Source organism: Oncorhynchus mykiss, chromosome 22 (genome assembly GCF_057628025.1).
Source record: "Oncorhynchus mykiss isolate SJ-2025 chromosome 22, ASM5762802v1, whole genome shotgun sequence".
NCBI classification, from domain to species: Eukaryota; Metazoa; Chordata; class Actinopteri; order Salmoniformes; family Salmonidae; genus Oncorhynchus; species Oncorhynchus mykiss.
Genome location: NC_143043.1, coordinates 39,195,066 through 39,267,154, shown reverse-complemented (window position 1 = coordinate 39,267,154; position 72,089 = coordinate 39,195,066). Strand labels below are relative to the sequence as shown.

Sequence of the window (72,089 nt, the reverse complement as noted above, 5' to 3'; positions counted from 1 at the left end):
GGGGTGGCCGCCCGACCATCCTAGACACACACACACACACATACAGCATCTCCGAGGTCAGAGAGGCTAATTGGTTTGTGCACATCTGTGACAGATCATTAGCCATCACAACGGCTACGGTGAAGCGACTGCTCTCTCTGTGGCCAAAGGAAATAGCAATAGATTGTGTAAATTGAAAGTTGAAGCCAACACAAATCACAATGTTTGGGGCAATCTGCATCGGTCTGTTGTCTTTAGGAGTTTTCCAGACATTCTATTTTCAGTGTTTTTGTTTGTGTTAAATCCTGTTGCAGGCTCTGGGAAGGGTTACTGCTATGGAACAGTGGGACAATATGCTTTGTTGAATTGTTATAAAATCGTGCAGGGTGTAGCTAGGCTACCGTAACTCTCCTTCAAATCAAACATTTTAAGATGGAATATTTTCTTTACTTCTATCTATGTGTAACAGCATTTATTCAGAGAACAGGTTGATTAAAATTGTTGAACTGTAACAAAACATAGGAGGGAGTAGACAGGAATATGTGTCCCTCTCCTTGCAGATACATCAAAGATAAACGAAGATTGATCCCTAACCTTCCTTCTACAAATTGATTCAACTGACAAACAACAACAATGCCTGCTCTGATGATTTACTGCAGACTAATCCTGGGTGTTGTCTGTGTCATTGTTGTGGCACTTTGGCACTTTGGTGAATGTGGTACATTTTCAGAACTCTAAGCACAAACATTATAAAAGGTTATCAAAAATGACTCATGTTTTAAAACTCTGCACATTCTTAATTGACTGGGTACAACAAACAAATTCTCAAATTCACTTGTTCACTGCACCAAATTACTCCAAATTACAAAGTTCAAATCCCCGAGCTGACAAGGTACAAATCTGTTATTCTGAACAGGCAGTTAACCTGGTGTTCCTAGGCCGTCATTGAAAATAAGATTTTGTTCTTAACTGACTTGCCTAGTTAAATTAAGGTAAAATTTGGAGACAAATTCAATCTAACTATCTGCTTTTCAAAATGCGACATTAACATGATTTTTTTTGCCATTTGTTTCACAATACAATTAACTGTTACTTAATCAAACTGATCCAAACTGATAACCACAATGATGTAGTGCCTAGTTAGCATTTATACGGTAGTTTCATAACTGCTTAACACTATAAATTCTATATTTGTAAATGTATCAATTTGACAAAAAATGTATGTTGGAAGGAAAAACCAAATCACTACATCATCATTCTCCATCGACCAGTGTGCTTTAACAGGACAAAGTGGAAAGAGTCACTTTATGTGCTACCATTTGGAATTATAGTGTAGTGTACAATGCACTGCCATGGGGGGGTGCAACTCAATATTTTGTGATATATAATATATACTCAGTGTATATTTACCATGTACTATTTTCTATTCAGCACTTAAAAAATAACCCTTTTGAAATGTGTAATATTGTATTTCTAGCTATTGGATTAAATGGTAGTTAAAATTACTAAATAGTGAACCTACCTGATGTATTGGTGACTAAACAAAATATTTTTATGGTATTTCACAGAAAACGTTGTTGCATGAATGACTAAGGGGTGAAAGATGTGGAAACCCCAATGAATGCACAATCAAAGGTGGAACAGAACACCTCAATGGCAACAATAAGACTCAATTACCAGACCTGACAATGCTGCCGGGTGCTGGGAAGAGAGATACACTATGAAGTGATGTCTGTACAGGAGATAGGGGGCTAGGGGGCGAGACGAGGAGAGTGTTAACACTGGAACATGCTGCATTTGTCACCTCATAAAAGCAAGGAAAGGGCTGACAGGGTAAGAAAATAAGAAGTGAGTGTTGATGTTGTCTGTAATGGTCATTTCAGAGCCTCGGCAGGACCAAGCGAACTGTGCATCACACCGGCTGTATTTTTGTATTTTGAAAGTTCTGTATATCTTGACAACTTGATTGCCGACATGCAACACATTTTGTATTTGTATTTAGTTTTTTTTCTTCTGACGTTCCAAGAATGTTACCAGAAAATATGTATGTTCTTTTGAAGTTCCCAAAACATATGTTGTGAAAAAAGTGTTGAGACATTACAAGACATAGACTAGGTTCCTAAAACACAAAATCCGTCCAGTTGTGCTGACATTTATAAAATGTTTGTCTTCAGGTACACAAAACATTCCTCTAATGTTGCAAAAATTGTCACTTTTTTTTTGTTTGTTACTTAAAAGTTCCCAAAACATGTCATTAGGATTGGGGGAACAGCATATTCATTCATTCAGATCAGAAAGGTGAACCAGCACAAATATTTTGCAACTTCTTGATTAAAGCAATTTTTCAGGGACATTGCTCTGCTTACAAAAGCATTCAGCAGCATTAACCACTCAAATATTGGCCATTCTTTCTACCCAGACTGGGTTTGTGTGCCAGATTCACCTACCTGCCTCCCGTGAATTGATTTAAGTGATTATTACATTTCCCTCATTATTTTCCAGTACAAATATCAATGTGGTCACCAGAGGAGAGAAGGCATTCATTAAAGAAGAGTTGTCACTTTCATTCAAAATCGGTAGCTTTTAGCTTCAGAAATTCAGAAAAACGAAGTGCGGTACACTATTTACTGGATCACTGAGGTGTTGCTGTGGCAACATTTGAAAATATTGCAATAAAATGAAAATATAGGGTACAAGTCATTTTTCGACACTTTCCATGTTCTTAAAAGTGATTAAAGACTAAGGGTTAAGCAGATTGGAGCTTTACGCTGAATAAAATGATGAAAACAATGTTGAGCCCTGTCTCCCAAATCCCCTCGGTTCTCCTGTCATCCCCGTCTGTCTGGCCAAGATGAACATCATTTGGAGGTAGCATACACACCTGCTGCGTGTGAACTACTAGCCTCGACATGATGACAGACAGGAGTCTTAGGACACGAAAATGAAACCAAACAGCTGTCTGTTTTCAAACATCACAGACGGCAGACGTTAGTGTGACCCCAGCTGTAAGTGAGCTGTCATAAAACAACTTGCATTGCCTGTACAGCAAGCCAATGAATGTTTTAAAGTTGGTCCCAGTGCTTAATTTGTAAATCGGAAGGTGCCGGAACAAAAAGTGACCTTGGGAGCTCTGAGGTACCGGAACGCATGAGAAGAAAACACCTTTATAATAAAGCATTGAGCGCATACAATTGCATTTGCGTAGTGACATAGGGCGGTAGAGTAGAGGCATGTACACATGGGGAACATGCAGCTTAGGGTTCAGGGGATAAAATGTGCCTTTTTAGAAACGCATTTCATTCAATTCTATAAAGAAATAATTATGAAATCCATTGCTGGAAAGCTGCGAGTTGGAGGCTCATGTCTATCAGAGCAGAGAGAGTGATAGAGATACAGGCGTGCTACTCACACAGCCATGGCCACGCATTTGTCTCAAACATAGGTTACAATGTAACGCAAATCCTAAGCCCGGGACGAACCCAACAGAATCAACTCTTAGAATATCAGGCTGACAATCTCATTTTTCAGGACAATTAACGAAGAGGCAACTCGAAAGAACTTTGATTGCTTTAATTCAAATTTTGACACTACAAAAAGGGACATTTATTTTTCATGCCAGGAGAGGTACCAGATCTGGCCAAATTGGTCCCGGAGTGAAAGTCCAAAATGGAGAGGTGCCGGATTCTCTTCCGGCAGGATCTGGCTCACATTAAGCACTGGTTGGTTCCTCTTAGTACACCATCTACCAAGTGCTCAATTCATAGCATCGTAATTCAAAATAAGATCCAAATCTAAAAAGATCCTTGCATTTCAGACTCTGACACAAATTCAAATGCAGAACAAAATATTTATGCAACCATTGTGATGATATTTATCACATTTTTCTCAAACTTACTGCCAAAGCCAGCAGTTTCGTTACAAAAGGTTCTGTTTTGCATATTTTGCGGATGTTGAAGTTTCACGTTGAATCAGAGCTTTTGGTTCTATGGAGGAAGACATAGGCAGGTAGGGTAGTTACAGTAAGAGGTGTGAGTACCACACTACACTGCTCAGCCTGGCTGAGATGGTCTGTGTGGAGCTGGTGCAAACTGTAGACCACATCAGAATGTACAGATGAGCGTGCCACCCTGACAATAAACACATCCGTTTCCTCTCTGCCTTTTCTACCTGTATGTATTGTGGCCTGTTACTGCATGGGTAATATCCTGCATGTCACATTAAACCTGTTGTTTAGATTCAAGGAAAGTGAGAGACCTGAGTTGACTGATGCATCCTGCTTTTCTTAGCACTATAGTATTCCATTTGCTTATAGGAGCTACACCATACCTTCCTCTCTGGTGGGATCTCTGTCCTCCCTCACCTCACGGTTTCCAGTGGAGAGATGGAGAGAGCCTCCCTCACACAGCTGATTGGAATCTGTTATACAGTAAGACGCTGTAAGACTTTGTTGTAGGAAGAAGTGTGGGCAGAAACCACTGCCCTGTACCTTTACTAAAGGCTTTGCATGGTAACTTTCACACCTCGCTACTGCTTACTGGCAAAAAAAAAAAAAAATTGCATACAAGAAGAAAAAAACGTAAGCTGCAAATCATGACATTCACACTCCAAATCATCTCACAATGTAGCTCTTTGGAAAATAAAGACACACACGTATAGAACATAAATAAAACAAAGTCTGGCGTTAATAGAACACTGAGTGAAGGAATTAGAATATCCACATGCACGGCATAATTCTACAATAAGGCAAAATGTTTCCCATGTATTTCTCAGTTAATCACTAATCACTGATGTGATCTAATGTAAGCTTCACTGGGGTCGGAAACAGGATATATAGGCCTGTGGTTAAACCAAACAATGGATACACAAATTCTGTGAAAATAGGGTCTTCAGACAGTAAACGCCCCCATGTGCTAACATTCACTAAATGCTATCTGTGGTTATCACATTGACAAGTGACAGTGTGGTTGGTGTTGAATTACTATGACGGTTTATCATGCTTTTTACACGATTTTGCATCAGGCAAGTGTGAGAAGTGCATTGATGACTCAAAGCAAGAAGATGATAGGTGTACACTGTACCTGGAAACCTCAAATAATACTTTCCATAAAACATTTTTTTGACAACTGGTTTAATTAACTCCCTCTCAGACAATCATGACACTTTGAATTGTTATATCTACCACAAATACATTGTGGTTCTTAATGGACCCACTCAATCACACATTATTGACTCTATTTGACAGATTATTGGTTATATACAGTTTCATTTTAATGCAATCCATGTTTATGTCAGTCCCAGCCATGTGCAGCTGTATGGATTGCAGGGAATGAAATTGAGCCAAACTCACTCAGAGATCATGTAGGAGGCAGATGACTCAATCCCAAACCACCAAGCAGTCTAAACCAAGCCCACAGCAGCCCTGTAGTCTCCACGCTACTGTCGGTTTAGACCACTGGAGAGATGTTGTGGCTCACCCTTTAATAACCAAAGGTACCATCATTCTACTGGCTTCTCTGAAAATACTCTCATTCATTGACCTTTGTCTGTCTTGGTTTGAGCGTTTCCAGTAAGCTGGCTACAAACTGTCCCTTCATATCCACCTCAACATCACCCAGAGCTCAGTAAGGAAATAGTAAGTACAACACATTTTGTCATTTTATTTATTTATTTATTTTTATTTCACCTTTATTTAACCAGGTAAGCCAGTTGAGAACAAGTTCTCATTTACAACTGCGACCTGGCCAAGATAAAGCAAAGCAGTGCAACAAAAACAACAACACAGGGTTACACATGGAATAAACAAACATACAGTCAATAACACAATAGAAAAAAAGTCTATATACAGTGTTTGCAAATGGCCTGAGGATGTAAGGCAATAAATAGGCCATAGTATCAAAGTAATTACAATTTAGCAAATGAACACTGGAGTGATATATGTGCAGATGATGTGCTACTAGAAATACTGGTGTGCAAAAGAGCAAAAAGTAAATAAGAACAATATTGGGATGAGGTAGGTAGATTGGATGGGCTATTTACAGATGGGCTGTGTATAGCTGCAGCGATTGGTTAGCTGCTCAGATAGCCGATGTTAAAACTTCTTGCATCGAGCCATCCCGGATCCGGGATCGTGACTACAGCCTCAAGCCCATTACCATGACGCAACGTTAACTATTCAAATCGCAAATGAAATGAAATAAATATGCTAGCTCTCAAGCTTAGCCTTTTGTTAATAACAACACTGTCATCTCAGATTTTCAAAATATGCTTCTCAACCATAGGAAAACAAGCATTTGTGTAACAGTATTCATAGCTAGCGTAGCATTTAGCGTTAGCATTCAGCAGGCAACATTTTCACAAAAAACAGAAAAGCATTCAAATAAAATCATTTACCTTTAAAGAACTTCAGATGTTTTCAATGAGGAGACTCTGTTAGATAGCAAATGTTCAGTTTTTCCTGAAAGATTATTTGTTTAGGAGAAATCGCTCCGTTTAGTGCGTCACGTTTGGCTACCAAAAAAAAAACGAAAATTCAGTCATCAAAACGCCTAACCTTTTTCCAAATTATCTCCATAATATCGACTGAAACATGGCAAACGTTGTTTAGAATCAATCCTCAAGGTGTTTTTCACATATCTCTTTGATGATATATCGTTCGTGGAAGTGTGCTTTCTCTTCTGAATCACAGGAGAAAATGCCTGCAGCTGAAGATTACGCACCAATTTAGACAAAGGACACCGGGCGGACCCCTGGTAAATGTAGTCTCTTATGGCCAATGCTGCAGACACCTTGGAGAAACGACAGAAAGGGCAGGCTCATTCCTGGCGCATTCACAGCCATATAAGGAGACAATGGAAAACAGCGCCTCAGAAATTTTGTTCACTTCCTGTTTGAAGTTTCATCTTGGTTTCGCCTGTAGCATCAGTTCTGGGGCACTCACAGACAATATCTTTGCAGATCTGGAAACGTTAGAGTGTTTTCTTTCCAAAGCTGTCAATTATATGCATAGTCAAGCATCTTTTCGTGACAAAATATTGCGCTTAAAACGGGAACGTTTTTTTATCCAATAATGAAATAGCGCCCCCATAGATTCAACAGGTTAAAAGTTGGTGAGGTAGATATACTGTAAGTCTCCAACTTCAGCAATTTGTTACAGTCATTGATAGCAGAGAACTGGAAGAAAAGGCGGCCAAAGGAGATGTTGGCTTTGGGGATGACCAGTGAGATATACCTGCTGGGGCGCGTGCAACGGGTGGGTGTTGTTATCGTGACCAGTGAGCTGAGATAAGGCCGGAGCTTTACCTAGCAAAGACTTATAGATGACCTGGAGCCAGTGGGTCTGGCGACGAATATGTAGCTAGGGCCAGCCAACGAGAGCATACAGGTCGCAGTGGTGGAATCTACAAGAGCGCAAGTTTCACCATTGCACGTACATCGGCGAAACTTTGGCACATGAGATCTATTAGAATATGGCAAATGTTAGTCAATTATTGCATTCCAACCCTGCTGGCTTTCATGGGCTACCTGAGACATACAATAGATCGGTGGGAGGGTATACAGGCTGTCGGCAATTTATTAATGCATTATTTGCCAAAATAGGTTAATGGAAACAATTAAACTACTTATTTTTTTAAAGTATAACGTCAATAAGTCCAACTGTTTTGATCGACACAAGATAGTTCAATGGAAACTCACCCTAGCAGGAAATTGTTGCATTTTCTATGCAAACTTTCATGTGTGCTCTGTATTATTACTTGAAACACTTGAAAGTCGGATCAACGTGAAAAGCAGAATATGTAACAACTAGAAAGGTTGAGATCATGCAGCAAAATCCAAAAATGTGCCATTCATTGTCATGATAGCATAATACCCCTTTGATAAAAACCTTCCTAGCATGTCCAATAGAGTGTTGCCAGCTAGTCTCTCTAAGGCCATAGAGGAGAATGGGATTGATTTCATAGTACCAGTAGAATCATGTAGAGAATGTTGAGATTGCTTGGCAACACACAACCTGTGACCAATTTGGTTTGCCATTTTTTTAACTAGGCAAGTCAGTTAAGAACAAATTCTTATTTTCAATGGCAGCCTACTTGTAAAGCACCCCAGGACAAACCCTCCCCTGGATGACACTGGTCCAATTGTTTACCGACCTATAGGACTCCTGATCACTGCTGGTTGTGATACTACCTGGGATCAAACCCGGGTCTGTAGTGACATCTCAAGCACTGCGATGCAGTGCCTTAGACCGCGATGCAGTGCCTTAGACCGCTGCGCCACTCAGGAGGCTTGCTGTTATTGTCAGCTTGGTGTGGCGAATGGGATTTAATTCAAAACTCAGGAAATGCAGTTTAGCTTTGTATTAACCTACATCTGATAATAGGCCAACATTGTAAAAGCAGAAGTAAATCAAGATATGCTATCAGTAGCTATGTTCCAATTAACTTGTACCGTGATTTTTTTTCAACATTTAGCTTGCTTAGAAAATGCGACAATTTACTGCTAGGGTGAGTTTCCATTTGACTATCTTGTGTCGATCAAAACAGTTGGACTTAATGACATTATACTTTTTTTAAAGTAGTTGAAGTGTTTTCATTACCTATTCTGGCAAATAATCCATTAATAAATTGCCGTCAGCCTGTATACCCTCCCACCGATCTGTTTTATGTCTCAGGTAGCCCACGAAAGCCAGCAGGATTAGAATGCAATGATTGACTAACATTTGCCATATTCTAATAGATCTCATGTGCCAAAGTTTCGCCAATGAACGTGCAATGGTGAAACTTGCACTCCTGTAGATCTGAAATAATTGGTTGGTGAAACCTGCCAGCCAACCAGAAAACAGAAAAGCAAGGTGGAGCAATTTAGGCATTCTTCAAAGTCCGGAAAATACTTGTCCTGCAAATATATTATTTGTTCTATGTTTGGAGCAGTAAGGATTTAGAGTTGAAATCCCATGCCACGTCCATTACACGTTACACAAAAATTGTATATTTGTGCTTACCATCAGTCAGAATGTTGTACCAGTTTAAGTCATTTTAGGGTTGAACAATGTTGAAACCATCTTTTGACATTATCAGTTCTGCAAAGAGCTTGTGATACGCAAGAGCTGCACTGTGAAGAGGTCAATGTGCATTCTCCAGTAGCTTAATGGTTAATTTTAACTTACTGTCAACTAGCTACTGTACAGAGTGGGTTCTTGTAAAATTCACAGAACCTTACTGTAGCTAAATAGATCCCACTGACAGACATGATGATCTGGTAAGGAATTGTTTTTAACCGTGACATATAGGCCAGATACACAGTGCGAGTCAAAAGTTTGGACACACCTACACATTAAAGAGTTTTTCTTGATTTGTGCTACTTTCTATCTTGTAAAATAATAGTAAAAACATCAACACTATGAAATAACACATATGGAATCAGGAAGTAACCAAAAAAGTGTTAAACCAATTAAAAAATATTTTATATTTGAGATTCTTCAAAGTAGCCACCCTTGATGAGAGCTTTGCACAGTCTTGTCATTATCTCAACCAGCTTAACTTGGAATGTTTTTCCAACAGTCTTGAAGGAGTTCCCACATATGTTGGATGATTGTGGAGGCCAGGTCATATGATGCAGCACTCCATCCCTCTCAGTCAAATAGCCCTTACACAGGCTGGAGGTGTGTTGGGTCATTGTCCTGTTGAAAAACAAATGATCCCACTAAGTGCAAAACCAGATAGGATGGCATATTGCTGCAGAATGCTGTGGTATCCATGCTGGTTAAGTGTGCCTTGAATTCCAAATAAATCACAGACAGTGTCACCGGCAAAGCACTCCCTTACCATCACACCTCCTCCTCCATGCTTCATGGTGGGTACCACACATGCGGATATCATCCGTTCACCTACTCTGCGACTCACAAAGACATGGCGGTTGGAACCAAAAATCGCAAATTTGGACTCATCAGACCAAACGACAGATTTCCACTGGTCTAATGTCCATTGCTCGTGTTTCTTGGCCCAAGCAAGTCTCTTCTTATTATTGGTGTCCTTTAGTAATGGTTTCTTTGTAGCAATTCGACCATGAAGACCTGAATCATGCAGTCTCCTCTAACCAGTTGATGTTGAGATGTGTCTGTTACTTGAACTCTCTGAAGCGTTTATTTGGGCTGCAATCTGAGGTGCAGTAAATGCTAATGAACTTAATCCTCCGCAGCAGAGGTAACTCTGGGTCTTCGTTTTCTGTGACGGTCCTCATGCCAGTTTCTTCATAGAGATTGATGGATTTTGCGACTACACTTGAAGAAACTTTCAAAGTTCTTGACATTTTCCGGATTTACTGACCCTCATGTCTTAAAGTAATGGTGTTCTGTCATTTATCTTTGCTTATTTGAGCTGTTCTTGACATAACCCTATTTGGTAAAATACCATATTATCTTCTGTTTGTCCCCCCCTACCTTATCACAAAACAACTGATTGGCTAAAACACATTAAGACTGAAAGAAATTCCACAACGTAACTTTTAACAAGGCACACCTGTTAATTTAAATACATTCCATGGAGCTGGTTGAGAGAATGCCAAACGTGTGCAAAGCTGTCATCAAGGCAAAGGTTGGCTACTTCGAAGAATCACAAATATAAAATACATTTAGATTTGTTTAACACTTTTTTGGTTGCCTCATGATTCCATATGTGTTATTTCATAGTTTTGATGTCTTCACTATTATTATGCAATGTAGAAAAGAGTACAAACAAAGAAAAACCCTTGAATAAGTAGGTGTCCATACTTTTGAATGGTACTGTAAATTAAATATGCCTCCAATAAGCTACACCTGCAATAGGCTGCTGCTGCTACAGTATAGCTGCCAATCATCAAGTGATGTGCATGTTGCCAACAGAAACGTCAGTGACCAGTAGGTTACTGGCAATGATTGCTAGTTTCAGCAACTGTCCTGTAGGTTACTGGGAATATTTTGCCAGTAAGTTACTGTACATTTTACAATAGCTTACTAACTAGTAGTTTCCAGGTAAGAAATGACAAGTTTACAGCAACTTCTGGCAACAAGTTGGCATTAATTTACTGGAAAATGCACAATAACCTCTTTACAGTGCAGCTCATTAGTGACACATTTTCTTACAAAGTTTTCAGAACAGACAGTGTCAAAAGAGGTACTTAAACTTGCATCAGCAGACACTTAAACTGCTATAAAAAAAATCACCATGCCCCCAATTATACTAATGTACCCCACCAGTACATTGCCCCCACCTATAAGTGCCGTGATGATCATACCTTATATTCAAAATATTGGGTAGAACAATGTCCCGAACTATACCCTGTAAGTTCATATGTGTACCTGTGATGAGTACCTTTGACCTTTTTGTACCCCAGGGAACAACACGGTAGTGTACCCTAACAATACCATTATTTTTAAGAGTGTTATTATATGTTCCAAGCAAGGAGTAGGAACCTGGTGGCACTGCAGAAAAATGTATGCACTCAGGGCAATGTGGAGTGCAATAGAGATTACATTGTTTGTGGATCTGTTGGTGTGGTTTGCAAATTGGAGTGTGTCTAGGGTTTCTGGGATAATGGTGTTGATGTGAGCCATGACCAGTCTTTCAAAGCATTTCATGGCTACAGACATGAGTTCTACGTGTAGTTAGTCATTTAGGCAGGTTTCCGTAGTGTTCTTGGGCACAGGGACTATGGTGGTCTGCTTGAAACATGTTGGTAATACAGACTCAGACAGGGAGAGGTTGAAAATGTCAGTGAAGACAGTTGGTCAGCACATGCTCAGAGTAAACATCCTGGTAATCCATCTTGCCCAGCTTCCTTGTGAATATTGACCTGTTTAAAGGTCTTACTCACATCTTCTGTGGAGAGTTTGATCACACAGTTGTCCAGAACAGCTGATGCTCTCATGCATGTTTCAGTGTTACTTACCTCGAAGCGAGCATTCAGCTCGGCATTCAACACCATAGTACCCTCCAAGCTCGTCATCAAGCTCGAGACCCTGGGTCTCGACCCCGCCCTGTGCAACTGGGTACTGAACTTCCTGACGGGTGGTGAGGGTAGGCAACAACATCTCCACCCCGCTGATCCTCAACACTGGGGCCCAACAAGGGTGCGTTCTGAGCCCTCTCCTGTACTCCCTGTTCACCCATGACTGCGTGGCCACGCACGCCTCCAACTCAATCATCAAGTTTGCGGAAGACACAACAGTGGTAGGCTTGATTACCAACAATGACGAGACGGCCTACAGGGAGGAGGTGAGGGCCCTCGGAGTGTTGTGTCAGGAAAATAACCTCACACTCAACGTCAACAAAACTAAGGAGATGATTGTGGACTTCAGGAAACAGCAGAGGGAACACCCCCCTATCCACATCGATGGAACAGTAGTGGAGAGGGTAGTAAGTTTTAAGTTCCTTGGCATACACATCACAGACAAACTGAATTGGTCCACTTACACAGACAGCATCGTGAAGAAGGCGCAGCAGCGCCTCTTCAACCTCAGGAGGCTGAAGAAATTTGGCTTGTCACCAAAAGCACTCACAAACTTCTACAGATGCACAATCGAGAGCATCCTGGCGGGCTGTATCACCGCCTGGTACGGCAACTGCGCCGCCCACAACCGTAAGGCTCTCCAGAGGGTAGTGAGGTCTGCACAACGCATCACCGGGGGCAAACTACCTGCCCTCCAGTACACCTACACCACCCGATGTTACAGGAAGGCCATAAAGATCATCAAGGACAACAACCACCCGAGCCACTGCCTGTTCACCCCGCTATCATCCAGAAGGCGAGGTCAGTACAGGTGCATCAAAGCTGGGACCGAGAGACTGAAAAACAGCTTCTATCTCAAGGCCATCAGACTGTTAAACAGCCATCACCAACATTGAGTGGCTGCTGCCAACACACTGACTCAACTCCAGCCACTTTAATAATGGGAATTGATGGGAAATTATGTAAAATATATCACTAGCCACTTTAAACAATGCTACCTAATATAATGTTTACATACCCTACATTATTCATCTCATATGTATACGTATATACTGTACTCTATATCATCTACTGCATCCTTATGTAATACATGTATTACTAGCCACTTTAACTATGCCACTTTGTTTACATACTCATCTCATATGTATATACTGTACTCGATACCATCTACTGTATCTTGCCTATGCTGCTCTGTACCATCACTCATCCATATATCTTTATGTACATATTCTTTATCCCCTTACACTGTGTATAAGACAGTAGTTTTGGAATTGTTAGTTAGATTACTTGTTGGTTATTACTGCATTGTCGGAACTAGAAGCACAAGCATTTCGCTACACTCGCATAACCTCTGCTAACCATGTGTATGTGACAAATTAAATTTGATTTGATTTGATTTGCATAGCTGTAATTCAGCTCGTCTGGTAGGCTTGTGTCACTGGGCATTTCTCAGCTGTGCTTCCCTTTGTAGTCTGTAATAGTTTGCCAGCCCTGCTACATCCGACGAGCGTCGGAGCCGGTGTAGATTGATTCGATCTTAGTCCTGTATTGATGCTTTGCCTGTTTGATTCGTCGGAGGGCATAGAGGGATTTCTTATAAGCTTCCGGGTTGGTGTCCTGCTCCTTGAAAGCAGAAGCTCTACCTTTTAGCTCAGTGCGAATGTTGCCTGTAATCCATGGCTTCTGGTTTTGGTATGTATGTACAGTAACTGTGGGTACGACGTCCTTGATGCACTTACTGATAAAGCCAGTGACTGATGTGTTGTACTTCTCAATGCCATCGGAAGAATCCCAGAACATATTCCAGTCTGTGCTAGCAAAACAGTCCTGTAGATTAGCATCTGCTTTAATTTCTGATAGAAATTACGCAAAACTGATTTAAATTTCCCTGCATTAAAGTCCCCAGCCACTAGGAGTGCTGCCTCTGGATGAGCATTTTCCTGTTTGCTTATGGCGGAATACAGCTCTTTGAGTGCGGTTTTAGTTCCAGCTTTGGTCTGCGGTGGTATTTAGATGAAAAATACAGATGACTCTCTATGTAGATAGTGTGGCTTATCATGAGCTACTCTACCTCAGGTGAGAAAAACCCTGAGACTTCCTTAGATATCGTGCACCAGCTATTTTTTACAAATATGCATAGGCCCCCTCCTGTGTCTTACCAGAGGCTATTGTTCTGTCCTGCCGATAACCCACCAGCTGTATGTTTTTAATGTCGTCGTTCAGCCACAACTCGGTGAAACATAAGATATTACATTTTTTATGTCCGTTGGTAGGATATATTGTACGTGCTCTCAGATCGTCCCATTTATTTTCCAGCGATTGAATGTTAGCTAGCAGAATGGAAGGTAAGGGCAGATTAGACACTCGTCGCCTGATCCTCACAAGGCATCCTGATCTCTTTCCGCAAATCCTACATTTCTTTTTCCAGCGAATCACGGGGATCTGGGCCTGGGCAGGTGTCCGTAGTATATCCCTCGCGTCCGACATATTGAAGAAGAACTCCTCGTCCAATTTGAGGTGAGTAATCTCAGTTCTGATGTCCAGAAGTTATTTTCGGTCATAACAGACGAAGCAGCAACGTTATGTACAAAAGAAGTTACGAGCAACGCGAAAAAACAAACAACATTTTATAGTTGGTTTAGAGCCGATAAGACCCTCCGGCGCCAAGTGAAGTCATGTTAGACATTATACCGAATCATGTTCCCAGAAACTTCCGCCAAAATGTGTGGAAGGACTGATGGACCAACGCATCAAACTTGGCCTTCTAGATTAGGGTTAGGTTTAAAATCACATTTTAACTAGATCAATTGTGGAAATTGTCAGGGTTTAGCTATAATTATGACTTTGTGGGTGTGTGAACTAGTGACAACCATGTTTTTGCTAGCAAAGGACATAGCCTGGTGACAAAATGTTTACTTAGTATGGTCACTCCCATATTATTCTATGGTCACTCCCACTAAGGCCAACTTTGAACGGTTGATATTCCAGGCGTACATGTGCTGTATGTGCAATAGCCTGGGGACGACGTTACACCAAGAAATACTTACCTTGTTGAAAGCCCCCAACATAAAGAAATAGAAAGTGGCTTTCTTCTAGAACCAAGTTACATGTTCCTCAGTACACAAACACAACAATATAACAAGCCATAATGTTTGGTGCTGGGCCCAGTCACGTCTTTGACACTTTCACCCAACACCTGCTGAAAGATCAGCCACAAAATTGTAACAGGTAGTAATCAAGCCTCATGTTGGATTTCTCTAAATCATCTTGGTGCACACACACACACACACACACAAAATGAGAAATTGAGATTATGTGTGCTACTGATTGAACTCAGCCAGCAGCTCCTGAAGAGGAAGATCACCATGGTTGGCACAGTTAGAAAGAACAAGCCTGAGCTTCCCCCCTGCACTCCTCACAACAAGGGGAGAGAGGCCTTCACCCCCGTCACTCTAGTTTCTTACCTCCCAAAGAGGAACAAGAATATGGTCCTCCTGAGCACACAGCACAAAACGTCTGAGATCAGTGATCGTGAGGACAGGAAGCCAGCTATCATCCTGGACTACAACCACAACAAAGGAGGCGTGGAAAACCTGGACAATGGGATTATAACTTACAGCTGCAGGAGGATAACTGCTCAGTCGCCCCTGGCCATCTTCCATAACATACCTGATTTGTCCTCATACAATTCCTTTCTGATATAGAACAAGATCAACCCTACCTGGATGCCTGATAAGTGAAACAAGAGGAGGGTGTTCCTGGAGAAGCTGGGAAAGGCACTTGTAACCCCACACATTCAAAGAAGGGAGCGCCTCCCCTGCACAAGAGCCTCTGCAGCGCTTGTGAAAGCTATTCAGGGGGCTGAATCTTGAATCAACTTAAGGCTGCAGCTGGGGCAGGCAAGAATAGGAGATGCCAATTCTGCCCACTAAAGAAGAACTGTAAAACAAATACTATGTGCTGCACATGTGAGAAATACATCTGCAAAGTCCATGCACACACACTTGCATACTGTCCTACATGTGCTAATTAGGGTTGATTGATTTATGTTCTTCATGTTTTTGCTTTGTAAATATTATCTTATTCTTATTTATTGTTGTTGTTTATACCCCTTGTGGGTGGGGGAATTGGTTAAAAAAAATGGGAGAAGAATAGTATTCTGTGGTTGAATTCGTTATTGTAAGTATATAAGAATATATCACTATGTTGCCTAAAAAATAAAAACTGTTATTGTTTCCCTTAAATAAAATGGATTCAAAACTACTTTCTGCATATTTCTGCTCATTTCTTAGGCTATACAAGTGCTATCTCATGCTTGAAAAAAATCATGTTTACACCTATGCAGTACCTTTAGCAATACTAATAATGAACCTCTACTTTAGTAAATAAAAAAAATACTCTAAGTTGGGAGATGGGAAGCTCCTTTAGATTCATATTATTATATTCCTCTTTCATTTGCAAAAATTATGACATGACAATGAGACGTGACTGTATCTAGGGGGATTGTTGACCCTGCAAGCTAGCTAAATTGAATTATCTTGCTAGCTAACTAGCTAGTGATTGCTGTAAAGTCACAGAAATTATTTGAAAAAACAAGGTAGCTTTGTAATCTAACTCAGCACTTAACTACTACAAATTAATATAAATTACAATAAATGTATTATTAACTTACACATTTTTTGCTATCCAATGGCACCACAAGTGGACATTTGATTTGGGAACTCATCACATGTTCTCTTACTGCATTACAGAAACGCTGCTAACTAAACTTAGTGCAGGGCATGCACACTGAATTACAGGGCAACTACACCCAAAACTGAAAGTTTTGTAGATTTTCCCCAGAACTCAAAAGCCATCCGCTGATGTGGGTTAATTAAGCATTGTTGCGTACATAGAAAATCCAATTTCCTCTATTAAAAAAAGTGAGAAAAATTGTGGGAAAAGCAGAGACGTTTTGGGGAAATACAAAACATGGAAAAACAAATAAAATTAGCAGACAATTTTACCCAAAGGAACTTAGTCATGCGTGCATACATTTTTATGTATACTGTAGACGGTCCCAGCAATCGAACCCACTACCCTGGTGTTTGCAATGCTCTTCCATGACAAGGTTATAAACGCTTTGTGAAGCCTCAATTGAATATGATGTACAAAGCCTTTATTAAGTGTTGCTTGTGCAACCATTAATAACGCACAGGTTTATGTCATGTTTGACATAGTGGGTTACGTCACATTCGACATTGGTGGTTATGGCACACAGTTATGCCAAATTTATGAATCCTTTACTTGCACGCGCACACACACACACACACGATAGGGAGGTTGTTGTTAGGAAGAGACACAGACGTTGTCTTTGCTCTGTGTGGGTAGAGAGATGTAAATCTGATTTTTTTTAATGTCTTTACTTTCTCATGTTGTGGTTCCGCAATTTCACGGCCCAGTGTCTTCAAGCATACTGAGAATCAATTTAAAAACTCTATTGGTCTCTTTTTGTTGACATTTATAACTTAGAAAATGTCTTGATCTCAAGTATAAATCAACCAAATGTTACCAACTTCTTTACCAATGGCCATTTGGGACTAGCATTGCAAATACAACTAAATTCTCTGGTTTCCCCAAATCCCGGTTGGAGGACTTCCGGAATCAGCAGAGAATAAGCAGGATTTCTGGACAACCAGGCAATTTATTGAAAGTTCCCGTAATTTTGCTACCCTTTTTGGGATGAAGCCATGGTGTGTTACTACTCTGTTGGACTTTCAATTGACATCTTGTTTCATCTCGTTTCTCAGAAAACAAATCGATAAGAGACCCAGTCAGGCTTTCAGCGCCATACTGTGATCCTCTGTGGCTCCAAAATGTGTCTTCGACAGGCCTGAGTAGATCAGCGTTGGTATCAGAGTATCTCTGTGTCTGTGTGTATTGGGATTCAGGTAAATTGGACAATTTAGTCAGCCAAGCCATAAATAGACACTTAAAAGATAGATAAAGCCCACACATGCTCAATGCAGCAGGCCTATTAATGCATGTAACTGAGTTTAGTGGCGGTCAGTGACATTTAAGATGAGGGAGGACATTATTATTATTTTTTTCATTTTTTATAAGCATTATTTCTATTAGAGCATATTGGATGACTGTCATTCATATTTCATTCACCCAGCTCAATGTAACATTGATTGGTGTAGGCTACTACATGATACTCAAATTTTCCCAATACCTATCATGAGGTTACTACAACCTAGCCTATGAATTGAAGTTTACAACATAGGTGCACAGGTCGAGAGAAAATTTTGAGTAGTCAAGGTGATAGTCAGTAACACTTGCACACTCTTGCCTGCATCTGGCTGATCTAGGGCGTAATCATTAGCCAAAAGTTGCAAGCGATAGTTTCAATTGGACAAATGCAGGTATGTTTATCCCTGTTTCATTCCATTTGCTTCCTTTTAAGATTTTTTTTTCAACAGAATGGGCGGAATGAATACACCTCTGATCACACACAAACACAGTACAGTTTCATAGCAGCCACATACAAACAGCAAGATAATTTTGCTAGTTGTAAAATTACTTCAAGCATCTACACACTCTCCTCCTCTCACCTTTTCCCTTCGCTTGTGGACTTCAGTGCACAACACACCACTGTCTGTGACCAGGTGAAAAAACTTTCATATCATAACCGCTAACCTCTAAACACAGGCTACATTGTTTTCCCCATATTAGCTAATGTCATAGATAGTCAACATATCTAATAAAATGAAGAGTTCCATTATTGGATAGCCATAGCCAGCGAGCTAACATAGCATCCCTCTCTTTTGAGCGGGGTGTTTGAGTAGGCTAAACTAGCTACAATACCTGCATTCGCTAGCTAAGTGAAAGTGAAAAATAATACAACTAAATATAGCTCTCTATCTTTCTCTTGCATCTCTTGAATCTTTTGAGAAATTAGCTTGTTCAAAACTGTTAAACTATTGTCTTTCGCTCTCTTTGAGTCTACTCACCATATGAGTAGTTATGCACTGCAGTGCTAGCTAGCTGTAGCTTATGGCTTCAGTACTAAATTAATTATCTGATCCTTTGATTGGGTGGACAAAATGTCAGTTCATGCAGCAAAAGTTCTGATAGGTTGGAGGACGTCCTCCGGAAGTTGTCATAATTACTGTGCAAGTCTATGGAAGGGGGGGAGAACCATGATCATCCTAGATTTGTATTGAAGTCAATGTACCCAGGTGTGATAACATGCGTCTTGGTGAGAGGTGTAGGAGTCAGGCGCAGGAGAGCAGGGATGTCTGAGAAGCGTGTTTAATAATATAGTCCACCAATACAAAACGGCACAGACAAAAATTCCAAAACTACGCTCTCGAATACTCAGAAACTCGTGCAAACGCACGGAGGAACAAACACAGTTCCGACACTTTACATACACGTGCGTAATAGCGAAAAAACAACAAACATCAAATACAATCGAGCGCAATACACACAAGTCTAATCCTGCACGAATTACGGCAGGTAACAGGTGCCCTATATACCCACAGAAATCAAAGCAATTGAAAACCAGGTGTGAAAAGGAACACAGACAAAACAACCAGAAAAAGAAAAAGGGATCGGTAGCGGCTAGAAAACCGGCGACGCCGAGCACCGAGCGCCGCCCGAACAGGGAGAGGAGTTACCTTTGGTAGAAGTCGTGACACCAGGGGAGGACAGAAATTAGCTATCCTCCGGCTACACGATGGTGACACCCTACAGAGTGCTGTTGAGGCTACAGTAGACCTTTATTATAAGACAGTGTCTTTTAATCAATTATTTGGTGAAGTGATTATATTTAGAATATCTTTATCTAAAAACGATACCTTTTTCAATGTTTCACTATTTACATTTTTATGAAATTCACTGAGGAGGATGGTCCTCTTCTGAAGAGCCTCCACTGGTGAGTTTGACGTGTCATCACGTCCATCTTATAAATAGCAAAGTGGATCACGGAAGTGTTTCTGTGACACTTCAGAGATGACATTGTTTGGAATGCTGTAAAGTATAACCATTGTCAGAGCTGGTGCTGGTCCCAATCTCTTCCTTTTCGTTTATTAGGCGTATGTGTGTTTTCCAGAAAGGTTTGACGCTATCTTCTGCCTAGACAGTTGGGTAAAAAACAGTTTTGGGGAGTAGTGAAATACATAGTAATTGCTGGTAATTGAGCTAAATTGAAATCTAGTTAGTGTTTGTAGTAGGCTAAATTACATTTTCAGTAGGCTAAATGACATATTCTGTTAACATCTGACCCCAAAATGATCTGTTCTTGAAATTTGTAGTCTAGGACATTTCAGATTGATATATGATTTTTTTTACGAAATAGGTTGGATGTAGTGAACTACCTTTTAGTTAAGCTACACTAAATCTACTCTTAAGAAGACCATAGTTTACTTAACTTCTTCCAGTCTGGAGTAATTGGTAGCTTGACAACCTGTATCATATATGGACTGTTGAGAGAGACTTGTGTTTTGATCTGAGATGTAAGCTGCAGAGTATGTGTCAGGACGACTCAAATGATATGAGAGAACAACTACAGTTTAAAAAAAAAAAAATTGCAGCCAGCTTTGAAAGCATGTCACAATGATGGTTCAGACAAGACGGCAAGACACGTTACATTTGACAAACTCATGTTAGGTCTATGGCATGCTGCTGCTCACCCTCGATTGCATTCTGGTTGTGAAATACAATGCAATCCCCTCCGCTGTCTGTGTGAGATATGCAGCAGCAGCGCCAAGACTTAAAACCGGGCCTGCTCCTGTAACTCTCAGACATCCTCTCTCTCTCTGTCTCTCTCTCTCCATGTTTGTGTGTCATCCCATCTCTGTGTCTCTCTTTCTCCATGTGTGTCTGTATCTCCCTCTCTGTGTGTCTCCCTCTCTATGTCTGTCTGTCTGTCTGTCTCTCTCTCTCTCTCTGTGTCACTCTCTGTATGTGTGTGTGTGTGTGTGTGTGTCTCTCTCTGTGTGTGCCTTATGCATGAAGAGACATTCTGTACAACCTCAGCGGAGATGATGACATTAGGTCATTGGCACCTTTTTTCATAGTGCACTATATAGGGAATAGGATACCATTTGGGACAGACACTATATCTACAGACCTGTCAGAAAGTTTGTAATTGTGGGCACTGAGAGAAAATATTAATTTCATTAATGTATGGGTGTTATGGTTATTTCTCATGACATCATACAATAACTGTTCCTTTTGACATACAAACTGTGATGAACTGTGATATACAGTAGATCACTGGCTAAAAGGGTTAATAAATATACTTCCTTTCTTCACCTTGGATGTTCCAGACATTTCTTCATGAAATGGTTACAAGATGCGTAATCACCACATTGTGTGCCACTGGATATTGATAACTAATCCAATGACAATATTGTGTTACATTAATCAACGGCATGATCAAACAGATGTGGTCCCTGTTTTAAACAGTGTGTGACAGCATTGAGGTAAATTGCTAATTGTAACGTCCGGGGTGTAGTGGGTGAGAAGTCAGGTGCAGGAAGCAGAGAGTTCAGGGTAGTGCTAATACCTTTTAATGCACAACAACGGTGAACATACGCCAACCCCACGAAACACGGGGCGCCCACCAAAACAAATGCCCCAAACACGGGGGACTTAAACAATCCCGCACAACCAGCAGGCGGGCCTGTACTATTTTCTACATAGAATATTAGTGAAGAACTCAAAACTATTAAATAACACATATGGAATCATGTAGTAACCAAAAAAGTATTAAACAAATCAAAACATATTTCAGATTCATCAAAGTAGCCACCCTTTGACTTTTTATTAATTTATATTATTTAACGATGCAAGTCAGTTAACTCATGGAACTCCCTCTCCCGGATCCGGGAGAATTGTCATCAACTGACAGTAATTACCATAAAGCAACGGACAAAAAATATTACTAGAAAATATTCATATTCATGAAATCACAAGTGAAATATATTGAAACACAGCTTAGCCTTTTGTTAATCACCCTGTCATCGCCAGATTTTGAAATTATGCTTCACAGCCAAAGCAAGACAAGCATTTGTGTGTTTATCGATAGCCTAGCATAGCATTATGCCTAGCTAGCATCAGGCAACCTGGTCAAGAAAATCAGAAAAGCAATCAAATTAAATCGTTTACCTTTGATGTGCTTCGGATGTTTTCACTCACGAGACTCCCAGTTAGATAGCAAATGTTCCTTTTTTCCAAAAATATTATTTTTGTAGCCTAACTCCGTTAGTTCTTCACGTTTGGCTGAGAATTCGGCCGGAAATTGTAATATTGACAGAAACATGGCAAACGTTGTTTATAATCAATCCTCAAGGTGTTTTTCAAATATCTATTCGATAATATATCAACCGGGACAGCTGTATTCTCAGTAAGACCGGGAGGAAAAATAGCTACCTCTGTCTATTACGCAAGAATTACTCTGAGAGCCCTCAGCCGGACACTTACGCAATGTAGTCGTTTACGGTCATTCTTCAACATGAAACTACGTCAAAATGCTGTAGACACCTTGGGGAATACGTAGAAAAAGGAATCTGGTTGATAGCCCATTCACTGCTCAATAGGGACGCATCGAAACACAGAGCTTTCAAAACATGAGTCACTTCCTGATTGGATTTTTCTCAGGCTTTCACCTGCAAAATCAGTTCTGTTATACTCACAGACAATATTTTTACAGTTTTGGAAACTATAAAGTGTTTTCTATCCTTATTTGCATATTCTAGCACCTTGTCCTGACAAAATAGCCCGTTTACTTTGGGAACGTTATTTTTCCAAAAGTTAAAATAGTGCCCCCTATCTTCAAGAGGTTTAAGAACAAACTCTTTGTTTACAACTACGGCCTACCAAAGAACAGTGGATTAACTGCCTTGTTCGGTTCAGGGATTTTATCCAGCAACCTTTTGGTTACTGGCCCACCGCTCTAACCACTAGGCTACCTGCCTTGATGACAGCTTTGAAGACTCTTGGCATTCTCTCAACCAGCTACATGAGGTAGTCACCTGGAATGATTTTCCAACAGTCTTGAAGGGTGATTGTGGAGGCCAGGTCATCTGATGAATGACTCCATCACTCTCCTTCTTGGTCACATAGCCCTTACACAGCCCGGAGGTGTGTTTAGGGTCAGTGTCCTTTGAAAAAACAAATGATAGTCCCACTAAGCGCAAACTAGATGGGATGGTGTATCGCTGCAGAATAGTGTTGTAGCCATGCTGGTTAAGTATGCCTTCCCACACCTCCTCCTCCATGCTTCACCGTGGGAACCACAAATGCGGATATAATACTTTAACTTCCTCTCACAAAGACAGGCTGGTTGGAAAGAAAGGACAGATTTCCACCAGTCTGATGTCCATTGCTCGTGTTTCTTGGCCCAAGCAAGTCTCTTCTTTTTGGTGTCTTTTAGTAGTGGTTTCCATGCCGCAGTTCACCCATGAAGGCCTGATTCACACAGTCACCTCTAAACAGTTGATGTTGACATTTGTCTCTTACATGAACTCTTTGAGGCACTCATTTCTGCTGCAATCTGAGGCTGGTAACTCTACTCTCTTTTGCAACTGCAAGTTCTTGAAATGTTCCGCATTGACTGACCTTCATATCTTGAAGTATTTATGGACTGTCATTTCTCTTTGCTTATTTGAGCTCTTTTACCAAATCTTCTGTATACAACATCACAGCATAACATTTAGAAAATTACATCACTACTGACAGTGTCTTTCAATATGCCCATTTACCTGAATGAACCATTTGGGACAGGCACTACAAATTCAGCCCAATTCCCTTAGCTCGGGTCCTTATCCAGCATACCCGGAAGTTACAGAGATAGAGAGAGAGGAACAGAATTAACAAACAACACGCTCATCCACAACATAGATAAGTATAATAAATATTGCTTATATTAAATATGAACACTGACAAGTGTGAAATGGATGTACTAAGACAGAAGTTAACTTGTGTGTCGACCCACATTGTTACCTTATCTGATTTTGGAGCAGGGAAGAGTGATGAATGTGTGCGTGCGTTAAAGAACCAAATGCTGCACGCGGCCGGTGACGGACTTCTATGTCACAAAGGAAAGAAATTCCACAAATTAACTTTTAATAAGGCACACCTGTTAATTGAAATGGATTCCAGGTGACCTCATGAGGCTGGTTGAGAGGATGCCAATAGTGTGCAAACCTCACCTAGGCATAGTGGCAACTCAAATGTAAAATTTATTTTAAAATGTATTTTGATTCGTTTAACACTTTTTTTGGTAGCAAAATGATTACATTTGTGCTATATAGTAAAAAGAAAGAAAAACCCTTCAATGAGAAGGTCTGTAAAAAATGTGTACTGGTACTGTATATATATATATATATATATATATACACAGTTGAAGTTGGAAGTTTACATGCACTTAGGTTTGAGTAGTTAAAACTTGTTTTTCAACCACTCCACAAATGTCTTGTTAACAAATTGTAGTTTTGGCAAGTCGGTTAGGACATCTTCTTTGTGCATGACCAAGTAATTTTCCAACAATTGTTTACAGACAGATTATTTGACTTATAATTCACTGTATCACAATTCCAGTGGGTCAGAAGTTAACATACACTAAATTGACTGTGCCTAAAGAGCTTGGAAAATTCCAGAAAATTATGTCATGGCTTTAGAAGGTTCTGATAGGCTAATTGACATAATTTGAGTCAATTGGAGGTGTACCTGTGGATGTATTTCAAGGTTGACCTTCAAACTCAGTGCCTCTTTGCTTGACATCATGGGAAAATCAAAAGAAATCAGCCAAGACCTCAGAAAAACAATTGTAGACCTCCAAAAATCTGGTTCATCCGTGGGAGCAAATTCCAAACGCCTGAAGGTATCACGTTCATCTGTACAAACAATAGCGTGCAAGTATGAACACCATGGGACCACGCAGCCGTCATACCGCTCAGGAAGGAGACGCGTTCTGTCTCCTAGAGATTAACATACTTTGGTGTGAAAAGTGCAAATCAATCACAGAACAACAGCAAAGGACCTTGTGAAGATGCTGGAGGAAACAGGTACAAAAGTGTCTATATCCACAGTAAAACGAGTCCTATATCGACATAACCTGAAAGGCCGCTCAGCAAGGAAGAAGCCACTACTCCAAAACCGTCATAAAAGCGCCAGACTACGGTTTGCAACTGCACATGGGGACAAAGATCGTACTTTTTTGGGGAAATGTGCTCAGGTCTGATGAAACAAAAAGAGAACTGTTTGGCCATAATGACCATCGTTATGTTTGGAGGGTGGCAGCATCATTTTGTGGGGCTGCTTTGCTGCACGAGGGACTGGGGCACTTCACAAAATAGATGGCATCATGAAGCAGGGAAATTATGTGGATACATTGAAGCAACATCTCAAGACATCAGTCAGGAAGTTAAAGCTTGGTCGCAAATGGGTCTTCCAAATGGACAATGACCCCAAGCATACTTCCAAAGTTGTGGCAAAATGGCTTAAGGACAGCAAAGTCAAGGTATTGGAGTGGCCATCACAAAGCCCTGACCTCAAACCTATAGAAAAGCAGAACTGATAAATCGTGTTAGAGCAAGGAGGCCTACAAACGTGACTCAGTTACACCAGCTCTGTCAGGAGGAACGGGCCAAAATTCACCCAACTTATTGTGGGAAGCTTGTCCGAAACGTTTGATCCAAGATAAACAATTTTAAGGCAATGCTACCAAATAGAAATTGAGTGTATGTAAACTTCTGACCCTCTGGGAATGTGATGAAAGAAATAAAAGCTGCTAAAAATAATTATCTCTACTATTATTCTGACATTTCACATTCTTAAAATAAGTGGTTATGCTAACTGACCTAAGACAAGGAATTTTTACTAGTATTAAAAGTCAGGAAATGTGAAAAACTGTGTTTAAATGTATTCGGCTAAGGTGTAGGTAAACTTCTGACGTCAAATGTATAGTGCTTTCGGGAAGTATTCAGACCACTTGAAATGTTCCACATTTTGTTACATTACAGCCTATTCTAAAATTGATTAAATAAAATAAAAATCCTCATCAATCTACATACAATACCCTATAAGTTTAGCTAAAAATGTAAATAAAGACTGAAATACCTTATTTCCATAAGTATTCAGACCCTTGAGCTCAGGTGGATCCTATTTCTATTGATCATCCTTGAGATGTTTTTTCAACTTGATTGGAGTCCACCTGTGGTAAATTCAATTGGCTGGACATGATTTGGAAAAGCACACACCTATCTTTATAAGGTTCCACAGTTGACATTGCATGTCAGAGAAAAAACCAAGCCATGAGGTCGAAGGAATTATTTGTAGAGCTCCAAGACAGAGTTGTGTTGAGGCACAGATCTGGGGAAGAGTACCCAAAATGTTCTGCAGCATTGAAGGTCCCCAAGAACACAGTGGCCTCCATCATTCTTAAATGAAAGGAGTTTGGAACCACCAAGACTCTTCCTAGAGCTGGCCGACCTGCCAAACTGAGCAATCGGGGGAGAAGGGCCTTGGTCAGGGAGGTGACCAAGAACCTGATGGTCACTCTAACAGAGCTCTAGAGTTCCTCTGTGGAGGAAAACCTTCCAGAAGAACAACCATCTCTGCTGCTCTGATGAAACCAAGATTGAGCTCTTTGGCCTGAATGCCAAGCGTCACATCTGCAGAAAACCTGGCACCATTCCTACGGTGAAGCATGGTGGTGGCAGCATCATGCTGTGGGGGTGTTTTTCAGTTGCAGGGACTGGGAGACTAGTCAGGATCGAGGCAAAGATGAACGGAGCAAAGTACAGAGAGATCCTTGATGAAAACCTGCTCCAGGGTGCTCAGGACCTCAGACTGGGGCAAAGGTTCACCTTCCAACAGGACAATGAACCTAAGCACACAGCTAAGACAACACAGGAGTGGCTGAGGGAAAGGTCTCTGAATGTCCTTGAGTGGCCCAGCCAGAGCCCGGACTTGAACCCGATCGAACATCTCTGGAGAGACGTGAAAATAATCAAATACAATTTGATTTGATTTTATTTGAAAATAGCTGTGCAGCAATGCTCCTCATCCAACCTGACAGCGCTTGAGAAGATCTGCAGAGAAGAATGGGAGGAACTCCCCAAATACAGGTGTGCCAAGCTTGTAGCGTCATACCCAAGAAGACTCGAGGCTGTTATTGCTGCCAAAGGTGCTCCAGGAAGGTACTGAGTAAAAGGTTTGAATACTTATGTAAAATGTATTTATTCATGTATTTATGTTTTATAAATTAGCAAACATTTCTAAAAAACGTTTTGTTCTTTGTCATAATGGGTTATTATGTGTAGATTGATGAGGGGGGAAAAACGATGTAATTAATTTTAGAATAAAGCTGTAACATAACAAAATCTGGAAAAAAGTAAGGGCTCTGAATACTTTCCGAAGGCACTGTATAACTACAGTAGCTAACTGTACATTTCCAGCAGTTTTTTACGTTGTGAGTATACGCCCACTGAAAAAATCTATTGTGGCTATACTGTGTATATTGGCGTATAGCCCCCACTACACCACTGTGCACAAGTCATTTCACATCTTTGCTTTCCTTCTATCCCCTACAGAATATCAAGCCACAACATCATCAGTGACCTTAACGTAGGTGTGAAGAGGCACTCACTTAAACCTGAGGTCATGCATTCTCTCTTTTCTCTCTTCTGAAAGAGTCCATCTGAGGTTAATGATAACCGTTTGTGTGGCAAAATAATTTAGCTTAATGGTGTGGGAAAAAGTTTAAAAAATGAGTTGGAGACTAGATGCTGAATACTAGGAAGAGAGATGGCCTTGTGGTTTGGAGCTGTTTTTCTAATGAGTGGTTTTGTGATACAATTCTCCATGTTTTAATTTTTACATGGTTTTCAGGGACAGTAGTTCCTATATATCAGCGATAATCCTAGTTTCTTTAAATTTTTACTGTGAGTGAAGTTATCTTCTCCCAGACTATTTTGAGCGAGAGAGAGAGAGAGAGAGAGGGGGAGAAAGAGAGAGAGAGAGAGAGAGAGAGAGAGAGAGAGAGAGAGATGTGAGATGTGAGATGTGAGGGTGGTTTGGGGGCTTGTAACGGTTTCCCCTCCACTTCAAACACCACCATGAACAGTGGAAACTTCCCCTACCCTACATCACTCTCAGGGTGGGTGTCTACTGACTGTCAGACTTCAAATCAAAATCCAGGAGCTACTGTGAAAAATAAACACGGAGGTTAACACTTTCCAGCAGGGCAAATGCTATCTTGCAGCAAAAAAAAAGAAAATCAACCAAAAAAAGTGTGAAATCTTCAATTTTGGAATCATAGGCTCCTCTCATCTGAATCATTTTTTTGTTCTAATTCTATATATTACATTTTATATATGTTTCTGACAGTTTAATATCCTACGTTCCTACTAAACATTTCTGAAATAATAATCCAAAACATATTTTAATTAATACAAATGTTCAGGACACAATCGATATATCACACTGCATCACAAATGATATATGCACATACGATTCATTCATGTTATGTATTATATTAATCCATATAGTTAATAAACATTGAGAAACATATGTAAGTATTTATAATGGCTTAAATATGTATATTAATTAGGGGATTCATTATGCTAATTTCTTCATATCAAAAGTTCAGTTTAATATAACTGAAATGTTGAAAATTTATTTTATTGGGTTACGTATATATTTGCTGTGACAAAAGTGTGTCGTTATGGCTAAAGGTACTTCACATGACCTTATTTTCATTACCAGTAAGCAAGGTGTCATATCACATCTGGAGTCTTTTTGGTCATCAAATCTAAAGAGTGAAACATCTAACCACTTATTGGAAGTGACTAAGATGACCTAAAGTTTTCATCTGTGACCAAGAACAACACAAAACATGAAAACATATTTTGAATGTCACATCTCTCTCACGTTTTCTTTTTTCGTTTATTTTCATTGTGATTGTACAGCAGCTTTTAGAGCATGCGTTGACAACCGTACCTCTTGAATACTGTGCTGTACTTCAGGAGATAATTTCAGACAAGTCTGGTCTTTGCCACAGGAGGGAGCAGAGGAGGAGAATAATGAATCTACAGTACAATGCAGAGCTTCTTGCTTATACCACTTCTGACAAGAAATTATTAGAATAGATAACCAATAAGATATATAATGCATTTGTGTTTGTTTCCATGTTTTTAATGAATTAGAACTCTTAGGCAATGGCCTAAATACAGGCAAATGTGGCATCAAAAATATGTGCAAACAATTGGACTCCCATAATAATAATTAGTAGTAGTATTAATAGTAATAGTAATTTGTTTATAATATGTGTTCATGTATGTATCTTTTATATTTTTATTCATACTTAATTGTCCATTGCTTAGTAATACAATACATATTTTTATGAGTGCTGTATCAACCGTAGCCTAATTAATAAGCACTATTAGCTTTATTATTACTATGATCCTTTTATCATTTATTTATTATCATCCTAATTTGTCATATTCAATCATTGTTTTCACCATTTACTCAAAATAAAAATGCCTTACTGTTATTTTAAACTTTTTGTCAATGTGTTAAATACAAAAGCAACAGGCTGTGAAGTACTGTAATCGATTGCCGAGCAGCTACAGCACAGACAGCCAGAGAGAGAGAGATCCGTTTCTCTGTGTTAGACCAGGTTCCCAGAACAGACACTCCGCGGCTCGTCTGCTCTGCTTTCGAAGATGGAGGAAGTATTGGAGGATTAACTGTTGTTGCCTGCGGAATTTCTGTATTACATTGCATTGTATTCCAAGCAAGACATTCCAATGGGTGAACATGTGTAGTTCTTACCTCACAGCATAGGTGATGGGATTATTTAATCTCCTGCGATTATAAGGTAACGAAATAAAGAAAATAAATAGCGATAATTATATATTTATTTAGCCTACAAGGATGACAGTTTGTCTGCTATGATGATGATCTAAAATATGTCCGTGGATAAACGCTCAACATCCGACCATTGATCCAGATTCCAGACAATGCAAATCGTGCTGCAATCTACACAGACACGGAATTCAGCGAGACAGGTGCATTTCACTAATAAACATCAGACGGCTCTGGACTGCACAATGGTCGGATACCTGTTGATGCAGCAGTGGGGGCTTCTGCAAAGTCTTTCTATGACATGATTCGAAATGCTTTGAACCCAAATTGCAGTGTCAAGGGAGATACTCTCGTATTTTATTGAATTAGGCTATAGAGATAGAATGGGCACAATTATTGAGGAGACGTTTTGTCTGTTGAAATATCTTTCTACCTGCACCTGCATGTGAATGACAGGTTACTACGAGACAGCATGGACTATCAGTCTGTCATATCTCTCTTGGACTGCCCACTGACACACTCACTCTTACACCTCATCCAATACCTTTTGAATAACGATGCTTATCCGATTCCTTAGAATCCCTCGGCCAAAAATAGGCTGCTCCCTACTCCTTTTATTTGGCTAATTCCATAGGAACCGGTGGATCCAGTTATATTCTACGCTTTCTTTCTTTCTTTGTTCCTTTGTTTCTTTCATTTAGTCTAAAAGCAAGTTACATCTTCCCCGACCTGCTTTAATAAATACAAAATCCAGTAATACACAGTCTATAACTGTTGAAGTGCCCATATTTTGGCTAATCAAGGTGTACTTCATAGAATATTATAGGATACATACTGTACATAAAGGGAAGGTGCGTGCGGGCTGAGGTGAAAAAGTTGACAGGCTAGTTCAGCACAGAGGAAGTAACTACCAAAGCTACTTATTGAGGAGTGTGCTGCCATGTTCCTAAACTTTATTCAGTTTGTATGCAGGACAGGACCGTGGTATATTCAACTGAAGTTTTTATTTTAGGTGTCCTACTTTTTAAAAAGAGGAGAGTAGACTCTACATTATTAATTGTCTATCAAATACATATTAGACAACTGGGGGTTTTAATTTGTATTTTAGAACGAGGTGCGACTTCCATTGACGAAGATCACTGACTTGCACAGGGGAGACACTGAAAGGTAATATTAAGTTGAACATTTTGTCAATTTATCAAGTCTGGTTATCAGAACCATACAAATTATTATGCATTTAAAATTATTAGGCTACCATTCCTACACGAATACTTTGCGTACTAACTTTGTAACACATTTATAATAACTTAACAGCATTGTTTTTACCTAGTCGCAACAGATTAACTTTTAACTTCAATGGTCCTCATTCTGCTTACTCTTTCTGAGCGATTGATCGATAAATTGACAGGGCTACCCATTCGATTGCTCAAATCATACAATAACAGGTGGCGGCTGATTCTGTCAACATATGGCTTGATTTCGATCGTGTAATTAAAATAATCAACCCATATGTTGTTTTAAACTAAAGGGAGATCTTGGGCTGTCAGATAAGCCAACACACGTGCCACGACTGAGCGTCTAGGGACTGGTGTCCACAGCGGAGGCGCGGATTGTTGGTGCAAATACTTAAGGGCTTTCCGTTTATTGCTGACGAAGCACTTATCTCAATTGTCAAAAGTATAAAATAAAATATATTGACGGAATGTAATAACTTGTATACTTAGGCTGCTAAGCGCTCTAAACTTTAGAGTATTAACAACTATTTAGTATTTATTTATTTATTTGAATAGCCTAGTCAACCACATATGACTTTTAATTCAGCATATAGTTTTTACTATTTTTCCATAGAACATACTCTTAAAAAACAGACATGTTATCTCTCCTAGTCTTAGGTAAAACAAATATTTCCATTGTAATTGGTTTCCTAATTATTGAAGTGTTAATTATGAAGGAATATGTAGCCAAAGTGCATGCCATTTTTGATTGACTTGCTATAAATATGTCTTGTGTGATTATTATTGTATGTAGATAAAAGTGGCCATCATACACAAGACATTTGCCAAAATGTTGACATCTGTATGCTAGTTCACAGTAGAAAATGTTGACATCTGTATGCTAGTTCACAGTAGAAAATGTTTTGCTTGGTCTGTCCTCAAGATTGGGCCTTAATGCGGTTTTATTTTTACAACTGAAATATTACTTTATTGTCCTCTTGTGAGTCATACAATGCCCTACAATGTATTCATACCCCTTGACTTATTCAGCATTTTGTTGTGTTACAGCCATAATTCAAAATGGATTACCTAGATTACCTAGATTACCTACCTCTTTTGTTCTCACCCATCTATAAACAATACTCCACAATAACAATCTGAAAACATGTTTTTAGGATTTTTTTCACATTTATTGAAAATTAAATACAAAAATATTTCATTTATATAACTATTCACATCCCTCAGTCAATCCATGTTAGAATCACCTTTGGAAGCGATTACAGCTGTGAGTATTTCAGGGTACGTCTCTAAGAGCTTTGCATACCTGGATTGTACAGTATTTGCTCATTGCTTGAAAGCCATTTTCAAGTATTGCCATACATTTTCAATCAGATTTAACTCAAAACTAGCTAGGCCACTCAGGACCATTCAACATTGTCTTGGTAAGCAACTCCAGTGTATATTTGGCCTTGTGTTTTAGGTTATTGTCCTGCTGAAAGGTGAATTTGTCTTCCAGTGTCTATTGGAAAGCAGACAGAAACAGGTTTTCCTCTAGGATTGGCTGTGCTTAGCTCTATTCCGTTTATTTTTTAACCACCCCCAAAAAACTCCCTATAACATGATATAGCCACCACCATGCTTGAAAATATGAAGAGTGGTAATCAGTGATGCGTTGAGTTGGATTTGACCCAAACATAAGACTGTATTCAGGACATGAAGTTCATCTTTTTGCCACATTTTTTTTCTCCAGTTTTACTTTCGTGCCTTATTGAAAATATTTTTTGGAATATTTTTCATCCTGTACAGTCTTTTCACTCTGTCATTTAGGTTAGTATTGTGGAGTAACTACAATGTTGTTGATCCATCCCCATTTTCTTCTATCACAGCCATTAAACTTTGTAACTGTTTTAAAGTCACCATTGGCTTCATGGTGAAATCCCTGAGCAGTTTCCATCCTCTCTGGCAGCTGAGTTCGGAAAGACGCCTGTATCTTTGTAGTGACTGGGTCTATTGATACACCATCCAAAGTGGAATTAATAACTTCACCATGCTCAAAGGGATATTCAATGTCTGGTTTTTATGTCCTTCTTCGCAAGGCATTGAAAACCTACCTGTTTTTTTGTGGTTGAATCTGTGTTTGAAATTCACTGCTCGACTGTGGGACCTTACAGATAAATACAGATAATTGTATGTGTTAGATGATGTAGTCATTAAAAAATTATGTTAAGCACTATTATTGCACACAGAGTGAGTCCATGCAACTTATTATGTGACTTGTTAAGCATGATTTTACTCCTGAACTTATTTAAGATTGCCATCACAGTTGGATTGAATACATATTGACTCAAGACATTTAAACTTTTCATTTTTCATACATTTGTAAAAAATGTCGAAGAACATTATTTCACTTTAAAATATGGGGTATTGAATGTAGGCCAGTGACAAAAACAATGTAATTAAATACATTTTAAATTCAGGCTGTAACACAACAAAATGTCGGAAAAGTCAAGGGGTGTGAATACTTTCTGAAGGTACAACGCTTATTTAATCTCAGGTGACCTGACCAGACATAACAAAAACATCTAGGAAAGCAGAGAGAGTAAACCTGGAACTGGACTGTCCAATTTAGCTGTGACATTTGACTGCAGAAAAGGACATATTCAGTATTTCAGAAGTTCAGGATAATTACAAACACACACACACACGCACACGCACATGCACACGCACACACGCACACGCACAATGAACATACACTGACACTTACAAAACATTAGGAATACCTTCCTAATAATGAATTGCACCCTATTTTGCCCTTAGAACAGTCTCAATTCATCGGGTCTACAAGGTGACGAAAGCATTCCACAGGGATGCTGGCCCATGTTGACTCCAATGCTTCCCCCAGTTGTGTCAAGTTGGCTGGACGTCCTTTCGGTGGTGGACCATTCTTGATACACACGGAAACTGTTGAGTGTGAAAAAAACAGCAGCGTTGCAGTTCTTGACACACTCAAACCGGTGTAACTGGCACCTACAACCATACCCCGTTCAAAGGCACTGAAATATTTTGTCTTTCACCCCCTGAATGGCAAACATACACAATCCAAGTCTCAATTGTATCAAGGCTTAAAAGTCTCCTCCACTTCATCTACACTGATTGCAATGGATTTAACAAGTGACATCAATAAAGGATCATAGCTTTCACCTGGATTCACCTGGACCAGTCTATGTCATGGAAACAGCAGGTGTTCCTAATGTTTTGTACACTGAGTGTACATGTAAACATCAATAGTATACAATCTCACCTGAACCTCCAACAGATAATACATGTATACAAAATGTCACCCTGATCGCAGACATGAAATTGGCCAGTGGTGGTATGCACCATATTACTATTCTCTATACTACTATTACTATATTTCATTTGAGTTTAAGGCCTTTTGTTCAGAGGGTCTGAAACTACTAGAACTGGGAACATTGGTCTTCTGACTCTATGTACATTTGTAACCCATAATATAGTTTGAGCTCGATATATTTGTTACTTCTCTAATCGCGCAACTTTCTATGAGCCACTGTATTCTATTCAGAGGCTAACACTTTACAATCCACCAGCACTTCAGCAGCATTTTGGGAAGTTGAACCATAGAGTTTTATGTTGCAGGGATGCTAGATTAAAGTATTTCGGAACCTCAAAAGCCAAAACTAAAACACGTGCATCTTTGTCTTCATATTGAACTCTGTATCATGTTTGTACATTCTCAAATGTTATCAGTGATAGATTTTATTGATTTATTTTCACTCAACTTTCATTGTAATATATTTGTTAAATAATAATCATGCCTGTTTCAAAATCAATGTATCCTCTAATTCGGCATTTCTAAATATTTATAATCATTCATAATGGCTCATTCATTAAATCTATTACAAACTGTTACCTAAAGTAATGTACAAATAAATCACTCCAACCAAACAGTATACACTGTTTTATTCCATTAGGATTTAGAAGAGGTTAGAAGGAGAGTAAGCACTGTGGTACAGCTGGAGTGCTCTAACTTGCTGTTTCTTTTTGATACCTACAGCTCTCCCCCAACTATGGAAACAGAGGCAACTGATGTATACTCTGCAAGTAGGTCAACTCTTCAATCACGCTCTAACCAAAATAATATTGACATATAACTCTTAAAAGTCTTTAAACGGTTTGTGACATCGTGTTTTAAGTTGTGGATACTGGATGTGTCTCTTATTCACCATTTTATGTAGTTTTTTTAATGTTGTTTTATGGTCTTTCTAATCAATTTTCCACATTTTGAGGCCGTTTTTGTCATCATTTTGGTTATAATCCAACTATAATTAGTATTTAGTCCAGTCTCCTCTTTCATTTCTGGTTGTTTCTGAGAGTTATTGATTCCTAAAGTGGTTTTATGCTAAAGCAATCAGACATTTGAGAATGTCATGATGTTGTGATGTTTTGCACAGCTGAGTTATGGTCAAAGGTATGGGGCAAGGCTGAGGCCACACTATTTTTTAACAAATACAGTTGACTCTCATACAGATATGGAAGTGTACGCAAGGATAGGTGAACGTGTTCCACACAGCTGAGATGAGGAAGTCATTCTGCTTTACTACTCCGATAAGAGGAGAGAGACACGAGCTGCATGTGTTCTGATCCTGTAAAAGGGCCAACTACTTCTTGGCTCCCCTAGAGATGTCTTATCAGTAGGGTGGTGCTGTACCAGGCACAGTGATACTTCCCTCCTCTTTCTCCCCTCCACAGATTCCCTCTGATAGAACACACTGATCATCTGGAGTTTGATAACTCCTTGTTGCAGGTGTTGAAAATAGTTTTGGGATGACTGGAGCAAAATATGGTATAGTGAGGTTATAGTGTGAAGGAAAAAGTAGGATGGAGTAGGATATAGCCATTATAGTGCCCTCTGTTCCAATCCATGTTTGAAGCATACTGCCATATCTCCTCTAAATTGTTAAAGGAAAGCTGATGAATGAGATCTCTGTCTCTTACAGTGTGGAGGAATGGTCTGGAGGTTGATGGTTTGACTGGAAAAACCAGATCCTTGCTCCTGCCTGTGCTGCCTGTGTGGAAATAGGGAAATAGTCCTGCACAGTTCCAAACCTCTTGTTCAAAGTTCATGTCATTCCAGTATCTGTGGCTTATTGAAGTGCTCCCCACTTGTAAAGTACAGTATATATTTAACCAGCCAACCAGATGTTGATGATCATTTGATGAAACACGTTCTCAACTCACTTCATAAAACGGCCTACAGAAGCCAACATGTTTATCAGGTCTTGTTCTCTCTTTGCCATTTTCATAAATTGTATTTTCCTTTTGGCCACGCCGCCTACACATGGAACCATCTATATCTGATGTGTTACACACATCATCTTTCTCTGGTTACCTTCCCTGTCTAAACAAGTCATCTGGGTCTTGGCCCTGATGTACAGAAATGTTGTGGCGGTTCATACAGTATTGAGTCAACTAATGTATGGTGCCAGTCAAAGCTCTGATTTTGACACAGCAAACTGTGTGTGTGTGTGTTTTGTATGTGTTGTCTGCCCCAGTTACTCCTCAATCTGGCCCGCGGGTTCACTTTGGGAGCAATGAGCTGCAATTTTAAGGATTGTATGAGGAATAGCAGATGATGAACACGTTTGATGCCATTAAGGTTTTCAATAATAATTACAAGGACATGAAACATAGGACCATCAACATTCCGATGCTACTAGTACATATCATCTTTGAGCCACTGTGCCTTTACCTAACCTGATCGACCACACAGAGTCGTCAAGGCATCAACACTTAGCACAGTAATGGGAAAGCCTGTCGTATCCAGTCATAGAGCGACTCCTGTCTCTACGACAGACAGCACTGCCAAGGGATAGCCGCCCGTCGGTCACCTGAGATTTCCTTCAACTTCAGCGTGGCTTGCAACCTGAGACCAGACCCAGGGATTGTGTCATCATGGTCATGGACCGCGACTCCCAGAGTGCCTCACTCAGCAGCAGCCAATCACAACAATGGAACACTAGTCTACCACATATAATACTAGCATTTTGTTTTAGTCTCCATAGGGGAAGCATGAAGATTGAAGATTAACTGTTGGACTGAAGTGGCCATTGTCTCTATGACATCTCCGGTACTTTCCTGTATAATGTGCTAGCTGGTAAAGTGTTGTCTTTGCTCTGGTGTGGCTCATGTGGGATTTGACACCTGGGTCAGTGGAGGTGCTGTGGTGTTGCTTCTGTTTTGGCTGAGAGGCTCCCCTGGGGTCAGGCTGTAGAAGGGATTGGACAGCTCTACCTTTGAGTGGACAGGACAGCTATCTTATAGCCGTGCCTGTGTGTCAGGGTGGGTGCTAAGAGGATGCAATCTGATCTGATCTGTATGGATAGGACATGAGGCTGACAGATGCAGTGGCCACTAGCAATACATGTTCCATCCTGCACTCCTGTGGTGGCCTGGTTAAGCCTAAGTGATGGGCCTGGTTGGGACTTGGATGGTGGACCACCCAGGGAAAATATCTTTGCTACTGGAAGTGTTGTTGGGGAACTAGCAACGGATTGCAAAGATCGGTGTGGCACTATGTTTGATTAGGGACTTACACTGCAAATGGGCCAGTGTTACCTAGTGTTGATTTTTCAGTGTAACATTTATACTGTTTATTCAGGTGTTACATTAACTCTGTTGGTGTTAAATTATTACTTAGTGGTCTAAAATAATCCCAGTGTTGGTGTTAATAACCAGAGTTGAGTGTGAGAGTGTGATTGTGTCAGTATTACTCTGTGGAAAGTACAACATTCTCATCAAAATCCTGCAGAGGTGGCACCACAGGTCCCAGAGCGGTATGGCAAAAAAAAAATGTTGTAAAAAGGTTTATTATGGGCTACAATGGGACCAGAGTTTTTCTAAGCAGATCACATGGTTTAAAAAACTGCTGGAAAAGCTCCTGTCCTTGGGGAGGAGGAAAAGCCAGTCAAACTGCAGCAATCTTGTACTTGTTCATATTAACTATATTTTAAAGAATGTTAGAACATAAACCAAATTTGATCGCGTTGACATTTTCTCACAAACAAATGGCCTATAAATTCACAATGTTACCGGTTCGTTTAACCTGGCAAGTGGCACAGGGCGCATAGTAGGCTAGACTATGCAGATTGAAACGGATTCGTCTTCCTCTGATGAGGAGTAAGAGAGGTCGGACCAATTTGCAGCGTGGTGTGTGTCCATTTTAATAATAAAAACTGAACACTATACAAATACAAAATAACAAAGTGAAAGACAGAAACGAGAACCGAAGAAGTTCCGTGTGGAACACACAGACACAGAAAACACTCACCCACGAAACACTGGTGGGAAAAGGCTACCTAAGTATGATTCTCAATCAGAGACTAACGACACCTGCCTCAATCAGAGACTAACAAAACCATACCAGGCCAAACGCAAAATACAACATAGAAAACCAAACAGACTGCCCACCCCAACTCACGCCCTGACCATACTAAAAACAAAGACAAAACAAAGGAACTAAGATCAGAACGTGACAGTACCCCCCCAAAGGTGCGGACTCCGGCCGCAAAACCTGAACCTATAGGGGAAGCTCTGGGTGGGCGTTTGTCCGTGGTGGCGGATCTGGCGTGGGACGTGGACCCCACGTCACCATATTTTTTTTCCGCCTCTTTATCCGCCTCCGTGGCCTCTTAAAAACGCCGACCCTCGCCGCCGACCTCGGACTGGGGACCGAACGGACGGGAGACTCCGGCAGCTCCGGAGTGAAGGGCGATTCTAGCAGCGCCTGGCTGACTGACGGCTCTGGCAGCTCCTGGCTGGTGGGAGACTCTGGCAGCTCCTGGCTGGCGGGAGACTCTGGCAGCTCCTGGCTCCGGATAGACCGGACCGTGAAGGCGCACTGGAGGTCTCGAGCACCGAGCCTGCCCAACCCTACCTGGCTGAATGCTCCCCTTAGCCAGGCCTCTGCGGTGAGGTGGAATAGCCCGCACTGGGCTGTGCTGGCGAACCGGGGACACCATGTGTAGGGCTGGTGTCACGTACCCCAGCCCGAGGAGACGTACTGGAGATCACATGCGCTGAGCCGGCTTCATGGCACCTGGCTCGATGCCCACTCTAGCCCGGCCGATACGAGGTGCTGCAATGTACTGCACCGGGCTATGCATGCGCACCGGGGACACCGTGCACGGTGCCTGCCCGGTCCATCTCTCTCCACGGTAATTACGGGGAGTTGGAGCAGGTCTCCTACCTGACTTCGCCACACTCCCCATGTGCTTCCCTCAAATACATTTTGAAAAGTGCTGTGGCAAATGCCGCCTCGCCACAAGTTTAAAACCACACCCATCATTGAAATATTTCCCAGCATGCTTTCCTGCAGGTAGATTTTTTTTAGGATAGGTTTTTTTCCAGCTGTGTTTTGGCATGTTCTTGATTGATTGATATATTAATCATATGCTACACAAAGTTAAATACACATTTTCTAAACTAATCCAATCAGTTAGTTAGATTTATAGCACCCGTTGATGAAATGGTTATTCCAGTTTAAATGGTTTAGGTAGTTTAATTTACCAATTTGTTTGGAGTGCAGGTTTCAGATGAATAAAACTGTTGGTTGTTGCCATCCTAACTCTGGCTGCTGTCCAATAGAAACTACATATCACTTTGCAAACCAGCATAATTTGGTCTGTTGAAAGTGAGTTTAAGGCCACTCTATTAGGCAAAAAAAAAGGTATCTTAAATAAGGTCTTAAGAGGTACAGGTGAAGTCGGAAGTTTACATACACCTTAGCCAAATACATTTAAATTCATTTTTTCACAATTCCTGACATTTAATCCTAGTAAAAATGCCCTGTTTTAGGTCAGTTGGGATCACCACTTACTTTAAGAATGTGAAATGTCAGAATAATAATAGAGAGAATGATTTATTTCAGGTTTTCTTTCTTTCATCACATTCCCACTGGGTCAGACGTTTACATACACTCCATTTAGTATTTGGTAGCATTGCCTTTAAATTGTTTAACTTGGGTCAAACGTTTCGGGTAGCCTTCCACATGCTTCCCACAATAAGTTGTGTGAATTTTGGCCCATTCCTCCTGACAGAGCTGGTGTAACTGAGTCAGGTGTGTAGGCCTTGAGGTCAAAGATTTGATGGCCACTCCAATACCTTGACTTTGTTGTCCTTAAGCCATTTTTCCACAACTTTGGAAGTATGCTTGGGGTCATTGTCCATTTGGAAGACCCGTTTGCAACCAAGGTTTAACTTCCTGACTGATGTCTTGTAATGTTGCTACAATACATCCACATAATTTCCCCCTCATGATGCCATCTATTTTGTGAAGTTTACCAGTCCCTCCTGCAGCAAAGCACCCCCACGACATGATGCTGCCACCCTCGTTCTTCACGGTTGGGATGGTGTTCTTTGGCTTGCAAGCCTCCCCCTTTTTCCTCCAAACATAACAGTGGTCATTATGGCCAAACAATTATATTTTTGTTTCATCAGACCAGAGGAAATGTATCCAAAAAGTATGATCTTTGTCCCCATGTGCAGTTGCAAACTGTAGTCTGACTTTTTTATGGCGGTTTTGGAGCAGTGGCTTCTTCCTAGCTGAGCGGGCTTTCAGTTTATGACAAAATATGTCTCGTTTTACTGTGGACATATAGACACTTTTGTACCCGTTTCTTCCAGCAGCTTCATAAGGTCCTTTGCTGTTGTTCTGGGATTGATCTGCACTTTTCACACTAAAGTACGTTCATCTCTAGGAGACAGAACGCGTCTCCTTCCTGAGCGGTATGACGGCTGCGTGGTCCCATGGTGTTTATTCTTGCGCACTATTGTTTGTACAGATGAACGTGGTACCTTCAGGCATTTGGAAATTGCTCCCAAGGATGAACCAGACTTTTGGAGGTCTACAAAAAAAATGTCTGAGGTCTTGGCTGATTTCTTATGATTTTCCCATGCTGTCAAGCAAAGAGGCACTGGGTTTGAAGGTCGGCCTTGATATACATCCACACGGACACCTCCAATTGACTCAAATGATGTCAATTAGCCTATCAGAAGCTTCTAAAGCCAGGACATAATTTTCTGGAATTTTCCAAGCTGTTTAAAGGCACAGTCAACTTAGTGTATGTAAACTTCTGACCCACTGGAATTGTGATACAGTGAATTATAAGTGAAGTAATGACTTGTGTCATGCACAAAGTAGATGTCCTAACCGACTTGCCAAAACTATAGTTTGTTAACAAGAAGTTAGTGGAGTGGTTGAAAAACGAGTTTCAATGACTCCAACCTAAGTGTGTGTAAACCTCAGACTTCAACTGTATGTTGCAAGAAGTTTAATAATTACGTTTGAGCAGGAACCCACTCGGAAATTATGTTGGAGTGGGGTCGTGGAGTACCGTTAGTTCATTTTGGCCACCTGTGAGATGAAGTGTTGTATCAGTTTAGGTGGTCTATGGTTACGTTAATTGAAGTAAGAGAATGTCTCCTGGCAATTCTGAAGTTTTTATAAATGCTTACATAAGAGCATGTAACATTAAGGAGTTGTAAAAAAAATACTGTAATGTCCTTAACCCAACACCTTATCAAGGACTATGGACCTCTTGGTGTAATGTTTAAAAATACTATGAGGTGTTGTTGCATAAAACCGTTGGCGCAAACTATTACTGAACCAAAATATAAATGCAATATGCACCGATATCAACGATTTTACTGAGTTAAAGTTTATATAAGGAAATCAGTCAATTCAAATAAATACGTTAGGCCCTAATTTATAGATTTCACATGACTGGGCAGGGGCACAGCCATGGGTGGGCTTGGGAGGGAATAGGCCCACTCACTAGGGAGCCAGGCCCAGTCAATGAGAATTAACTTTTTCCCACCAAAGGACTTTATTACAGACAGAAATATTCCATTTCATCAGCTGTCCGCGTGTCTGGTCTAAGAAGATCCCGCAGGTGAATCTGGATGTAGAGGTCCTGGGCTGGCGTGACGTGGTCTACGGTTGTGAGGCCGGTTGGACGTACTGCCAAATTCTATAGAATGACGTTAGAGGTGGCTTATGGTAGAACAATGTACATTCAATTCTCTGGCAGCAGCTCTGATGGATGTTCATGCAGTCAGCATGCTAATTGCACGCTTCTTCAAAACTTGAGACTTCTGTGGCATTACGTTTTGCGACAAAACTGCACATTTTAGAGTAGGTCTTTTATTGTCCCCAGCACAAGGTGTACCTGTGTAATGATCATGCTGTTTAATCAGTTTCTTGATATGCATACCTTTCAGGTGAATTGGCAAATGATAAATGCTAACTAACAGGGATGTAAACCAATTTGTGCACAAATATAAGCTTTTAGTGCAAATGGAACATTTCTGGGATCTTTTATTTCAGCTCATGAAACATGGTACTAACACTTTACATGTTGTGTTTGTATTTTTGTTTATTATATATACACTTCCTAGTGTTAAAAATTATATATGAGGTGTTATTGCATAGCACTGAATGTGATAATTCCCTGAAACTGACAAAGTGTAACAGCATCAGCATTAAGTACAGTGTTATTTTTTTATTATTGATAATTTTACCCCATTTTCATGATATCCAATTGGTAGTTACGACCTTGTTTCATCGCTGCAACTCCCAACGGGCTCAGGAGAGGCGAATGTCGAGACATGCATCCTCTGAAACATGACCTGCCAAGCCCCACTACTTCTTAAAGGTCCCAAACTGTCATTCTGATTCCCATGTAAAATTGCGTAAAACTATGAAACAGAGTTTTAGACAGCTTTAATTTAAATGTATGTTTTATCCTTATTGGGTGATCTGTATATAAATACAGCACTTTTTGTACAAAGTCTCCCCATTTTAGGGGACCAAATGTATTCGGACAAATTTTCTTACTGTATATGTGTTTTAAAGTTGTACAAAGTTACATATTTTTTTTCCCAGTATTTGGATAATCCTGAATGGAACATTAAAAATGATGAGTGAAAAGGTTTATGATCAAACTTTATCAATGTCGAAGTAAAACTAATTTTTTATTACTTTGGTCATCATACTTTGATCTGATTTCATCCAAATATCATCACATTTGAGTAAAAACTTGATTATGGCTATTCATGACCTTTAACACAATGCTCACTTAACCTCTTGAAGTCAACCTTGCCAATATGTCGGAGGAAACATTGTTCAATTGACGAGCACTATCAGCTTGCAGGTACCCGGCCCGCCACAAGGAGTTGCTAGATGAGCCAAGGAAAACCCACTGACCAAACCCGGATGGTGCATGGCCAGTTGTGTGCTGCTTTATGGTGATCCTGGTCATAGATCGAACCCCAGGCTGTAGTGGCTCCTCAGCACTTTGATGCAGTGCCTTAGACCGCTGCGCCACCTGGGAGGCCCAACACAGTGTTAACAATGAAAGTGGACCCATATACACACTGGCCCAGTCTTAAGTTTAAAATTGTCAGAGTTGATTCAACATTGGAACATTTGCTGTTTAGGATCCGGAACAGGGTATCATCTCCTCTTCAACTCTTCTCCAAGATCGCATAGCAGTTCAGACGCCTTTTGTCCTCGTCTTGTCGTGTCCTGTATATATATATTTTTATTTTCCATCAACTCATCTTCTAAACACTCTCCTGCAACCAGCCTCACCAATTTATATTTATAAAAAATTATTATTTACCTCAGATCTGTAATCCTCCAAGAAGCTAGCCAGAAACTCCAAGAAGCTAGCCAGAAACTAGCCAGGAGCTAGCCCAGAAGCTAATCCAGAAGCTAATCAGAAGCTAGTTAGCTTCTTTACTGGCAAATCGTTAGTATTCAGCTAACCACGGTTTGTGGTCATCAGCTATCCTTTAGCTCGAAAATCTATCGCCAGTTTTGTACGGCGCAGCGCGGCTCAGAACGGAACATACCGGACCAATTTTTCTCTCCATGTCCCTGGATTTCAACTGCTCTCTGGACATTCATACCCGGATCTCACAGCTAGCTAGCTGCTATTCGTGTGACAGTCGGCTTTCGTCGATTCCGGAGCAAACATCGATTGTTCCGGTGCTAGCCAGCTCCGTCAATCACTCCTGAGTTCCAACATTCACTCCTGGGCTGCAGTCACCTATCCGGACCCGTTTCACTGCCTACGCGGAGCCCCACCGGGCCTTCACAACTGGACTGCCGACGTTATCTACCTGAAGGAGATCCGGCTGGCTCCTCTGTCGCGACGTTACCTGAACGCTCATCTGCGGCCCGCTAACCGTTAGCTGTCTTACCGGCTGCTATCTGAATAGACAATCGGACAATTTATTTATTTTTATTATTATTATGTTTTCTTCTCGGGCCTCTATAACTATATCTATTGTTCTTATTTTTGTTGTTGTTGTGTGATTTGGATTAATCCCCTCTACCTCACGGAACCCCACTAATCTACTGACCGAACGCAAGAGGTGGCTAACAACAGACTCCATCCTATGCTAGCTTGCTACCGGTTGGCTTGGCTAGCTGTCTAAATCGCCGTGACCCTCAACCAACCTCTCCACTCACTGGACCCTTTTGATCACTCGACTAAGCATGCCTCTCCTTAATGTCAATATGTCTTGTCCATTGCTGTTCTGGTTAGTGTTTATTGGCTTATTTCACTGTAGAGCCTCTAGTCCTGCTCACTATACCTTATCCAACCTATTAGTTCCACCACCCACACATGCAATGACATCTCCTGGTTTCAATGATGTTTCTAGAGACAATATCTCTCTCTTCATCACTCAATACCTAGGTTTACCTCCACTGTATTCACATCCTACCTTACCTTTGTCTGTACATTATACCTTGATGCTATTTTATCGCCCCCAGAAACCTCCTTTTACTCTCTGATCCAGACGTTCTAGACGACCAATTCTTATTGCTTTTAGTCGCACCCTTATTCTACTCCTCCTATGTTCCTCTGGCGATGTAGAGGTGAATCCAGGCCCTGCAGTGCCTAGCTCCACTCCTATTCCCCAGGCGCTCTCTTTTGACGACTTCTGTAACCGTAATAGCCTTGGTTTCATGCATGTTAACATTAGAAGCCTCCTCCCTAAGTTTGTTCTATTCACTGCTTTAGCACACTCTGCCAACCCGGATGTTCTAGCTGTGTCTGAATCCTGGCTTAGGAAGACAAAAATTCTGACATTTTAATTCCAAACTACAACATTTTCAGACAAGATAGAACTGCCAAAGGGGGCGGTGTTGCAATCTACTGCAAAGATAGCCTGCAGAGTTCTGTCCTACTATCCAGATCTGTACCCAAACAATTTGAACTTCTACTTTTAAAAATCCACCTCTCTAAAAACAAGTCTCTCACCGTTGCCGCCTGCTATAGACCACCCTCTGCCCCCAGCTGTGCTCTGGACACCATATGTGAACTGATTGCCCCCCATCTATCTTCAGAGCTCGTGCTGCTAGGCGACCTAAACTGGAACATGCTTAACACCCCAGCCATCCTACAATCTAAACTTGATGCCCTCAATCTCACACAAATTATCAATGAACCTACCAGGTACCTCCCCAAAGCCTTAAACATGGGCACCCTCATAGATATCATCCTAACCAACTTCCCCTCTAAATACACCTCTGCTGTCTTCAACCAAGATCTCAGCGATCACTGCCTCATTGCCTGCATCCGTAATGGGTCAGCGGTCAAACGACCTCCTCTCATCACTGTAAAACGCTCCCTGAAGCACTTCAGCGAGCAGGCCTTTCTAATCGACCTGGCCGGGGTATCCTGGAAGGATATTGACCTCATCCCGTCAGTAGAGGATGCCTGGATATTTTTTAAAAATGCCTTCCTAACCATCTTAAATAAACATGCCCCATTCAAGAAATTTAGAACCAGGAACAGATATAGCCCTTGGTTCTCCCCAGACCTGACTGCCCTTAACCAACACAAAAACATCCTATGGCGTTCTGCATTAGCATCGAACAGCCCCCGTGATATGCAGCTGTTCAGGGAAGCTAGAAACCATTATACACAGGCAGTTAGAAAAGCCAAGGCTAGCTTTTTCAAGCAGAAATTTGCTTCTTCCAACACTAACTCAAAAAAGTTCTGGGACACTGTAAAGTCCATGGAGAATAAGAACACCTCCTCCCAGCTGCCCACTGCACTGAAGATAGGAAACACTGTCACCACTGATAAATCCACCATAATTGAAAATTTCAATAAGCATTTTTCTACTGCTGGCCATGCTTTCCACCTGGCTACTCCTACCCCTGTCAACAGCACTGCACCCCCAACAGCAACTCGCCCAAGCCTTCCCCATTTCTCCTTCTCCCAAATCCATTCAGCTGATGTTCTGAAAGAGCTGCAAAATCTGGACCCCTACAAATCAGCCGGGCTAGACAATCTGGACCCTTTCTTTCTAAAATTATCTGCCGAAATTGTTGCCACCCCTATTACTAGCCTGTTCAACCTCTCTTTCGTGTCGTCTGAGATTCCCAAAGATTGGAAAGCAGCTGCGGTCATCCCCCTCTTCAAAGGGGGGGACACTCTTGACCCAAACTGCTACAGACCTATATCTATCCTACCATGCCTTTCTAAGGTCTTCGAAAGCCAAGTCAACAAACAGATTACCGACCATTTTGAATCTCACCATACCTTCTCTGCTATGCAATCTGGTTTCAGAGCTGGTCATGGGTGCACCTCAGCCACGCTCAAGGTCCGAAACGATATCTTAACCGCCATCGATAAGAAACATTACTGTGCAGCCGTATTCATTGATCTGGCCAAGGCTTTCGACTCTGTCAATCACCACATCCTCATCGGCAGACTCAACAGCCTTGGTTTCTCAAATGATTGCCTCGCCTGGTCCACCAACTACTTCTCTGATAGAGTTCAGTGTGTCAAATCGGAGGGTCTGTTGTCCGGACCTCTGGCAGTCTCTATGGGGGTGCCACAGGGTTCAATTCTTGGACCGACTCTCTTCTCTGTATACATCAATGAGGTCTTGCTGCTGGTGAGTCTCTGATCCACCTCTACGAAGACGACACCATTCTGTATACTTCCGGCCCTTCTTTGGACACTGTGTTAACAACCCTCCAGGCAAGCTTCAATGCCATACAACTCTCCTTCCGTGGCCTCCAATTGCTCTTAAATACAAGTAAAACTAAATGCATGCTCTTCAACCGATCGCTACCTGCACCTACCCGCCTGTCCAACATCACTACTCTGGACGGCTCTGACTTAGAATACGTGGACAACTACAAATACTTAGGTGTCTGGTTAGACTGTAAACTCTCCTTCCAGACCCATATCAAACATCTCCAATCCAAAGTTAAATCTAGAATTGGCTTCCTATTTCGCAACAAAGCATCCTTCACTCATGCTGCCAAACATACCCTTGTAAAACTGACCATCCTACCAATCCTCGACTTTGGCGATGTAATTTACAAAATAGCCTCCAATACCCTACTCAACAAATTGGATGCAGTCTATCACAGTGCAATCCGTTTTGTCACCAAAGCCCCATATACTACCCACCATTGCGACCTGTACGCTCTCGTTGGCTGGCCCTCGCTTCATACTCGTCGCCAAACCCACTGGCTCCATGTCATCTACAAGACCCTGCTAGGTAAAGTCCCCCCTTATCTCAGCTCGCTGGTCACCATAGCATCTCCCACCTGTAGCACACGCTCCAGCAGGTATATCTCTCTAGTCACCCCCAAAACCAATTCTTTCTTTGGCCGCCTCTCTTTCCAGTTCTCTGCTGCCAATGACTGGAACGAACTACAAAAATCTCTGAAACTGGAAACACTTATCTCCCTCACTAGCTTTAAGCACCAACTGTCAGAGCAGCTCACAGATTACTGCACCTGTACATAGCCCACCTATAATTTAGCCCTATCAACTACCTCTTTCCCAACTGTATTTAATTAATTTATTTATTTTGCTCCTTTGCACCCCATTATTTTTATTTCTACTTTGCACATTCTTCCATTGCAAAACTACCATTCCAGTGTTTTACTTGCTATATTGTATTTACCTTGCCACCAAGGCCTTTTTTGCCTTTACCTCCCTTCTCACCTCATTTGCTCACATTGTATATAGACTTGTTTATACTTTATTATTGACTGTATGTTTGTTTTACTCCATGTGTAACTCTGTGTTGTTGTATCTGTCGAACTGCTTTGCTTTATCTTGGCCAGGTCGCAATTGTAAATGAGAACTTGTTCTCAACTTGCCTACCTGGTTAAATAAAGGTAAAATAAATAAATAAATAAATCATACAAATAGCCATATTGACACTGGCCTCCTGGCCTAGTTTGCTAAATGATTTCCTCTTAACATAAGTGAAACAAAGTTTAAGATTATCCCCAGGTAATCAGGTGTTTTGTCACTATTTTGGCAAGGTGTGATTGCTTCAACTGACACCTATCAAAAGCAATGTGTGTGAGTGTGTGTGTGTGTGTGTGTGTGTGTGTGTGTGTGTGTGTGTGTGTGTGTGTGTGTGTGTGTGTGTGTGTGTATGTTATGCTGTTTGTACAGATGGAGTTGTATGCTTATGTGTGCTATGCAATGCAATGCAATGCAGAGCGATGTTCCCAGCTCTCTTGTCTGTCTGTCTGTCTCCCAGGTAACGGAGACTGCCCTCCCAGGAAGACAGAGAACTCTAGAATGTTGGTGGACCTGTCGGCAAACACACCCAATGGACAGCAGCTCCAGCATCCTAATTCACCCACTGGTGAGTGGTTGCTGAACATATACGTGCACACAAACACACACACGTATGTATGGATGCAGAGAGGAACATACACACGTGCACACACCCACACTCAAGAGGATTGTGTGTGTTAAGAGAAACAGTTTATCTTATCAATGCATGTCTTATCTGAAGGGTCTTGCATAGTTCCCTTCCCCTAAATGAACAGAAACAGGAAGAGCTGAGGGTGCTATTCACCATGTGGTAGCTGAAGCAGAAAAGGGAAGCTGTTTCCCGCAGCATCCCCCACTACTAGTACCCTGGTCCCAGATCTGTTTATGTTGGCTTGCCAACTCCTATGGTCATTAATAGTTAATAGGAGTCTGCAAGACCCCACAAACAGATTTGGGGTTCAGGCTAAAGTGTTAAAGAGGGAGATAGCTCTCACAGACTACAGTGTTAAAGAGGGGGATCGTTCTCACTGACACAGCCTGTGTCATCCTGACCCGGAAGTTGCCTAACACCACTCAGCTTCGCCACCATTGTTGTAACACAACACTGACTGACGCTGAATTTCTCGTGAAATTGACCAGTTGTGTCACTGTACAAAACTACAGAACATGTTTGCTATATGTTTACATTTCAAACTATTAGTAAGGTAGAGCATTTTAAATGCTTTTCTCGTTGACTTCAGCTAAATGCCTCGACAGCGCCACTAGCAAAACTATGAGGGTAATGTCAATTACAGTATGAGGGGAATGTAAACTATGTGGGTGATGTAAACTATGAGGTGTTCAAGACACAGAAAGCTATGGGTTGGACAGGCACCCAAGCTCAGATTTGCTTATGATGGCACTCTTCTATTAGCTTGGATACCTAGTTTCTCCTCCTTGGTAACATGACCCATGCTTTGGGAGTTTCTTTCTTTATATTTTATTCATCTGAGTTCTATGATACACTGTTGTCACAGCAACCATCTCAAGTACAGCCAGCTGCGACAGCAAAGTGCAGGGCTCGTCATTTTATATATCCCATCTCCCGTACCCCTCGTCTGGGAGGAAAATATGAAAACCAATAGAGCTCGTCTCGATCTGCTAGTTCCGTGTTGCCAGGAGACAGTTCTGGATGATAACCTCAATGTCATGCTGTTAGTAAAACAGGGGCTCCTTCAGGTCAGACAGGGATACAGATAGAAGGGGGAATATTGCTAAAGAAAAGACTGCCATGTTGTTTCAGAGATTGTCATGTCATTGATGACAATAGCAGGAGTCCTGAATTCTATGTGTCCTATGTTGTGAGAAAGATGGATGACATCAACCCTATAGCAATCACCACAGTGGACATTGTTGTCATCCCTAAAGCAATCACCCCACACACTCCCTTGTGTTTATGGAGTCTATGAGCCTAAGGGAACATGGGTATGAGATGGATATAGGTGTGAGAGGTTTGGGGCTATTGCTTTGTCTCCTTGCGTACACACCCTGTGATCATGGTCAGTCACAAATCACAAACAGCCGTGTCTAAAGGATTGCAAGGAGTCACCTTCTGCTCATGTTCAATCATAAAGGTCCCTGTAGCCTATGTTCAATCATAAAGGTCCCTGTTGCCTATGTTCAATCATAAAGGTCCCTGTAGCCTATGTTCAATCATAAAGGTCCCTGTAGCCTATGTTCAATCATAAAGGTCCCTGTAGCCTATGTTCAATCATAAAGGTCCCTGTAGCCTATGTTCAATCATAAAGGTCCCTGTAGCCTATGTTCAATCATAAAGGTCCCTGTAGCCTATGTTCAATCATAAAGGTCCCTGTAGCCTATGTTCAATCATAAAGGTCCCTGTAGCCTATGTTCAATCATAAAGGTCTCTGTAGCCTATGTTCAATCTTAAAGGTCCCTGTAGCCTATGTTCAACCTTAAAGGTCCCTATATTCAAACAAATGCATTGTATGGGAGTGTACAATCTCTGGATCTCTGAATATTATTCTGTGGCTACGTTTGTGTGTGTGTGTGTGTGTGTGTGTGTGTGTGTGTGTGTGTGTGTGTGTGTGTGTGTGTGTGTTGTCAGTCACAGATACTAGGAGTCTTGTGGCAGTAGAAAACCAGCAGAGGCCTTCCTGCCTTTAGTCAGTCAGTCAGTCAGTCAGCACCCCCCCCCCCCCCCTCCCCCACATCCCATCCAGCCAGTCTCTAACCCAGCATCAGTCAAGTGGAAAACCTCAGGGGCTGCGGCAGCACCTGTTTAGGCTAAGCTAGGACATTCCCCTCCCCCTCGTCCTTCCTCTTTCATCTTCTTCCTCCCTCCCTCATCTCCCCAGGGACTGACTGGAACTAGACAAGCCTGTTTCTCATCTCTTCCCCAATAACGTTCAGAGCATGTCACATCACTACACACAGTCCATTTCTGGGAGTAACCAAGTGTATCTTTACATAACATGTTAACTATGTGCATTCCAGGAATTTCAGGTTTAAAAATAGCACTTGTAGTTGCTTACAATTAAAATAGTGTAATTGTTAGTCAGATGTGGAGAGTCTCTGTCTCAGGGGGTTTAGCATAAACTTTCCTAATACTGTGAGTATCATTATATCACTTGTTTCGCCAGGGGAAATGATATGCAGATCGTATGAACTTATTCCTATCAATGGACTTAGTCAAAGAGAAAGAGATTTACAAGATGTACAATCCCAACCTTCAGTTCCCACACCTATTGAGAACAAGGATCACCCACAACAATAATCTAATGTAATTAGCCAAAAAGCATCAAACAATAACTTGATTGGTCATACTGGTCTCTTCTAGAAAACACAATCAAACAGGAAGATGAGACAGAAGATGAAGGGGACAGGAGGACCACAGCAGAGGACATGGGCCAAAGCGGGGAAGAGGGATTGGGTTTGGAGGAGCCCATGATTGACAGCCCAAACAACCTACAGGATGGGGTCCCCGGGTCAGAAGGGTCATGTGACCCAGGAACTCAGCTGCCCAATGGTAAATGTTTCTCTAAAGTTGTTTCCCCTTATGTCCCTTCTATAGTATATAGCCCAAACCTTATGTACGCTATATTGAACACCAATGACCCAATACTCTCTGATGTATCTGAGGATTGTCAATGTTTTACCATTAACGTCTAGCAAACTGCAAAAACCTATTAGTTATAGACGTATAATACAAAATGGCAGATAATGGATACTTCACATTGTGGCTCAGTATGAGATATGTAATTTACAGACTAATGCAATTGTACGTCACTTATCCTATGTTTGAAGAAAATTATAATGCTTGAGTCAGAAATGGCTTTTTTTTTGTGTCATTGGGTGTGGAGGTGAAAAGCTTTGCTGTGTTCTAGAAGACAATAGTTGAGCCTTGGAATCATTCTCAGGGAAAACATCCCAGGAATCTTCCTCAACCTGTTCCCTAGCCCTTAACTGACGCTATTACTGTGCCTCGGTCGTCACAGATTTAGGATCAGATTTTCAATTGTTGGGCTGCAGATCAAGAGCGGATCATCATTATGATGATGATGATGATGATGATGAGTGCTGTAGTCTAGTTGTGAACCAGGAAAACTATGTACATAGAGACATACAAACACACACTCACCGATGGTAAAACTGGGCACTAAACGGATGCAGCACGTTTAGCAATGCAAGACTATAAGACACAATGTAAGACTCTCTAAACCATCTTCCATCTGAAGACACTTTGACAGCAACGCTTAACATAATACTTTTAACTTAGACATATGGGTGTGTGTGTGTGCATGTGTGTATGTTTGTCCCTCCTATAACCATACATTGGGTCTGGTTAGGGACGGAAACATTGTAGTTATGTACCTACTGTACTGTGTGGTGATAGAAAGAGAGAAAGCTGTAGTAGAGACCCAGAGCGAATAGGAACAGAGCTAACACCTCATCTCACCACACTCTATTTCTGGAGATATAAATATCTCTGTCGTTACTACAGTAAGATCTAGTTCAAATGTATCAATAGTACACAGTGCACATCAGAAACCACACAGCAGTTTGTTTTTCTCTGCACTGAAAATCCTCCTTGAAGTAATATTGGCAACGTTTGTTAGTCTCAGCTAGGGTTTGTTTAATTGAGGCTGAGGACGAGGTTAGCAATTGACGAGTTTAGGGTTTGTTCACCTCCACAGTCCAGCCATGTACAGGTCCTGTGTAGCTGGTAGAGCATGGCACTTGCAACGCCAGGGTTGTGGGTTTGATTCTCGTGGGGGACTGGTACGAAAAAAAAGAAAATTATGAAAATCTATTTATTCTACTGTAAGTTTCTCTGGATAAGAGTGTCTGCTAAATGACGTACATGTTTTACCAGTGAAATGTGTTGATTGTTGTTGAGTCGCTGTGAACCTCAATTTCTGTCTTAAGTTCGTTCGGTCCAAAATCCCAGTGAAAAGTGTGGCAACTCAAGACTAGGTTGCTGAGTTTCTGTGGTTATTGTGTGTTGCTGATCTGGCACTACGTTAAAGTGGGACTGTGAGTGAAGCGAGCTTGCACTTCCTGTGCCCATTTCAGCTGATAGGCCGCTCCAGTGTAACACTTCCTGAGCCCATTTCAGCTGATAGGCCGTTCCAGTGTAACACTTCCTGTGGCCCTCTCAGGTGATAGGCCGTTCCAGTGTAACCAGTGTGGTGTGTCGTTCACTCAGAAGGGCAACCTGTTGAGACACATTAAGCTGCACACGGGGGAGAAGCCCTTCAAATGCCCCTTCTGTAGCTACGCCTGCCGCCGTCGTGACGCACTCACAGGCCACCTACGCACACACTCAGGTCAGCCTCTCTGCCGCCTCTCTTCTTCCTTCTTCTTCCTCCTCATCCTCCTCATCTCTGGGACTCCTTTATTCACCTATTCCGTCTATATTGAGTCATGCTTGCTTTAACTTTTTTTATTACTGTGGTTACTACTGAGTATCATATCCTGGTTTCAATAAATTCTCAACTTGTCAAATAGTTGATGCTATAGAACAGGCTATAGAACAGGTCTGTCTCGAAGCAACTAAAAGCATGATCTCGTCTGACTTGTGTCTAAGTTTGTGTGAGACAGATTAGCAACAGTCCCCACAGATATCATTGTTTCTCATTGTTGGATGGATGCATCTCTCTGAAGCTTTGTTTGCAGACAGACAAGGGCTGTGGTTAGGCACCCAGGACATGATGTTCCTTTCATTCCTATAACCTGCTCACGTCTAGTCTCCTCAGAAAGGAACTCTCGGTTCTCTGTAGATATATGGGGAGACTAAAGAAACGCTGTGCTGTGTTGCTCTAACTGTAACTCACTGTCCTAGCTCTGCATCAAAGACCCCTCTCTCTCTGTGGTCTCCACTGCCGTGTCTTTTTGAGACAACAGTACGCCGCCACCTCTAGTGTTGTCCTCCTAGAAGTACTCACATGCAGCTACCAAGAACCAGAGGGTCTTTCTCTCGGTCTCTTGTCTGTCTTTCTCTGTCTCTTTCATTCTCTTTTGACCTTTTTCTAATTTTCACATCCTGTTTTTTAGGCTAAACTCATTCTTCACTCTCCTCCAGTCAGTGTAGGCAGCAAATTAATGTGTAGTAAGTAGTAGTGCTGTATGAATCCCCTTTCGCCCCTCAGCCTACCTACTATATGAATCCCCTTTCACCCCTCAGCCTACCTACTATATGAATCCCCTCTGCCCCTCAGCCTAACTACTATATGAATCCCCTTTCACCCCTCAGCCTACCTACTATATAAATCCCCTCTGCCCTTCAGCCTACCTACTATATGAATCCCCTCTGCCCCTCAGCCTACCTACTATATAAATCCCCTCTGCCCCTCAGCCTACCTACTATATGAATCCCCTCTGCCCCTCAGCCTACCTACTATATGAATCCCCTCTGCCCCTCAGCCTAACTACTATATGAATCCCCTTTCACCCCTCAGCCTACCTACTATATAAATCCCCTCTGCCCCTCAGCCTACCTACTATATGAATCCCCTCTGGCCCTCAGCCTACCTACTATATAAATCCCCTCTGCCCCTCAGCCTACCTACTATATGAATCCCCTCTGCCCCTCAGCCTAACTACTATATGAATCCCCTTTCACCCCTCAGCCTACCTACTATATAAATCCCCTCTGCCCCTCAGCCTACCTACTATATGAATCCCCTTTCACCCCTCAGCCTACCTACTATATGAATCCCCTTTCTCCCCTCAGCCTAACTACTATATGAATCCCCTTTCACCCCTCAGCCTACCTACTATATGAATCCCCTTTCACCCCTCAGCCTACCTACTATATGAATCCCCTTTCACCCCTCAGCCTACCTACTATATGAATCCCCTTTCACCCCTCAGCCTACCTACTATATGAATCCCCTTTCACCCCTCAGCCTACCTACTATATGAATCCCCTTTCGCCCCTCAGCCTAACTACTATATGAATCCCCTTTCACCCCTCAGCCTACCTACTATATGAATCCCCTTTCACCCCTCAGCCTACCTACTATATGAATCCCCTTTCACCCTTCAGCCTACCTACTATATGAATCCCCTTTCACCCCTCAGCCTACCTACTATATGAATCCCCTTTCACCCCTCAGCCTACCTACTATAGAAATCCCCTCTGCCCCTCAGCCTACCTACTATATGAATCCCCTCTGCCCCTCAGCCTACCTACTATATGAATCCCCTTTCACCCCTCAGCCTACCTACTATATGAATCCCCTCTGCCCCTCAGCCTAACTACTATATGAATCCCCTTTCACCCCTCAGCCTACCTACTATATAAATCCCCTCTGCCCCTCAGCCTACCTACTATATGAATCCCCTCTGCCCCTCAGCCTACCTACTATATAAATCCCCTCTGCCCCTCAGCCTACCTACTATATGAATCCCCTCTGCCCCTCAGCCTACCTACTATATGAATCCCCTCTGCCCCTCAGCCTAACTACTATATGAATCCCCTTTCACCCCTCAGCCTACCTACTATATAAATCCCCTCTGCCCCTCAGCCTACCTACTATATGAATCCCCTCTGCCCCTCAGCCTACCTACTATATAAATCCCCTCTGCCCCTCAGCCTACCTACTATATGAATCCCCTCTGCCCCTCAGCCTAACTACTATATGAATCCCCTTTCACCCCTCAGCCTACCTACTATATAAATCCCCTCTGCCCCTCAGCCTACCTACTATATAAATCCCCTCTGCCCCTCAGCCTACCTACTACACAACCTGAGCGCTGAATGGAATGTTAGGCACTCTTCTGTGGCATACGGAGTAGGTTCGCATGCCGTTCTCTTATGTACAAGGCTGTAGTTGAAAGGGCTCTTCTCCCTTCTCCTCTCTCTCTCTCTGTTCCTCCCTGCCCCCTGGGAGACACATGACACAGTGCCAGGAAACAGGTGAAGAGATTGAGAGGGGAAAGAGACAGAGGCAGAGAAACAGAGAGAGACAGTGACAATGTATTGTACAATCAAAATCAAATCAAATTAAATTCTATTAGTCACATACACATGGTTAGCAGATGTTAATGCGAGTGTAGGGAAATGCTTGTGCTTTTAGTACAGACAATGCAGTAATATCTTACAAATAATGTAACAAATTCACAACAACTACCTTATACACACAAATGTAAAGGGATGAATAAGGATATGTACATAGAAATATATGGATGAGCGATGGCCGTGCGGCGCAGGCAAGATGCAGTAGATGGTATAGAATAGAATACAGTATATATACATATGAGATGAGTAATGTAGGATATGTAGACATTATTAAAGTGTTGTTTTTTAAAGTGACTAGTGATACCTTTATTAAGTCCATGTATTAAAGTGGCCAGTGATTTAAGTCTGTATGTTGGCAGCAGCCTCTCTATGTTAGTCTCTCGGTCCCAGTTTAGATGCACCTGTACTGACCTCGCCTTCTGGATGATAGCAGGGTGAACAGGCGGTGGCTCGGGTGGTTGTTGTCCTTGATGATCTTTTTGGCCTTCCTGTGACATTGGGTGCTGTAGGTGTCACAGATTGGCACTGCATGGATTGTGTTGTACAGTATCTGAACCCATCACAAACACATTGTTGAATGGCAATATGAAATCATTCCTAGAATTGCTGTGCAAATGTGTAGTGTGCATGTGATTGGTTGTTCTTGGAGATGTTTTAGATGCTACATGGAGAGCTATGGGGTCACTCATTTTTGACATTACATGAGACAATAAAAGGTTTCTGAGACAAGAAACAATAGGTTCCTGTTTGTCACCCAAATAGATGCAGCCGACTGAGTCTAAAGGCTGAGAGCGCTGAGGCTATTTGCATGTTCAAGAATAGCTGCTGAAAGCGGGATTTTGGTGATACATCCAACATCTGCAAAAGGCCACGTGGGGGAGGTTGTGTAAATGAGGTGTGTGTGTGTGTGTGTGTGTTGCCTATTCCAACATGAAAGTGTAACTGCCCATTGCGGCTGGCAGCTGGCGACAGTTCGCAGGTGCTTTGGCCTAGATCATTGGAGCAGACAGACAGTTCAGGGTGTTTTTCCATTACCATGACATTATATTACTTAAGTTGGTAGAACATTGGATTCTTATAATGCCAGGGTAGTGGGTTTGATTCCCTAGACCGCCCATACGTTAAATGTATGCGCGCGTGACTGTAAGTCGCTTTAGATAAAAGTATCTTAGTTATCAGACTGAAACATGTTATTCCCACAGTCACAGGTCAGGTAGTTTCTAGTGACATAGTCACCTCTGCTATACATTTTATCACGTGAACTGCTCCTGTTTTGGGCCAGAGTCTGGGTCACTGGTGGGTGTTGTCTGGACCGCCAACTCATTGTGAATTTATTCATTCATTCATTAATGAGTAATTAATTCATGAGTGAACGAATGAAGTAGAATTCATAAATTAATGAGGAAAGATTGGAAGGAAGGGAGGAAGGATTGAAGGAAGGAAGGAAGGATCAACGGATGGATCTTCTCTGTGGGAAAGCTAGGTGAGGTTTTGGCCTGTCTCACCAGCATAAACCCCATCTAAATGGAACTGGCAGCATGAATACTTCTCACCTCCAGCTGCTGAGGAGAAACACATGCGTTCTTTAGGTGTAACGTTGGAGTTATTTTCCTCCCACTAAGGGATGCAGAACGTATTGACTGACTCTGTACTGGGCCTACAGGCCCTTTGAATTATGCAACATAGTAGTAAACTAGTATTTGGCGCCTGGAAGAGTTGTAACAGTTGTTCCTTGGTGTATGAAAGGGACAAGTCTGTATTGGAGAGTCTGGTTTGTGTGAGGGATCCTACTAGCTGTGGAGCATAATTCCTCCATAGCGCATCATAGCCCTCCTCTATTTTCTGTCTTCTCCATGGGCTCTGTTTGTTTACTACAACCTCCTACAGCAGTGTTTCTCAACTCCAGACCTCCAGGACCCCCAACAGCACACATTTTTGTTTTAGCCCCGGACCAACTCACCTGATTGAACTCATTGAGGGCTTGATGATTAGTTGACAAGTTGAATCAGGTGTGCTTGTCTCGGGCTACAACCAAAAGGTGCACTATTGGGCGTACTCGAAGACTGGAGTTGGGAACACTGTCCTAGAAAGTTCACATAGACTCTGTTCTCCACAGGTTCTATGCGTCTACTACAACCTCCTAGAGAGTTCACATACTGTAGATTTGCATCACCACAAAATTGCTTTGGACCATGCCCACTCTCTCTCTCTGTCCATCCATCTGTCTATTAAAATAGTATTTTGTTATTTTGATATAATTTCTCTCGTTTAGTGGGCAAACCACACAAGTGCAACTACTGTGGGCGGAGCTACAAACAGAGGATTTCATTGGAGGAGCATAAAGAGCGTTGCCATAACTACCTTCAGAGTGTTGCCATGGATCCCACTTCCATCACCGGACCTTATCCAGGTGAGTGTCAATGTCCTGCTCTGGTACAGAGACGTGCTATATGGTACAGCACTGTTGATGGTATAGATGTGGAAACGTCTGCTTTGTTTGTCACTTTTCTGCACCTTGCACTTTCTCTTTTTATAAATGATCATTCAATCATGAAGTTCAATTGAAGACCAATTGTATTTCTCTGCCTCCTTATTGTAGAGTAAGCGCGAGTACCCTGTAAACTCTACTTAGTTATTTGACATTCATACACCAGCCACCTACTACCTACAAGCCTTGGTGCAGACTTTCATTCTGCTTTTCCACACACACACACACACACACACACACACACACACACACACACACACACACACACACACACACACACACACACACACACACACACACACACACACACACACACACACACACACACACACACACACACACACACACACACACTCCTCACACACACACTCCTCTGACCCCTAGGTGAGGTCCCTAAAGAGCAGAGGCCCCTGGCTGAGGCTGTTGCCAGGGCACCCTTCGACCGCCCACCAGTCATCGAGAGACTGCAGAGTAACATGGGGAAGAGGAAGAGCACCACCCCACAAAAGTTTGTGGGTAAGAATCATTACATCACTTCCTGTAATGGGGAGCACAATGATGTGTTGACCCCAAGGATCACTAACTCACAATTACTCATATAAGCTTATATAACTATTGTATTTAAAAGACAATACATCATTTCATTTTTCTTTACAATAACTATTTGAAATATTTCAGTGTTTGATAATGATTCATTTGTTATTAAAGGTAGACTCAGCAAAATTACGTTAACACGAGCAGCACCGGAGATATTGAGATGAGTGAGATGCAACACTTCGCTCTCACACAGTCACACACAGTGTCTGTGCATGCACATGGGTGCTTCATGCTGTTCACAGTGTGGTGGCCAGGCCACCAAAACAGCTGAGAAGTTCAGCCTCTCACTTCAACACTCTTAGTTGTTACAGAAATTGACCCACCATATTGTTTACGTGTTGCATCTACCTCATATCACTGAGTATTTTGTGGGGTATTTAGTTAATTCCATTTTTTGATTGAATTTTACCTGTTAGGTTAAATTCAGTTTACAGTTTCGATTTTTTATGTTCAGTTTGACCGAACTGTTACAGGATGAGTTTACGCATGCAAAAAAGGGAATTGCATGCCTGGGCAGAGGTTTAGCAACAAAAATATTACCTTGATTTAACGGTAGAAATGAACACACTAATCACAGATTTCAGCCTTTTGTTCGATTGTTTCAGATTTCAGATCCATTGGTCTTATTCACTGTATTTCTACATTCAATTACAATAAATACTTATCATCAAAAACATTATTTTTCTTTGTATTACGAAACAGTTGTAAACATTTAGTGGGCATATTAGCGTTGAACACAATTATTTTGTTTGTGAGGTATAATTCACTGCACTATTAGATAGAGCAAGACACAGAGAGCGGATGAGAGAGACGAGGGCATGTTTTTCACTCTGTGGTTTGTTACACCTGTATCTCTGCCATAGCTCTTATCGAGAGAGGGGCAAAACAGCTCACCGCATCCCTGTTCTGGAGGGGTTAAACAGTGCATTCAGATAGATGGGGATTTCCACTATTAAACACAAAACCTCTGAGATAATGCAATACGAAAAACAAGAAAATAATGCTTAGCTTCTCAAAAGGGAAAAGGTTCAACTTTGACAGGCACTCATATTCATATACCACAATATATATTTACACTTGTATGTATAGTATACTAGTTGTCGCTAAACATGGTTTCAAGAGGTGTCATTCAACCAGACACTTTCTCCATACATATGTGAGTTTCATTGTGGTAATATGTATTCTGTGCTCTGTGCAGGTGAGAAGATGATGCGTTACAGTTACCCAGAGCTGAGCTATGACATGAGTCTGAAGTATGAGAAGGAGGCAGAGCTGATGCAGGCTCACATGATGGACCAGGCTATCAACAACGCCATCTCTTACCTGGGCTCTGACTCCCTGAGACCCCTGGTCCACCACCCCCATCCGCACGGTCCACACGGTCCACACCCATCCCTCTCAATGGCTGAGGTGGTAAACATGGGCAACCCCCTCTTCCACCACGTCTACCCCCTGGAACCAGGGCCAGGTCACCGTATGGACCGACCAAGCAGCCGGGACGCCCCACCTCATCCTTCACCTCTGCACCCTCCTCTTCCTGACTTTACTCCCTCCTCCAACGGGCCCATCGCCCTCACCAGACCCAAGCAGCACCACCTCCAAGGTACCAGAGAGGAGAGAGAGTGTCCTAGCAACAGTGGGCTGAACTCGGCCGAATCTGCACGGAGCAGCCCACAGGAGAGGCTGGGTTACCACAGGAACCACCGAAACAACCCCCACCCCCGACCCAGGTCCAGACCCAGCCCAGCCAATGGCGGGAGAGAGGAGGGGCAAGGTGGGGCTGAGGTGGGTGGGGTGGGGTTGACAGCGGAGGTGGCCCGGGGAGAGGCGGCAGAGACGAGTCGGGACGGGGTGCGTGTGTTTGGGCGAGAAGGCCGGGAGGTGAGGGTGTTCCAGTGTGAGCACTGCTGTGTTCTCTTCCTGGACCACGTTATGTACACCATCCACATGGGCTGTCATGGTTACAGGGACCCGCTGGAGTGCAACATCTGTGGCCACCACAGTAAGGACCGCTACGAGTTCTCATCTCACATCGTCCGCGGGGAACACACCTTCCAATAGAGGGCTGGACAAGACAGTAGCCGTCCCTCCCCATCCCCACACCAGGACTGTGATGTTGAACTAACTGTGTGTGATCAATGCAGCGAACCAAGGCAGAGAAAACTAACTAACATTTGCTGCAGCATAATGATACTGACTATATAATTCCAAACAAATATATGAAGGTCTGGGCCAAATACACATTTTCAATTTTTAAGGTGTTTTGAAGATTTTAAAGTTGAGATATGCATCTGAAGTGAGGGATTTCTTTGTGTGGGAAAAAGAGGACAAAGAATAAGTACACCTATTCAGTTTTGTTGTGGTCAGTCTCTGAGATTGTCAAAGAGCAACTAATACTGTGAGTAGTTATATTATAGTTTTATAAGTCGTTTCACTGTCCTTGTCTTGCATACTGTATTGTTGCACTTGTTTGCTGCAACACAGACTGCCATGGAAGAGCTCAACTTGTCAAGGGGGCTTTCCCTGACTCCACCACCCAAACCATTTCATGCAATACACATCTTCTCTGTCTTATGTCAAAAGCCTTGCTAACTGCAAACTGCTCAGACGTGTTGTCACACCAGCCACATTAGAGAGGGAGAGAGAGAAGAGCGAGTGAGAGAGAGAGAGAGAACAAGAAAGAGAGAAAGAAAGAAAATAAAAGAGAAAGAGAGAGAGACTTACTCAGACATTGATTTACTTTTCCAGACATTGTATACAAATTTGTTATTAAAGTTTTGTTCATTACACTAGCTAACTATCTGCTTTCCTTAGAACAGTTCCACAACACTTCACAGAGGAAAGGAAAAGCACTGCACTGCAACCTGCCTCCCTAAACCTGTTCTTGCACTAGAAGCCTGATGCCTTGAGGGATGTGGAGGAATGGATGAGGCACTCCCAGGTTCAATAGCAACTTCACATATCTTTCTCGCAGCTTGCCTTTACTCCACTCATGTGTCTTTAGTGAACAGGCTGCTTTCTGCAGATTACATGTCAGCGCATGTACTCCACTGTACTCCAGGGTTGGGATCAAAACCATTTCAATTCAGTCAATGAAAAAAAGCAATGAGGAAAATTGGCATTGGAATTTGGAATTGCAATTAACTTTTTTTGTTGATAGAATTAAAATAGAATTGATCCGAACTTTGCTGTACAGTGGATATGAATGATGTGGAAAGCATTTAGCCCAGTACAAATGGCAATGCACTTTAAACTGATACACTGCTGCTGTCAAGTAGACAGAAAGCAGTGTGGTTTAGAGTTTACTAAGAGCCTTTTTAGAAGGATAATGCCAATGAAGGAAGATGGCACTGATTTGGATCAAATATGATAATCTAGGTGCACTTGGACAAATGCATAAGACAATGTACATACTGCTCTTTAGATAACTCATATTTTGCTGGCAGAATATGTAATGTCGCTGTTGTTCTGTTTATTTTACAGCGTATACCATATTTTGAATTGACACTGTCTTTTGTCTTGATAGTCTTTGGCCACTGGAATGGCCCTATGCATATGGCCAGGAACAGTTCACTGTTCAATTCAAAACTTCTCCTCTCCTGCCTGGTCTATGTAACCTTCCTGGTCAAAGTAGCAGCTTATTTCTGTTTAGATGACAGCGACGTGGACAAATGATATATCTACTCATAGTGCAACAGACATACGGTACTTCTATTGTTACTGTAAAGTATTGGCAATAGTATCTGTTTACACTTTTTAGTTGTTGTAGTATCTCATATACTATTGTTCATTGTACACTCCCACACTGCATTATTCTTATTACATGAGCGCCCCTATTTTTGTATTTAATCACGCCTTTATCTTTGATAACATATATTTCTATAGGCGTTCTAATGCAACGGTATAGGCCTATTCTGTGTTATAATTGCCTTAAATCTATTGTATGTCTGCCTATTTTCTTTGTCTCAACAAATCCACAAACATAAAACAGCTCGCTATGAAGCAAGCATGATGCAAAGAAATCATTTTTAGAGATGTTTTTTAGAATATACAGTACCAGCCAAAAGTTTTGACACACCTACACAATTAAGGTTTTTTCTTTATTTGTACTATGTTCTACATTGTAGAATAATAGTGAAGTCATCAAAACTATGAAATAACACATATGGAATCATTTAGTAAAAAAAAAAAGTGTTAAACAAATCAGAATATATTTTATATTTGTGATTCTTCAAAGTAGCCACCCTTTGCCTTGATGACAGCTTTGCACACTCTTGACATTCTCTCAACCAACTTCAACTGGAATGCTTTTCCAACAGTCTTGAAGTAGTTCCCACATATGCTGAGCACTTGGCTACTTTTCCTTCACTGTGGTCCAACTCATCCCAAACCATCTCAATTGGGTTGAGGTCGGGTGATTGTGGAGGCCGGGTCATCTGATGCAGCACTCCATCACTCTCCTTCTTGGTCAAATAGCCCTTAAACAGCGTGGAGGTGTGTTGGGTCAAAACCAAATGATAGTCCCACTAAGCACCAACCAGATGGGATGGTATATCGCTGCAGAATGCAGAGTGTGCCTTGAATTCTAAATAAATCACCAACATTGTCACCAGCAAAGCACCCACACACCATCACACCTCTTCTTCCATGCTTCACGGTGGGAACCACACATGTGGAGATCATCTGTTCAGATACTCTGAGTCGGTTGGAACCAAAAATCTCAAATTAGGACTCATCAGACCAAAGGACAGATTTCCACCAGTCTAATGTCCATTGCTCATGTTTCTTGGCCCAAGCAAGTATCGTCTTATTATTGGTGTCCTTTAGTAGTGGTTTCTTTGGAGAAATTTGACCATGAAGGCCTGATTCACGCAGTCTCCTCTGAACACTTGATGTTGAGATGTGTCTGTTACTTGAACTCTGTGAAGTATTTATTTGGGCTGCAATTTCTGAGGCTGGTAACTCTAATGAATGTATCCTCTGCAACAGAGGTAACTCTGGGTCTTCTTTTCCTGTGGTGGTCCTCATGAGAGCCTGTTTCATCATAGCGCTTGATGGTTTTTAAGACTGCACTTTAAGAAACTTTCAGAGTTCTTGACATTTTCTGGATTGACTGACCTACATGTCCTAAAGTAATGATGTTTTTCTTTGCTCATTTGAGCTGTTTTTGCCATAATATGGACTTGGTCTTTTACCAAATAGGGCACTCTTCTGTATACCACCCTTACCGTGTCACAACACAACTGTTTGGCTCAAACACATTAAGAAGGAAAGACATTTTTAAAAATGTATGTTTAACAAGGCACACCTCTTATCCTCATGAAGCTGGCTGAGATAATGCCAAGAGTGTGCAAAGCTGTCATCTATGCAAAAGGTGGCTACTTTGAAGAATCTCAAATATCAAATATATGTAGATTTGTTTAACACTTTCTTGGTTACTACATGATTCCATACGTGTTATTTCATAGTTTTGATGTCTTGTAGAAATGTAGAAAATAGTTTTAAAAAATAAAGAAAATTCTTCAATGATTAGGAGTGTCCAAATTTCTGACTGGTACTGTATGGAAAACGTGTCATACCACCTGTAGTTACTATCTCTTACAGAAACAGTTATGCAGAGTATAAATATAACATACATTATATGTTATATTTGTCCCTGTAGATAATCTGTTTGTATTCTGTTTTATTCTCTCCTTCCAAAAGCATCGATGTGTGCAGAAATGGCTTTGGCAACTCCCCCATTGAGGATGACAGTGTCAGCACCAAGTTTAGACTTTTTAAGAAATATCTATTTAACAAAAAGTCACTGGGAAGAAAAAAATACAGATGTTTGATTTTGAATGTGAACTCGATAGTGTATAGTTAAATGTATTTTTATTTTGTTTCACCTGCAGCTTTTACTGTGTGTATATGTAGAGGCCTTAGCTCAAAGTGCTTGTTTTTGGACCTACCGCTGTTGTACGAGCCGTCTTACCTCTGTTTGTACAACCTTGTTAAAGAGTGATAAATGTAAAGTTGAAGCATCATGTGTAAATATATCTGTAGGCTATAGCCTATATATGAACTTATATGAGCCTATATGAACACAAAGAAGAAGTGATATTATTGACAGACTCCACACTCCTAGATGAAGAGCATACTTGAAGTGGAATTAGTGACGCTCCTGATTGTGCTACATTTTTATACTTACTAAAAACGGAGCTAGATTTATATTTTTCTTGGTAAATGTAAAATATGAATCGTTTTGTGAAAATGACATGCTTTTTTATTATTCTTAAGCGCAAACCAACAAAACTGGTAAAAGAGGGTTACTGTGTATTGTTGTATACATATTATATATGGTGTTTATTTTGGCACTATGAAAATGGGTTAGGAATGTGCACCTATATATTTGTTGTAATGATTATCATGTGGGGTACTCAGGTATTTGTCTTCTATGTACTTCTACTTTTGTATTTCTTAAAATACATATTGAAATACATATTTTTTTTTATAAACTAAATTTAAAAAATAATCATTTGGGATACTGCTTTCATTGATAGGTTCATCTCTGAAATTGGTAAATTTTGTGATGTTACAAATGCTACAAAATACAATACCTGAAGAGAATATTGAGGTATTACCAAAACCAATGTTGCTACTGAAGTTTGCTTCCAATATCATTGAAATGAAATGAAGATACTGTGCTGTAAATAGCTAAATATTTGTTTATGACATGAGCTTTCCACTATTAAATTATAGATTGTTTTGTATGGATGTCAAGTGTGATGAAACAAGTTATTACCAGTTTGTATGGTGAAAGATAACCGCACACAATCTATGTATCCTAACACCTTAACCCATAAGAGCCTAAGACCCATGAAGCATCAAAAAAATACAAAAACAAAATATTTGATGAAAAAAGCCTTACTGCTATTTGCCCTTACAAATGCACTGATTAACACATTTACAACATGAACATATATCTTAGAGGTATAAGAAAGATCAGGAAACATTTATATATATATATATATATATATATATACATACATACAGTGGGGCAAAAAAGTATTTAGTCAGCCACCAATTGTGCAAGTTCTCCCACTTAAAAAGATGAGAGAGGCCTGTAATTTTCATCATAGGTACACTTTAACTATGACAGACAAAATATGTTTTTTTTTTCTTCAGAAAATCACATTGTAGGATTTTTTATGAATTTATTTGCAAATTATGGTGGAAAATAAGTATTTGGTCACCTACAAACAAGCAAGATTTCTGGCTCTCACAGACCTGTAACTTCTTATTTAAGAGGCTCCTCTGTCCTCCACTCGTTACCTGTATTAATGGCACCTGTTTGAACTTGTTATCAGTATAAAAGACACCTGTCCACAACCTCAAACAGTCACACTCCAAACTCCACTATGGCCAAGACCAAAGAGCTGTCAAAGGACACCAGAAACAAAATTGTAGACCTGCACCAGGCTGGGAAGACTGAATCTGCAATAGGTAAGCAGCTTGGTTTGAAGAAATCAACTGTGGGAGCAATTATTAGGAAATGGAAGACATACAAGACCACTGATAATCTCCCTCGATCTGGGGCTCCACGCAAGATCTCACTCCGTGGGGTCAAAATGATCACAAGAACAGTGAGCAAAAATCCCAGAACCACACGGGGGGACCTAGTGAATGACCTGCAGAGAGCTGGGACCAAAGTAACAAAGCCTACCATCAGTAACACACTACGCCGCCAGGGACTCAAAACCTGCTGTGCCAGACGTGTCCCCCTGCTTAAGCCAGTACATGTCCAGGCCCGTCTGAAGTTTGCTAGAGAGCATTTGGATGATCCAGAAGAAGATTGGGAGAATGTCATATGGTCAGATGAAACCAAAATATAACTTTTTGGTAAAAACTCAACTTGTCGTGTTTGGAGGACAAAGAATGCTGAGTTGCATCCAAAGAACACCATACCTACTGTGAAGCATGTGGGTGGAAACATCATGCTTTGGGGCTGTTTTTCTGCAAAGGGACCAGGACGACTGATCCGTGTAAAGGAAAGAATGAATGGGGCCATGTATCGTGAGATTTTGAGTGAAAACCTCCTTCCATCAGCAAGGGCATTGAAGGTGAAACGTGGCTGGGTCTTTCAGCATGACAATGATCCCAAACACACCACCCGGGCAACGAAGGAGTGGCTTCGTAAGAAGCATTTCAAGGTCCTGGAGTGGCCTAGCCAGTCTCCAGATCTCAACCCCATAGAAAATCTTTGGAGGGAGTTGAAAGACTGTGTTGACCAGCAACAGCCCCAAAACATCACTGCTCTAGAGGAGATCTGCATGGAGGAATGGGCCAAAATACCAGCAACAGTGTGTGAAGACTTACAGAAAACGTTTGACCTCTGTCATTGCCAAAAAAGGGTATATAACAAAGTATTGAGATAAACTTTTGTTATTGACCAAATACTTATTTTCCACCATAATTTGCAAATAAATTCTAATGATACAGCCCGACAGGATTCTCTCAATTGCGCATCTGTAAAGGTTTGTGAGGGTTTGTGAGGGCCAAGACAAATTTCTTCAGCCTCCTGATGTTGAAGAGCCACTGTTGTGCCTTCTTTACCACACTGTCTGTGTGGGTGCACCATTTCATATTGTCAGTGAGGTGTACGCCGCAGAAATAGAACCTTTTCACTTATCTACTTTTCATATACAGTTTGGACACACCTATTCATTCAAGGGTTTTTTGTTATTTTTACTATTTTCTACATTGGAGGATAATAGTGAAGACGTCAGAACTATGAAATAACACATATGGAATCATGTAGTAACCCAAAAAAGTGTTCAACAAATCAAAATATATGTTAGATTTTAGATTCTTCAAAGTAGCCACCCTTTGCCTCGATTACAGCTTTGCACACTCTTGACATTCTCTCAACCACCTTCACCTGGAATGCTTTTCCAATAGTCTTGAAGGAGTTTCCACATATGCTATGCACTTGTTGGCTGATTTTTCTTCACAATGCGGTCCAACTCATCCCAAACCATCTCAATTGGGTTGAGGTTGGGTGATTGTGGAGGCCGGGTCATCTGATGCAACACTCCATGACTCTCCTTCTTGGTCAAATGGCCCTTACAGAGATTGGAGGTGCGCTGGGTGATTGTCCTGTTAAAATAAAAATGATAGACCCACTGAAGGCAAGCCAGATGGGGTGGCATATTGCTGAAGAATGTTGTGGTAGCCATGCTGGTTAAGTGTGCCTTGAATTCTAAATAAATCACAGACAGTGTCACCAGCAAAGCACAACCACACCATCACACCTCGTCCTCCATGCTTCACGTGGGAAATACACATGCAAAGATCACCCGACCACCTACTCTGCGCTTCACAAAGACAAAAATCTCACATTTGGATTCATCAGACCAAAGGACAGATTTCTACCTGTCTAACGTACAATGCACTTTTTCTTGGCCCAAGCAGAGACTTCTTATTATTTGTGTCCGTTAGTAGTGGTTTCTTTGCAACAATTTAACTATGAAGGCCTGATTCACGCGGTCTCCTCTGAACAGTTGATGTTGATATGTGTCTGTTACTTGGACCCTGTGAAGCATTTATTTGGGCTGCAATTCCTGAGGTAACTTTGGGTCTTCCTTACCTGTGGCGGTCCTTATGAGGGCCAGTTTCATCATGGTGCTTGATGGTTTTCTGGATTGACTGACCTTAAAGTGATTATGGACTGTCGTTACTCTTTGCTTATTTGAGCTGTTCTTGCCATAATATAGACTTGGTCTTTTACCAAATAGGGCACTCTTCTGTATACCACCCCTACCTTGTCACAACACAACTGATTGGCTCAAACACATTAAGAAGGAAATAAATTACACACGTTTACTTTTAACAAGGCACACCTGTTAATTGAAAAGTATTCCAGGTGACTACCTCATGAAGCTGGATGAGAGAATGCCAACAGTGTCATTTAGGCAAAAGGTGGCTACTTTGAAGAATCTAAAATATAAAATACAGTGCCTTGCGAAAGTATTCGGCCCCCTTGAACTTTGCGACCTTTTGCCACATTTCAGGCTTCAAACATAAAGATATAAAACTGTATTTTTTTGTGAAGAATCAACAACAAGTGGGACACAATCATGAAGTGGAACGACATTTATTGGATATTTCAAACTTTTTTAACAAATCAAAAACTGAAAAATTGGGCGTGCAAAATTATTCAGCCCCCTTAAGTTAATACTTTGTAGCGCCACCTTTTGCTGCGATTACAGCTGTAAGTCGCTTGGGGTATGTCTCTATCAGTTTTGCACATCGAGAGACTGACATTTTTTCCCATTCCTCCTTGCAAAACAGCTCGAGCTCAGTGAGGTTGGATGGAGAGCATTTGTGAACAGCAGTTTTCAGTTCTTTCCACAGATTCTCGATTGGATTCAGGTCTGGACTTTGACTTGGCCATTCTAACACCTGGATATGTTTATTTTTTAACCATTCCATTGTAGATGTTGCTTTATGTTTTGGATCATTGTCTTGTTGGAAGACAAATCTCCGTCCCAGTCTCAGGTCTTTTGCAGACTCCATCAGGTTTTCTTCCAGAATGGTCCTGTATTTGGCTCCATCCATCTTCCCATTTATTTTAACCATCTTCCCTGTCCCTGCTGAAGAAAAGCAGGCCCAAACCATGATGCTGCCACCACCATGTTTGACAGTGGGGATGGTGTGTTCAGTGTGATGAGCTGTGTTTCTTTTACGCCAAACATAACGTTTTGCATTGTTGCCAAAAAGTTCAATTTTGGTTTCATCTGACCAGAGCACCTTCTTCCACATGTTTGGTGTGTCTCCCAGGTGGCTTGTGGCAAACTTTAAACAACACTTTTTAAGGATATCTTTAAGAAATGGCTTTCTTCTTGCCACTCTTCCATAAAGGCCAGATTTGTGCAATATACGACTGATTGTTGTCCAATGGACAGAGTCTCCCACCTCAGCTGTAGATCTCTGCAGTTCATCCAGAGTGATCATGGGCCTCTTGGCTGCATCTCTGATCAGTCTTCTCCTTGTATGAGCTGAAAGTTTAGAGGGACGGCCAGGTCTTGGTAGATTTGCAGTGGTCTGATACTCCTTCCATTTATCGCTTGCACAGTGCTCCTTGGGATGTTTAAAGCTTGGGAAATCTTTTTGTATCCAAATTCGGCTTTAAACTTCTTCACAACAGTATCTCGGACCTGCCTGGTGTGTGCCTTGTTCTTCATGATGCTCTCTGCGCTTTTAACGGACCTCTGAGACTATCACAGTGCAGGTGCATTTATACGGAGACTTGATTACACACAGGTGGATTGTATTTATCATCATTAGTCATTTAGGTCAACATTGGATCATTCAGAGATCCTCACTGAACTTCTGGAGAGAGTTTGCTGCACTGAAAGTAAAGGGGCTGAATAATTTTGCACGCCCAATTTTTCAGTTTTTGATTTGTTAAAAAAGTTTGAAATATCCAATAAATGTCGTTCCACTTCATGATTGTGTCCCACTTGTTGTTGATTCTTCACAAAAAAATACAGTTTTATATCTTTATGTTTGAAGCCTGAAATGTGGCAAAAGGTCGCAAAGTTCAAGGGGGCCGAATACTTTCGCAAGGCACTGTATATCACTGTTTTGATTACTACATGATTCCATATGTGCTATTTCATAGTTTTGATGTCTTCACTATTATTCTACAATTGTGAAAATAGTAAAACATTAACAACAACCCTTGAATGAGTAGGTGTGTCCATACTTTTGACTGGTACTGTACATTACTATTACAGAATTTCCACATTGGTGAGGATATTGGAAATGTAATCTAATTCAATTTAATCGAAGGGTGATAACTTTTTTTAAACTAGGACAGAATAATTTATTTCTGACTTTATCCGACATAACCTCCGAGATGCCCTTATTGTATAGGACACTTTTAAATGTGCCATTGGAGGCCAAGCAATTCAATATTCATCTTAAAACAAAAGCAATTTAGGTTAAAATAGTTCATATTAACAAATGAAATAGAAGGACTAACAGTACAGATAAAAAGCAACAAAAAACTGTACAATAGAGATACAGAATAAGTTAGAGAAAAAACAAAAATAATTGGAGAAACTTATTCAAGAAAGATCAACTGTAATATATAATAAACAATAAAGCGAACTGGATGGAATATGGGGAAAGATTAACCAAATTTTTGTTTTATTTTCAACATAAAAATGCTACCAAAAATAATTGACTTGTTACAAATGACAAATGCAAATGTTATCACCCATATAGACACAATACCCCATAATGACACATTGTAAATTGTAAATTTCTGTAAATGTATTGAAAATGAAATTAAGACATTTCTAATATACATAATTATTCACACCCCTGAGTCAAGACTTTGTAGAAGCGTCTTTGGCATTGATTGCAGCTGTGAGTCTTTCTGGGTAGATCTCTAAGAGCATTGCCAACCTTTATTGTACAATATTTGCACATTATTCTTTTTTTAAATTCTTCAAGTTCTGTCAAGTTGGTTGTTGACCATTTCTAGGCAGCCATTTTCAAGTCTTGCATAGATTTTTAAGTCAATTTAATTCAAAATTGTAACTAGGCCTGTCAGGGACATTCAGTGTTGTTTTGGTGAGCAACTCCAGGCTAAATTTGGCCTTGTGTTTTAGGTTATTGTCCTCCTGAAAGGTGAATTGGTCTCCCAGTGTGTGTTGGAAAGCAGACTGAACCAAGTTTTCCTCTAGGATTATGCCTCTGCTTAGCTGTATTCCATGTATTTTTATCCTCCAAAAATCCCTAGGCCTTTTCAATGACAT

At 41.3% G+C, this 72,089-nt stretch overlaps 1 protein-coding gene across 4 annotated transcripts; it reads left to right on the top strand.

The window, feature by feature from the left end:
- The first annotated feature begins 29,555 nt into the window (after positions 1–29,555).
- LOC110502093 (zinc finger protein Helios-like) lies at positions 29,556–66,036 on the top strand. 4 transcript variants are annotated; one of them, XM_090216040.1, is made up of 9 exons: positions 29,597–29,833; positions 30,929–30,987; positions 35,110–35,156; positions 48,651–48,758; positions 51,510–51,698; positions 53,332–53,499; positions 58,468–58,605; positions 59,068–59,199; positions 60,479–66,036. In XM_090216040.1, the coding sequence occupies exons 3-9, from the start codon at positions 35,123–35,125 to the stop codon at positions 61,339–61,341; spliced, it is 1,632 nt and encodes a 543-aa protein (XP_090072166.1). In that variant the 5' UTR covers positions 29,597–29,833; positions 30,929–30,987; positions 35,110–35,122; the 3' UTR covers positions 61,342–66,036. The 4 variants fall into 4 exon arrangements, with proteins under 4 accessions (XP_036815060.1, XP_090072167.1, XP_090072166.1 ...); XM_036959165.2 differs by lacking the exon at positions 30,929–30,987 and having other exon boundaries at positions 29,556–29,833; XM_090216041.1 differs by lacking the exons at positions 30,929–30,987; positions 53,332–53,499 and having other exon boundaries at positions 29,561–29,833.
- The last annotated feature ends 6,053 nt before the right edge of the window (positions 66,037–72,089 follow it).

Bases quoted from the DNA above. Each gene is read 5' to 3' on its own strand.
- LOC110502093 (XM_036959165.2), top strand. From the start codon at position 35,123: ATGGAAACAGAGGCAACTGATGTATACTCTGCAA. The intron at 35,157-48,650 runs GTAGGTCAACTC...TCTGTCTCCCAG, and splicing joins AACTGATGTATACTCTGCAA to GTAACGGAGACTGCCCTCCC. The intron at 51,699-53,331 runs GTAAATGTTTCT...TGGCCCTCTCAG, and splicing joins AGGAACTCAGCTGCCCAATG to GTGATAGGCCGTTCCAGTGT.